At 39.3% G+C, this 58,472-nt stretch overlaps 4 protein-coding genes across 4 annotated transcripts; 1 reads left to right on the top strand and 3 right to left on the bottom strand.

Annotated features, from left to right (window-relative positions):
- Nucleotides 1-5,922: 5,922 nt before the first annotated feature.
- mtg2 (mitochondrial ribosome-associated GTPase 2) lies at nucleotides 5,923-9,115 on the bottom strand (the record flags this gene model as incomplete). Its single annotated transcript, XM_083920504.1, has 6 exons — nucleotides 8,849-9,115; nucleotides 7,361-7,508; nucleotides 7,047-7,162; nucleotides 6,696-6,914; nucleotides 6,459-6,597; nucleotides 5,923-6,317 (listed from the first exon to the last, which is right to left on the bottom strand). Exons 1-6 carry the CDS (start codon nucleotides 9,095-9,097, stop codon nucleotides 5,923-5,925), a joined length of 1,266 nt encoding a protein of 421 aa, XP_083776630.1. The 5' UTR covers nucleotides 9,098-9,115.
- A 2,901-nt stretch (nucleotides 9,116-12,016) lies between these two features.
- On the bottom strand, nucleotides 12,017-18,747 carry LOC310951342 (calcium-responsive transactivator-like; the record flags this gene model as incomplete). The annotated part of the gene is made up of 11 exons (XM_083919521.1): nucleotides 12,017-12,043; nucleotides 12,716-12,843; nucleotides 12,938-13,057; nucleotides 13,187-13,279; nucleotides 13,730-13,831; nucleotides 15,155-15,319; nucleotides 16,537-16,791; nucleotides 17,221-17,353; nucleotides 17,619-17,703; nucleotides 17,802-17,878; nucleotides 18,679-18,747. 11 exons carry the CDS (start codon nucleotides 18,745-18,747, stop codon nucleotides 12,017-12,019), a joined length of 1,254 nt encoding a protein of 417 aa, XP_083775647.1.
- A 1,853-nt stretch (nucleotides 18,748-20,600) lies between these two features.
- Nucleotides 20,601-22,549, bottom strand: lsm14b (LSM family member 14B; the record flags this gene model as incomplete). Its single annotated transcript, XM_083920503.1, has 8 exons — nucleotides 20,601-20,757; nucleotides 20,849-20,975; nucleotides 21,140-21,295; nucleotides 21,397-21,483; nucleotides 21,583-21,774; nucleotides 21,896-22,025; nucleotides 22,141-22,304; nucleotides 22,429-22,549. 8 exons carry the CDS (start codon nucleotides 22,547-22,549, stop codon nucleotides 20,601-20,603), a joined length of 1,134 nt encoding a protein of 377 aa, XP_083776629.1.
- A 2,937-nt stretch (nucleotides 22,550-25,486) lies between these two features.
- Nucleotides 25,487-40,744, top strand: LOC310951240 (transcription initiation factor TFIID subunit 4-like; the record flags this gene model as incomplete). The annotated part of the gene is made up of 16 exons (XM_083919372.1): nucleotides 25,487-25,754; nucleotides 25,925-26,659; nucleotides 27,838-27,992; nucleotides 28,805-28,924; nucleotides 31,795-31,935; nucleotides 32,081-32,203; nucleotides 32,382-32,471; nucleotides 34,114-34,341; nucleotides 34,482-34,617; nucleotides 35,060-35,168; nucleotides 36,990-37,159; nucleotides 37,269-37,399; nucleotides 37,525-37,650; nucleotides 37,895-37,951; nucleotides 38,057-38,176; nucleotides 38,306-40,744. The coding sequence occupies 16 exons, from the start codon at nucleotides 25,487-25,489 to the stop codon at nucleotides 38,471-38,473; spliced, it is 2,877 nt and encodes a 958-aa protein (XP_083775498.1). The 3' UTR covers nucleotides 38,474-40,744.
- Between the last annotated feature and the right edge of the window lie 17,728 nt (nucleotides 40,745-58,472).

The raw sequence follows: 58,472 nt of genomic DNA, 5'->3' as shown, positions 1-58,472 counted from the left end.
TGGTGAGTATTTCTGTGCGCTTGAGCCTAAATATAATTTAATGATGTCAGAATGAATCAAAACACTATTTTAATGACTGTCTCCGGTCACTCAGCTGCTGGGACAAATAAGCAGCTGCAGGAATGATAAACTAGGGCTTCTCGGTGGTGTGGTGGTTAGCACTGTCACCTGTCAGCAGGAGGGTTTCTGGTTCGTATCCAGTCTGGGGCCCCTCTGTGTGGAGTTTGCATGTTCTCTGTGTGGATTTTTTCCAGGTTCTCCAGCTTCCTCCCACAGTCCAGAGGCATGTGTTACATTAATTGATGACTCTAAATTGCCTGTAGGTGTGAATGTTTGTCTCTATGTGCCCTGTGATAGACTGGCGTCCTGTCCAGAGTGTTTAACTGTACAATATTAATTCAGACTAAATATATTTTTAATGGAAAAGCAATACTTTCATTCTGTACCCCTCAAAACGCCCCATGGGTGTATTATTACTATTACTTTTTTTTTTTTTTTTTTTTACAAATATAGCTTTTAATTAAGATTCTACATATTCAACCTTTAATACCGGTTGAGTGCTGTTTACTTGGCCAGCCTGGAGAAACCAGCTATACAGACAGGCTGGGACCTGATGTTCCACCTGGAAGCCTTTCAGAGGATACTTCCAGAGAAGAAGAGTCCAGAAAAACATCAGCCTCACGCCTGATCCTCACACCTTTGTGTAATATACACTACTTATCATTTATCATTGAGTGTTTGTGTGCATGATATAAAAAAAACAACAGATGTTGCTGCTCTGGAGATTGATATGTAGAACTCCTTACTTACAGAGCTCAAAGGGATGATAAAATGCCTGGGATAATTTTAACAGTTTAAAGAGGAATCAGTCATATAATCGGGATCAGAGGCTTCTCCGCACCTTTGTATGGCTTTTATTGTGTATTGAAGTTTATGCTTTGTGTTTTCTTTATGCATTTTACTCAAGTTGTGTATTTATACTTTTGTTGCAAACCAGCTTTGGCTGCAAATGTTATCCATGCCACATAAAGAAACAAACAAACAAACAAACAAACAAATAGAAATGACTATGTTTACACTGACCTGTAGTCTGTTTACCAAAGGTTGCCAGAAGAGCAGCCAGGAAGTCCATTCTTCCAAGAGATCAGCTGACCTTTCAGCTGCCCGCGGGGCATGACAACTCTGAGAACAAAAAGTATGCTGCTGCTGATACACATGTCTTTCTACATCTCACGCCGACGGTGTTCTCCATATCTAACCTGTACTAACACACTAACATCCTGACACTTATTCTAACCTGTACTAACACACTAACATCCTGACACTTATTCTAACCTGTACTAACACACTAACATCCTGACACTTATTCTACCTGTACTAACACACTAACATCCTGACACTTATTCTAACCTGTACTAACACACTAACATCCTGACACTTATTCTAACCTGTACTAACACACTAACATCCTGACACTTATTCTAACCTGTACTAACACACTAACATCCTGACACTTGTTCTAACCCGTACTAACACACTAACATCCTGACACTTATTCTAACCTGTACTAACACACTAACATCCTGACACTTATTCTACCTGTACTAACACACTAACATCCTGACACTTATTCTACCTGTACTAACACACTAACATCCTGACACTTATTCTACCTGTACTAACACACTAACATCCTGACACTTATTCTAACCTGTACTAACACACTAACATCCTGACACTTATTCTAACCTGTACTAACACACTAACATCCTGACACTTATTCTACCTGTACTAACACACTAACACACTTATTCTACCTGTACTAACACACTAACATCCTGACACTTATTCTAACCTGTACTAACACACTAACATCCTGACACTTATTCTAACCTGTACTAACACACTAACATCCTGACACTTATTCTAACCTGTACTAACACACTAACATCCTGACACTTATTCTAACCTGTACTAACACACTAACATCCTGACACTTATTCTACCTGTACTAACACACTAACATCCTGACACTTATTCTAACCTGTACTAACACACTAACATCCTGACACTTATTCTACCTGTACTAACACACTAACATCCTGACACTTATTCTAACCTGTACTAACACACTAACATCCTGACACTTATTCTACCTGTACTAACACACTAACATCCTGACACTTATTCTACCTGTACTAACACACTAACATCCTGACACTTATTCTAACCTGTACTAACACACTAACATCCTGACACTTATTCTACCTGTACTAACACACTAACATCCTGACACTTATTCTAACCTGTACTAACACACTAACATCCTGACACTTATTCTAACCTGTACTAACACACTAACATCCTGACACTTATTCTACCTGTACTAACACACTAACATCCTGACACTTATTCTAACCTGTACTAACACACTAACATCCTGACACTTATTCTACCTGTACTAACACACTAACATCCTGACACTTATTCTAACCTGTACTAACACACTAACATCCTGACACTTATTCTAACCTGTACTAACACACTAACATCCTGACACTTATTCTACCTGTACTAACACACTAACATCCTGACACTTATTCTACCTGTACTAACACACTAACATCCTGACACTTATTCTAACCTGTACTAACACACTAACATCCTGACACTTATTCTACCTGTACTAACACACTAACATCCTGACACTTATTCTAACCTGTACTAACACACTAACATCCTGACACTTATTCTAACCTGTACTAACACACTAACATCCTGACACTTATTCTAACCTGTACTAACACACTAACATCCTGACACTTATTCTAACCTGTACTAACACACTAACATCCTGACACTTATTCTACCTGTACTAACACACTAACATCCTGACACTTATTCTACCTGTACTAACACACTAACATCCTGACACTTATTCTACCTGTACTAACACACTAACATCCTGACACTTATTCTACCTGTACTAACACACTAACATCCTGACACTTATTCTAACCTGTACTAACACACTAACATCCTGACACTTATTCTAACCTGTACTAACACACTAACATCCTGACACTTATTCTAACCTGTACTAACACACTAACATCCTGACACTTATTCTACCTGTACTAACACACTAACATCCTGACACTTATTCTAACCTGTACTAACACACTAACATCCTGACACTTATTCTAACCTGTACTAACACACTAACATCCTGACACTTATTCTAACCTGTACTAACACACTAACATCCTGACACTTATTCTACCTGTACTAACACACTAACATCCTGACACTTATTCTAACCTGTACTAACACACTAACATCCTGACACTTATTCTACCTGTACTAACACACTAACATCCTGACACTTATTCTAACCTGTACTAACACACTAACATCCTGACACTTATTCTAACCTGTACTAACACACTAACATCCTGACACTTATTCTACCTGTACTAACACACTAACATCCTGACACTTGTTCTAACCTGTACTAACACACTAACATCCTGACACTTATTCTAACCTGTACTAACACACTAACATCCTGACACTTATTCTAACCTGTACTAACACACTAACATCCTGACACTTATTCTAACCTGTACTAACACACTAACATCCTGACACTTATTCTAACCCGTACTAACACACTAACATCCTGACACTTATTCTAACCTGTACTAACACACTAACATCCTGACACTTATTCTAACCTGTACTAACACACTAACATCCTGACACTTATTCTAACCTGTACTAACACACTAACATCCTGACACTTATTCTAACCTGTACTAACACACTAACATCCTGACACTTATTCTACCTGTACTAACACACTAACATCCTGACACTTATTCTAACCTGTACTAACACACTAACATCCTGACACTTGTTCTAACCCGTACTAACACACTAACATCCTGACACTTATTCTAACCCGTACTAACACACTAACATCCTGACACTTATTCTAACCCGTACTAACACACTAACATCCTGACACTTATTCTAACCCGTACTAACACACTAACATCCTGACACTTATTCTAACCTGTACTAACACACTAACATCCTGACACTTACTCTTCTTTTACACTTTATTCTTGTTGTTAGGTTAAAATGTTTTTGTATAGTTGCACTGTCGTTATTTGCTACTCTGTGTGCCCTCAATTGCCCCCGGGGGACGAATAAAGTTTTTTTAATTGAATTGTCAATAACAGTTGAACTAATTTCATCACATATGGAGGATATTGAATGTGCATTCATTTTATGTGGAGTTCTACTGCCCCCTGGTGGCCAAACATTGATCATGCAGCTATAAATAATGTATGAAAATATGTTTTTGTACTTTATGCCTGATGACTGATATCTACTAAGTGACAATGTCATAATTTATAGGCACCATGAAAATGAGTACATAAATCTCTACATATCTCTGCCATATACAGATACTCTATCTAGTATCCATACTTTTTCCAGATGAAGGTAGTCCCATAGGATTCTGGCCCATATCTCACTCTACTCATCATTTTCTCTCACATGCTGAGCTTCTGAGAGGAGGAAGCAAACTTCATAATCATAAGCCAGACCACCAAAAACAAGCTCAACAAAATGACAAACATGATGTCAGAACAGCTCTCGCAAGTAGGCTACAAATGGCTGTCACATTACATTGCATGGGTTAATAAAGCAGTAAATTAAGGTATGAGACACAGCACCCTCCAGATTATCACCAGGAGGCTGCTGTGACCACAACAGTGGCTGGTTTCCAAGAGTTTCCACTGAAGCGTTTATCTCTTAAGTGCTGTACTACTACTGCTGTGGTCCAGGTCATTTATTCTTCAATGTTTCCATTCATTAATCTTCTATTGCAATTGTCTAAAGTTTGACCACATCCATTATATGCGTCAGCGCCTTCATTCATTCTAATATATGAACCATCTCTTTTTCCAGTTCTTTAATACACATTTCGAGCCAACATGTGGCTGGATTACAAAGCTCTTTGCATTCCTTTGCTGATTGGGGAACCATTTGTTTGATTTCTCTCATTTACTCTGCAACTTATGTTCAGGACCACTGTGCATCATCAAAATTTAAAATTCAGGTTTTAATGAGAACTACATTAATACAATACCTTTAGGCACACGTCAAATACAGACTGCAGGGAAATCAAGTTCACATTGTGCTTGTGTAGGCTGGTAATCAAGTCAAGAGCAGCAGCAGCAGCGGTCCACCAATGTAATTGTTTAGACCCAACAGAGCTGTGTTTACTAAAAGGCTCAATTAAAAATGTTATTTAAATCATTTTGAATTTTTAGATATGTCCTCTGCTGGTTCATTGAATTATGTGTACTCTCATTTCCAAGCTACAGCTGTGAGCCTAACACAGGACCATGTTTATGAAAAAACTTAGTACATTAAGTATAACTTAGAAAAACATGCATGCTTACTGATTATCTGTATCCGTCTGCTTAGGCAGTGTTGGACTCCAGTGTAGACTGAAAAAGTGATCAAATTGTGTAAATGATGTGTTTTCCCAGTCAACCCCACACAGTTTCTATGTAGTCTTCCTAAAGTCAGCTGTATGCACAAAAAGAGATATCCTTCTTTAACTTATTTTTTTATTATTCATTTGACTTGGGTTTGTTAAACATTTTAAAGTAGACCGTCCTTTCTTAACATGTGATATCATCTTTGTTGTGTAGCATAAAGCTGTCTCAAATATTTTCAGTGTATTGAGCAAGATCGTGCAGATAATTAATAAATTAGCACAAACATTGAACATTGATTGTTTTGTTTATATATTTATTAAGCAATTTGAATACATTCTATATATTCCAGTATAAATATACATCAAAAAGAAATATCAGTAGAGCAAGAGGAAATAGTTTTCTACTACCACCTAGTGGGTTTGCCTTCTCCGCTATCTTCTTCTTCGAGGTAGCCATCATACAGCTCTCTGAGGTGGAGGATGAGCTCCTCTGTGTTTTGTCCCGTGAGCGCTGACACAGGGATGACCCGATGGGTGACGTGGCTTTTTAGAGTCTCTAGCTTCTCCTGGGCCTCAGGTAGGTCCATTTTGTTGGCTATGATGGCCTGAGGCCTCTGGGATAGACCAGGCTCATACTGGTCAAGTTCATACCGCAAGTGCTGAAGCTGTTTCCAGGGCTCCGGAGTCGACAGGTCCAGCACATAGAGGAGGAAACGACAGCGATCTATGTGACGCAGAAAAGAGATGCCAAGGCCTCGGTTAAGATGGGCTCCTCGTATGATGCCTGGGATGTCAGCAACTACAAAGAGCAAGTGGGAAAGTGAAACATTATACTGAAGAAAAGCTGCATATTTTACAGAGCAAGATCCTCTTAAAACTTGATTATACCAGGGTAGTATAATGAATATAATATATTTATTGTCTGCTTAAAATCAAGTACCTGCAACTTGCTCATGATCTCTGTAATTTACAATCCCTACATGTGGGTTAAGTGTTGTAAAAGGGTAAGCAGCTACAGCAGGCCTGGCATTGGTGATGGCTCTCAACAATGATGATTTCCCAGCATTAGGAAACCCCACCTGAGGAGAAACGATAAATTAAAAAACAGTTCATTATATTTGTGGCTTTGAAAATAAATATGCCAATGAAATTTCAAACATAAGCAGGTTTCTCTCACCAGTCCAGCATGGGCCATAGTGCGAAGCTCTAGCTGAAAGAGCCTCTCCTGGCCTGTTATTCCTGGGGTTACTGTTGTTGGGGCACGGTTCTCATTGGACAGAAAGAATCGATTCCCCTTCCCACCGGCCCCTCCATATACAGCCAGATACTCTTGGCCATGCTCAGAGAGGTCCACTACTGTCTGTCCCTGTTCCTTCACCACGGTGCCTAATGGTACCTTTATGATTGGAAAAAGAAAAAGCAGGTTAGGCAAGGTTGGGCAGTGGATTTATGGTAAAAATGTGACAAAAGTGTTTATAGATTACATTCATAGATTACACGTTATTCATGATCAAATGCATGGACTCACAGAAATATAGGTGCAGCTGCCATTCTTGCCGTAACAGTTCTTGCTGCCCCCTGATTGCCCGTCCTCTCCTTTGTAAACTGGAACTACTTGTGCCAACGATTTGATAAACTTGTCCGCTGAAAGCACATAAATAAGGATTTAATGATGGAAGTGTATTTTGGCATGACCCTGAATGAAGCAAATAAAGTGACTGCGTTGACATGGTTAAAGAAACACAGAAATACGTTCCAGCCTGTAAGATTGCTAGTCCTGAATTTTCAGTGTATAAGTACAGTGTAGGCTCATTCCATGAACCAGACAGACACCCAACTTACCTTTAATAATGATGCCTCCTCCATCACCTCCATTTCCTCCATCTGGTCCACCCCACTCTTTTCTTGGCTCACTGTGAAAGCTGCAGACCCCTTTACCGCCTGACCCAGCCACCAGCTTCACACGACGATGGTCTACAAAGTGACGAGTCTATGAGCCAAATCAAGAACTACTTAGACAGTAGGCTAACAGTAGTGACGAAAACCTTCCTTTTAACAGGCAAGAAGGTGAAAACAGACCCTAGGCTCTATGCTGAGAGAGAGAGAGAGAGAGAGAGAGAGAGAGAGAGAGAGAGAGAGAGAGAGAGAGAGAGAGAGAGAGAGAGAGAGAGAGAGAGAGAGAGAGAGAGAGAGAGAGAGAGAGAGAGAGAGAGAGAGAGAGAGAGAGAGAGAGAGAGAGATGCATGATAACTGATAACAGAAATATTACTAATAATAATAATCATGGCAGTGGATATAGAATAATATGAATAGTTGCAGTAATAGGCTAATACCAAATATATCTATACCAAGTATGACAAATAATCACATCAGTGGCTTTACTAGAATCATATGAATAGCAGCAATAAAACAGTAATAATAATAATAATAATAATACAAATATGACAAATAATACTTGAGGCCGTGGATATATTAGATACTATGCTATGTCTGTCATACAGGTTTCTTTTTGAATTATCCAGTGACACATGTTGGAGAGATTAAGGCATTGCAGGTAAGATATTTCTGTGATGTGATTTTTGTGGATTTTCAGGGTTTTTTCTTTCATAACAAAATATTATGGATGCACGTTGAAGCGTTTTGCAAGGAGATAGACTGAGCAAATGACCCAGCTAAAGGACGATATTTGTCTTGTCCCCAAAGCCATTTCAGTCAAAAGCAACTGGACTTGGTTATTAGTCTAGGAAGACGTTTCACCTCTCATCCAAGAGGCTTCATCAGTTCATGTACGCAACTGACCAGGCTGGGACTGGACCAACTATCTGGTGTGGAGATCCAGGTATTTAACCTCTCACAAGGCCGATGTTGTCACTGGGACCCTTTGTGCTCCAAGTGCCAACGAGTCCGACCGTCGTTAGAGTGACAGTCTTTGGTGAGAAGTAGGTTTGGACTTCGTTAGTGCTCTATTGAGTCTTGGCCACAGTCGTTGGCGTTACAGGAGGCCATTTGTGAACAGTTGTTCTTTGAGGTTAGATTGTTGAATCTTATGAAGGGATGAAAGGGCTGCATTGTAAATTGGAGATAAGTGGTGTCTCAGACCTCCTCCTCTGTTTAGCGATGGTTTCTCTACTTTTGCATAGGTGGCTTCTTTAACTCCTCTTTCAAACCGACATTTGTCTTGGTTTTGAAGGCAACTTAAGGGATATAGATTGTATTATGTTTGTACACACAAATAAAGTAGTGAACTGACTCCATCAATCGATCTCTTTATGTGATGTTACTTAAAAACACCAGGTTGGGGAAAACAAGATTCTTAGCTCAAACACATACCAGCTTCTTTTCAGACAGCTCTCTCTTCTTCGGGTTTCCGCGGACTTTGGTGTACAACGTACAGGAGGTGCTGACATCTCGGACACCACTGGTGACTTTCAGCCTCCACACTGCTGCTGCTGCTGCTGGAGAACAGCTGTGACTGAACTTCAACCCGTTTCTCTGGACCTTTTGTCCTAATATGTATCCTATAAGTATGTCCGGAGAAAGCCACCGAGGGCTTGTAACCCTCGACAACGTCGCCAACATTGTGACGTTCTACAGACACACCGGTACGTTCAGTAAATAGCTACCAACTACAGGAACCTACGGGAAACGTGAAGGGACAGTTCTTCTTCTTCGTTGGGTTTTGCAGACTAGACGCTGCAATGGCGTATTGCTGCCACCAACAGGTTATTAAACACTACATTTAACGTTTGTTTGTATTTGTTTAGCCCACTACTTTGGAGATATATTACTTTCATTATTTTAGTCCAGGCATCCAGGTTAAGTAATATCGCAAAGTAAAAACTGTTTCTGAAAACCCGTTGCGGGATAAATAAAGTAATTCTTCTTCTTCTTCTAAAAAGCTCTCATTTGTAACATATACTTTGCTGTTGCGATTTCGCCCTCTATCGCCACCTTTTGTCCTGGAATGACAGTAGTTTTTTTTCCTTTATATTAAATTGTAATTATAATCGAATAAAAAAACAAAAAAACGTAAGCTAAATTAATGTTATGTAATGTAGTAATAATAAGCTCAATAATTTATTTTTTGTGTGCTGAGATAAAACCTGCCAATCTTTTTAATGCAGTCAAAAAGGTGCATTTTTTAAATAGTGTGGCATCATTTGCCAGGCAATCTCCTCAATCACATTAAACAGACAATAACCTACTAAAAGATCAACATTATTGATCCCACACTAGGGAAATTAATTTAAAGAAACTCAGTAGCGCATACTATTACTATACTAAGTAAGTATACTAAGTATGATAACATTATAAGAATGTGTGATTTCTGACATTTCTTTAATAAATCCACAAAATACAGACATACAAAAGGTGAATGTCAGTTTATTTTTTATATAACAAACAGTAACAAAAGACAGCAGAAAAGATCAGGCAATGCAGTCTAACAATAGATAACATTCATATTTGGATTATGCACGCACACACACACACACACACACACACACACACACACACACACACACACACACACACACACACACACACACACACACACACACACACACACACACACACACACACACACACACACACACACACACACACACACACACACACACACACACACACACACACACACACACACACACACACACACACACACACACACACACACACACACACACATCAGTGATGATACACTACATAGAACTAGAAAAGACTTGCCATACATGTTTAGTTCACAGTTAAATGAAGCACTGATACAAATTCAATGTAGTACAGAGAAGCCTGTGATTGTCACTGTTGAGTGGTACATAGCTATTTAGCTGTTTGACAGCCAGATATCTCCTATGCCTGATTAACCCTGCCACTTTTGTGTTATTTATCCCTCTGAGGTGAGTTTAGTTACTAGAGGTAATACTGCAAAGCTGGACCCTTACAGTCACACTTATAATCCTCATTACTGCTCAAACTGTAAGAAACAGTGATTAGTGAAACCAGAGGTGTTGTCTTACTTCTTTTAAATAAATAAACAAACCAATAAACACTATAATATATGCCCATTTTGTAATCAAACATGCATAAATAAAAAATAACCTTATATGCCCCCTTTCTTATTCTCAATATTATTCTGTTCAACTACTACTAAATAAGAAATACAAGTTTTCACTGCAAAGAATATATTAAAATTGTAAGCGTTATGTCTGTGATGAAATACTTCACATAGTATGTCAATAAGTCACATAAATACAGAAAATCATTTTCTTAAATATGACATGTCAGTTGAAGCCTGCAACATAACATTTAAGAACATTAGACATTGTAAATGACATGTGCTATTATTGTACTGTATGACAACAAACTAATAATGGTATACAGTAGCTTAAGTGTATGTTCACCATAAGAACCAACCTCAACATGACTGACTGAGTGTATTGCACTATGAAGTAGAGGTGCAGGACATCGTTCTGTTCCTGTGTTACTTTGGCTTTTTGAGGATCATTCGTTAAAAAACTGCCTGAATTGCACACTGCAATACAAAGTATCTGACAATATATAGACTGTCAAAATAAAGTGCAGAAAAAGTGGCAATGTGTTTTTATGTAAAATCATTACTGAGTTTAGAGTAATGTGACCCCTCTTAACTCTGCACAATAATGATACATTTGTGTAGAGCAATGCCACTGAAAATATACCAAAAATACTACCACGATGTATGATTATCATGGACAATGACACACACTTCTGGATCTGGGTCAGCCAGCCATCTATTGTGTATATTACCTCAGAACAGTGAAAACACATAATGTTAGACCACACAGCAACACATCACAGTTTGACTAACACAGACAAACCCCCTGATCAAGTCAGGTTTAAGGACCAACGTTTTCACCTTCATAAAATTAATTTCCCTTATTGTGAGATATAACAGCGTCTCAACTAGGAATAAAAGCAAGAGCTGGACCTAGTCTATTAGATAAATATCAAGGAACATTTCCTTTTAGGCTAATTTGCTTTTTATAGCCTCAGTCTCACAAACCACGGGCCTGTTCTGTGCACCAACAAAACAATTTAAAAAAAGAGGCTTGTAAAATAAAATAAACATTAAAAGCAGGGGATGGGATAAAAACAAGTGAAAGGCAAAGACAGAAAAGAAAAAAGGATACAGGCAATTTGCTTAGGCTCATTAAATTACTTTACTGCTCCTTTATAGTACCCTATTTAATTCATATGGAAGGTTTACATTAACTACCTTGATTCTACAAGCACCCTGACTTCTTGTAGGGGGCCAGTAGCAACTCACACCATCAGCTTGCTAGTGAGCAAAACAGACGAGGGAAGCATCACATTTGACTAGATTATGTATTCTTAGTTAGAATGATGGTTAATGAGAGGATAATAAATGCAGCCAGATCTTCTAAACCACAGCTGAGCCAGCGTGTCACTGTTGATCCGTGGATTTTTCATTTTCTTCCAACAAGAAAACAATGTTGTACCTTATTGCTGATAATTTCCATACTGACCCTGCAATGTAAAATGATTCACACTGAGATATAAGATTGCATTTCTTGCATTCTACTGTTCACTTTTTCTTTGATTTTCTGTTATTATGCTGAGAGAGACAGGCAGTAAAAAATATATAATTTAAAGTTATTACATTATTTCCAGTACATGCATCCGCTTTCCTAATGTTTTATACTTGATCACGTAAGAGTTGAATTTAAAAATGCAGGAACCAAGAAACAACATTTGACATTTGGATTACATTTGAAGGGTTGCCGGGCTAGGGAAGTCTTAATAGTATTTATGCCTCAAGCTACTTAAAAAAATGTTTGAGTGTGTGCCCTAGTACAGTATACATTGGCTATGTCATCATACATTTAATTTGGTAAATCAGAGATTAGCGGCAACAGAAGAACATCAAGCATAGACCTTTCTATATATTTTAATTTCTTTTGATCCATTCTATTGATCTATCACCTGCCTTTAACGGAAGTTGAATGTTCACGACTAATATGCATTGTAAGCAAAATACAAAATTGACTGTTGAATTCCCACTAAAATAAGCATTTATCAGGGAGTATATACATATTTTAATATATGTTAAATGAGTAGGCTATTAGCCAGTGTTGCAAATCCATTTTCAGAGAATCAGAGTTATAAGAAAAGTGTGAGATCTGATTTAATTTTATGTACCTGTTCATAAGCATAGGGCCTCTGCGTCTGTGCGCCAGGGCCTCCCTGGGAGGAGCGGTAGGAGCCGTACTGTTGGCTCTGACCCTGCTGATACTGAGAATACTGGGAGGATCCACCCTGGCCAGGACCTGTAGCAGAGGGTTTACATTCAATTCATTTATTTGTTTTATGTGTTTTATGCTTCTGTGCATACACACAATAGGTTATACGAGTTGTTCTAACCATATCCCTGTGGCTGTCCACTGTAGCCTTGTTGAGAGGAGTACTGCTGCTGGCTGAAGGGCTGCTGCTGGCCAGAGCCCTGCTGATACTGGGCCTGCTGTTGACTGTACTGAGAGTTACCTGGTGATATATATACACAGATACACATCATGGTAGTACTTTAGAGAAACATTTAGACAAACCTAGGTTGTAGAGGGCGCAGGAAAGATATCTAAAATAGTTTAAAATTAAAAAATGAATAACTGTTACCTCCTTCATAGTAATGCTGTGAGGATTCATCAAAGGATCTGTCGTAGCCTGGCTCACCATATGAAGACTGTTGATACGTGTATTCCCCATGAACTGTAGAGAACAGTATTCAACACGTGCACAAACTCCTCTGCAAAGCCAAAACATTCATAATACATGTGCACAACAAGGCTTCTTGCTTGTTATGGCTCAAAGCACAAAGAAAAAAGCCTGGAGGAAGTTTATGCGCTCTCTCATCAACACACTGCTATGGAAGTCTCTGAAATCTGAAATTTCGGCACACCAAAAGGGGACAGTATGGACACAGACACACTGGGAGGAAACAGAATTGAGACCAATGTCAATCTTTGGCAATTTCTTTTCTCGAATACTTTTTCTCTCCCACAATAAGGGAAAAAGACAATGACTGTGAGGATGAGCTGAAGCTTCAGCACTGTAGTAAATCTGGCCCAGGCCTATGAGATAGTGCTTAAAAGAAATGTATAATGTAGCTTTGTGTTTTTGAGAGCTGTGTGTGTGAAGTTTATGGATGTGCACGATTACCATCGGGGTAATATTGCCGGTTTATGGGCTCGCTGGAGCTCTGACTGTGTCCATACTGCTCTCCGTAGAACTCGTCTTGTCCCATGTACTGCTGTGCAGATCCTGCAAGACAGGCGACACCACGATTTGTTAAACAATTGATTGGACTAATTGGGTGCTGAATTGGAGAATAAAGGGGCTGTGCTAAGAAAACTTGGGCGAATTAGGTACCCTGAAGGTGTGTGTGTGTGCATATGTGTGTATTAAGAATAATGAAAGACAAAAATAAAAGATTGTAAAAGACATTATGGACAGCTTTCTTGGAAGTCCTAATTGAGTTCTGAGGCTGTTATTTTAATCATGTAGAATTTCACTGTTGAGGATTTTCTGTGGGTTTAAATAATAATGTGATGGAAGTTATTCCAGGCCAACCCAAATTTTTGAAACACTAATTAAAGCGGAACAATTGCAATTAATAATTCCATGACAAATTACATGAGATGTAATTTTGGAGGAGAAAATGAGGATTACAGAAAGCCAGTTATCAGGGAGAATCTGAGCTCTGCTTGGCGGTGGTGTGCAGAAACTCCAGATTCCACTCTGTTCTTTTCCCTTTCCATTCTAACAAACTCAGAAGACCAAGAGAAAGAACTCTCTGGAAGATGCATGCTATGCAAGAGCTATGCACAGTCTCATCTCTTTAACAAATCACAATCTGCCCCAAAGTTTCCAAATACAGAGATGAGCTTAAAATAAATAAAAAAAAAATCATCTTGACTCCTGCAAAAATAGCAAAACAATTTCATAGCAACATATCTGATAATTCCTGATATGACCAAGAAGCCACAGTTGACAGAGAAGCCCTAGCAACAGCCCCACGACCAATCAGGGAGTGACTGCTGATAGAGGTGAGCAGCTTAACTATAGACAACAATTCCATGACAAAGTTCTATCTGGAAATACTTTACCCACTCATGCGAGGATAATAGTGTACCAGGGTGAATGAGGACATACAATCATGGCTAGTTGCCCTGGAAACAGTATCCCATTCTTTTTATATATGCGAGTTATACGTGTCCAGTCTACACCCTTCAAAAGACATAACAAGACAGGGTGGCGCTATTATTAGGCACATGCTGACACAGCACAAGTGATTTAGAGACAGAAACCTAGGGTGACAAGAGTGATACATCCCCAGTCTTCCTCTTAAAGTTGCAGGAAGGCAGACTGAGATAGCCTAATAATTTATTTTTTTTAAAACAGATGCCATACACACACTAATACTTCCGCAACATACGTTTTCCATCAATCTGGAGACATCCAGAGCCACACCTAATGGAAACCTGTCCAAACCGTTACAAACTTTACATTCACACATCCATTATTAAACACAAAAAACAAACCCATTGCCACACCAAACTGACATGAAGAAGTCTTACCACCTACCTTGCTGTGAGGAGCGGTAGGATCCCATTGGTCTCTGAGACATCATACTGTTTCCTTGACTGCCCTGACCCATCATGCCCATGGACTGCTGTCCCTGATAGCTTTGGGCCCCAGCCTGGGATGAGGAGTAGTGTGGAGTGGCAGACTGTTGGTGCATCATGGAGACTGGGAACAAGGTGTGATTATGGGAGGAGAGATGATGATCTTATACGTTAATATACAGAAACATGCTCTATATGCATATACCAGCTTTAACATTCAGCAACATATACAGCATTCAGGGAATGGATAGTGGCAGAAATGTGCATAATTAAACTGAGAAATAAAGAAGGTGGCCCAAGGCAATCAGGGCGCAGAGAAAAGCCAAAAGGGGTCCAAGGCAGTCAGCGGTCTCTTAAAGAAAATAGCTCTTAAAAGAGATGCTTTCAAGATGTTGCTCTGAAGTTTAACTGCAAACAAAACAAGTGAAGTCAGTGCATAAACAGAAGTATCCACACAGACATCCAGGGAAAGGAGGGCTGCATCTCAAAGTCAGAAGATAAGGAGAGGTAAAGCCTGGAGCAGGAGGAAGAAGGGGAGAGGCAGGAAACCTCTTTGATGAACTGAATGTGTTTGGTTATTTTGATGATTGCACTGGACTAGGAGGGAATTTACAGATTGATGAGAGCAGGTATGCATGTAAGCAAATGCATTATTCAAGATCAATGAGCTGTTTGTCATGAATACATTCAGAGGTATTTCAGTAATCATCTAACTATTTTACCATATGTTTTCTGCCTCACTTTGAACACTTGAAAGGCACTACTTTCATCATCCCTTCCTCCAAGAGTCAAATCTAGCATTGCAACTAAATATAGTACAAAATAAAAACAAAATAGACATCTTGCATCTTAGTGGTACCAAATTAAGCTCATTTTCAGGTTCATACTTCTAGGTAGATTTTAGGTCAAATTTAGGTTACTACTAGAACGTGTCACATACTGTCTGAATATATCTGTACTGACCCTCACCTTCACGCTCCAATTTAGCACCTTCTTCTTTAAGGCACCCTACCGAAAAATCCCAGTCTGCTCTGATTGATTAGCGTTTTTGGGTCTTCCGCTTCGGCACTCTCTGCTTTATTATCACAACCCTATAGAATTCCTGACGGCTTGTTTAAAGGCACAGTTTCTAAATACGGGCTGTGTTTTTCTCCTTGGATCGAGTGTTTTGATACTTTCATAGTGTTTATGTTGCACCTTGACCTTCTGAAAATCCCACTTTTTACAATATGGGACCTTTAAGAGTTTAGTTTAGGTGCTTTTAATTTAAAAGGCTGAAAGTATTCCTTTCCATAAATATAGACCAAATATCCTGATTGGGCACCTCCATTCCTGGCTCACCTTGATTGGACTGCATGTTGAGGTTGCTGCGGGAGGAGGAAGAGGAGGATGAGGATGTGGAGGAAGAAGAGGAAGAAGAGCCATAGCCAGGCCCAGGGCCCTGGATCATGCTGCCCTGGGAGGAGGGTGCAGTGTGGTTGTAGCCGGAGGCTGAGGCAGAGCTACCGTAGCCGCTGGTTGGCAGGCTGAGGGATGCGGAGGGAATAGCCGACTGCACCTGACCAGACTGCTGCTGCATGGGGGCATGGCTGGGGCCTGACGACACACACGCACAGTCAGAGCAGCCAGGTGTGGTGCCATATCATATTAATCACGGGCCCACATTCAGTTCATCTTTACAGGAAGCTTGCATGGGTCATGAGTCATGAGTGTTAATGTTGTGTGTAAATGAATTAGAAACAGAAAGAAGGAAAAAGTTGCTATCGCTGCAAACAAATGGGACTATCAGACCATTAGCTGAATGGGATCATCAGATATTTGCAGCCAATAAAGACGAGAGACACTGTGAAAGACAAGACATGGTATTGTGTCTGTGGACATGCAACATGCAGCAAAGTAAGGATCAGACGAGCACTCAAGACGGGACAACTAGATGGAGGTGTGTATTTACTTACAGAATCTGGGTTTGTGTGTTAAATAAAGTATTAAAATAGTAGTAAATGCACATTTGTGTTAAAATCTCACCATTGCTTATCTGGTTCTGCATCATCGATGTTGGGGGCTGTCCTGGTGCCATATTATCATTGAGGTTGCTTGGAGCATGTCCCCCACTTTGACCCATCCCTCCAGGACCAATGGACATGTTGGTAGTGGGAGGCTAGGAAGTAAAAACATAATTGATCAATTAAAGAAACAACTGAGAGACTAAGCAACCTTATTGCTCTCCTCCATGTCCTCATTCCCCTTACTCCATATTGTGTCGCAATATATTTGTTTTTTGTATTATCGGTGGATAATTTACCCAAATATGTTTTCTGGGTTAATTATAAATAATTTTTCTTTTAAAAGGAGAGAAGGTGAGGGATGGCAGGAGCAAAATGAATCTGATGAAAATGGGAAATGTTACTTCATGAAGGACTCACTGCAGGTAGTAGTGACTGCATGTTCTGATTCGAATCTGCTATTGTGGCCAGGTAAACAAGATTTCTGTGCAGGATCTGCTGATACCTGTAAACAATGTTTTTTTAAATAAAACAGTTTTATTTACTCATTGTTACCATAATATGACATTTACAAGACATCAGTTAGAAAAAAAAAACACTTACTGTGTGCATTCAGCTGTCTTTCCTTTACTTTGGTAATCCATTATACATTGTATCAAGTGATGATTTTCATCCAGCATCTTTAGGAGATAGCAAAACAACTTAAGTCCACAGTACCTCAAATTGCATTAAATGCCTACAGTAAGATTTGCCTTATAAGACATGTGATGTCCTTGATTCTCAGAACTGCAACCAGTCTATGAACCTTTTTTTCTGGGTCAGGAGCCAAATGAAGCAGCAGACAGCTTCCCAGTCTTTATTTAGGACATCGTTTGAAAGTCCCTGTCTTAAGGATGCATAGCGGGTTTTTTTCCCACACTTTTTTTTATTTTTTTTTACCAGAAATACCGTTCAGTTAAGAATAAAAAAAAACGGATATAAAGCTCTGTATTTTCCTGTGTTGCTCAGTTTCCCTCCACCCTACACTACTGTGCCTTTCTCAGTGGATGCTGTTTTTTTTGCAACAAAGCAGGTGTCCATAATAACCACCTAGCCTACACCTGACAATAAACTGACACTAACAAGGAAAACATCAAATTGGGTGTTGTGCTTTAAAATTATGGAAACTATAACTACACCATCTAAAACATATCTATTTGACATAGGCTACGATACAAATAAAAATCATCATTCGTCAGAAGAAGAGCGAGACTAACAGCCTCACACGTAAACAGCTCCAAGCCAGTGATGAGCCTAAACGGCCGTCTACATCACATCCACGGCTTTGTTTGGTTCGCACCTTCGCACTGTATCGTTACAATACCAGTTGCCATTTCTTCTGATATTCACCGCAGGCTACTTTCTCTGCACTGGCGGTGGACCGCACACTCCCACCCAGACTACATTATATGGCTCATCACACCCGTCTGAAGAATTTTACCTTTTGAATCGTTTGCTGTGTCACCTCCCCTTTACTCCTGGGGCGCGCCGATGAAAATGCCACCGACATTTTGTCATATGGGAAATAAATGCGCTTCTTTTATTCTAACATTTATTATCTCGAGCGAAGCCCTCTATTTGGTTCCATAGTATGTCCATTACCAGGAAATGGGGGCGTTGACATGGACTCTCTGTCAGGAATAAAGGAAAATAAGAATACACTGGATTTCTCTGATTGCCTAACTAAACATACGATTTTATTGAAAGGTATTTATGGTGTGCATGCAAATCATATGACAGATAATACACTGTTACGTGACAGCGGAAAATCCCTCTCCCTCAGTTTTTGGTATAGCCCGGACAGTGAGCAGCCTACCACTTTCATCGTCTGTAGACAGAGTATATCTTTTGATTTTTGAAAGCCAATCAGTCCACATTGTAGCCTAGAGGGTGATCGGCGCGCAAAATCTCCAAGAAATTAAGGAGAGTTGCCAAAAAATGTTTTTGCACCTTCAGCAAAAATGTGAAGACTTACCACAATCTCATGTTTGTAACAATATCACCATGCACCTGACAATATTTCCCTCCCCTGTCAATCAGGGACGTCTACATATGGACCCCATATCAAGCGACCCGTCTGTTTTGTTGCTTGTCCTACTAAATGCCTATAATTAGACATTTACAGTATTAACAAAAATACCTGCTTCTTATAAAAGACAATGCAAGGTAATACCCATAAACACCTGTCCCAGAATAAGGATCATGTAGCCTAGTATTAGCAGAGGTGGAAGAAGTAAAACCCATTTACTTATTAGCAAAGGTAGGCTACACTGCAAATACCCGTAAAAAATAAAATAAAAGTAGATCACTAACATTTAAAGTTTCAATAGTAAAAGAAATGTCTGTAGTTCATGAAAAATATTTCCCTGCCAGTGTTTTACTTTGATGTTTCTGAATGTATATTGCTGCTCCATCAATGTGTAGGCTGCCATTTTTTATATTTTACTGCAAAATATTAAAGGCTGTGCTAATAAGAACCACAGAGAGATATAGATATCTCTATAGCTTTGCGACAATGAATTTCCCCACTAATGCCGCTTTCAGAGACCGATTTATCTTATGTTGGAGTACTCAACCCATAACCCTTCATACTTTAGTTCATCCAGCTAATTCAAACCCACATTTTTATATACACATGGGCTTCACTGGACCAATGTGAAACATTGTAAACTGAAAAGTGACTGAAGCTAAGTTTAGCAGAGCCAAAGGTATTTGCCTGTGAGATGTAGTGCAGTGCAAGTCTAACATGGAAATACTCAAGTACCTGTAGTTACTACAGGAGTGACCAATGTGACAAATATGATGGGATATATCCTCAGAGAGCGTGATATGAGTGCACCAGCAATTTTCAGTTTATTTACTCACTTGTTGCTTCAATGACAAAAAAAAAAAATATACAAGATTAAGCTTTTAAATATATTTAAGTTTAGTTCATATTCACAACATTTGTTAATGAAATAACTCCCAAAGCCAGATACATTTTTAAATATGAAACTAATACACGTTTGGGAGTGAAATTCTTCCAAGTAGCAGAAAACAAAACAGAAATGTACACTCCCCATTTAATTGTTAAAGAAAAACTCTTAAAAAGGCAAACAAAAGGCTTTTGAGGGCAAAACTACCATTGTCAAACACGTGTGCAGTCATGCATACATATTCAAAATTGAACTAAATGACAAAAAGGGCATAAAGAAAAATACAATACTGGCAATATTGGGGCAGGATAACTATCGGGAGAAAAAAAGTTGGACAAGAGCAGCTTTTGCTGGTTATCATAATGGGTAATTGTCCCATTTGTTACACAAAGGAAGCCATCATTGGAGGATGGGGCTGCTTTAGTGCCTTGGTATCAAACTCTGACCTTTACAGCTGTCCACTCCTGGTTCTGTAAGATAGAGTCTGAGCAGTACCCTGTCCTCTTCGTCCAGTGTAGCCTCCTCTAAAACCTTGGCCCCTCCGGAACCGTCCAGTGACTCCAAAAGTCTCCAGATTGCGCTTCCGCTCCTCTGCCCATGTTAGTCTGAAACCATTGGTTAACACAAAGAGGCACAAGCCTGTAGCTCCACATACAGCAAAAACTAAGTTGAGGATAAAAAAGGGCCACTGTTTACCTGAACTTATTATCAGTCGAGATGTTGTCAAAGAAAGACTTTGATTTGTCGTAGTAGCAGTTTGGTCCGAAAGGATTATCCTCTACAGTCATGTGAAATTCTTTTTCTTTCACCTCTTGATTTTCACCTGAAGACAGAAACATGACTGCAACGTAACTGACGGGATATGCTATGCAAGACCAAGCTAGGTGAATGTGTGTTAAAAAACTAACATGATAAACCATATCACTGTCAAAGCCAACGATGAAAAAGCAGTGGGCCATTTATGATCACTTGAGCGGAGGAACCAACCTTTCATCTTGTCCTGCACCTCTCTCTCCAGCTCTTCTTTCATAAACTGTGCATTTGAGGAATCAAAATCAAAGTCTGTGTCAAACTTGAGGATGGCAGATGGAACATTAGCCACCATCAGCTGGCCTCGACTACGGTTCCTGCGCCTCCGAGGTCCTAAGATTTTTTTAAAACAAAAAATAAAAATTAATGTTAAGACTTTGCAATTTGTATCCAGAAAATTTCGATTTTTACTCTTTTGCAAACATTTCAAATACCTTTTCTTCTTCTGGGCGGTGACCTGGATTGATAGTTCTGCTGCTGAGTTTCCTGCCGAGCATTGGGCACACCTGGGCCTGACTCCGCTTAAAATAAAAAAAAACACCCTCTTAAGATTGCTCACAAGTGCGCTGATGGACATTCCCTGAGCAATTAGTAAACGCACTGCATTTCTGTATGCTTACTGGTGGCTCCAGTAGCCCTTCTGGTCTGGGAACTCTCTCCTCTAGGCCTCTGGGGCCTCTTTCTCTCCCACTGTTGCTCCTGCTGCTGGGATGCAGTCAAGCCTCCCCTTATAGCTCTATCCCCAGGGATGGTTTGAACAGACTTTTCCACCATGGGCCCCCTTACCACCTGTAAGCCTGGAACTACAGGCCCTGCATGACAAACAACCAAATACTGTGGTATACAAATAACCTACTTAAAAGTACTCAGCTTCACTACTGATGTGGGTTAATGGTTACTTTACCAGCAGTAAATATGGGTTAATTGACTTACCAAGGCCAAGAGCTGCAGCATACTGCTGATTAAGTAGAGAGCTGGCAGCAAGCTGGTTGAAGGCAGGCCTCCTTAGGGGGCTGAAGTGTCCATGAGGTGAGTAGATGCCTGGAGAGCCTGTACTGGAAGACTAAACATAAAAAACAAAAAAAATTAAAATTAAGAATGAACATTTCCTGGATCTTCCTACTTTATCCTCTTTTAGGTTCGCTACGTGGGGTATAAGCCATGCAGGTAATATATACCTGTACTATTGCAGGATCATGGGGTAGGCCATGGTGAGATCTCGGAGGCTCACACAGTGTGATGTCCTTAATATCACTTCCACGGAAAGTGATGTACTCAAAGATGTCATATTTGGGTGGTGTTGGTCTGTCAGTGGGTCTTCCCTCCGTTCCAAAACACTTGACTGGTTGAGAACATATTTGATAAGAGGGAACAAAAGTGACATACGTTTCAATTCAAAGTCTACAAAATGCACGTTTTTTGGACATGCTGAGAGGCTGTCAAGTACATAGACCCGCAACACTCACCTTTTGCCAGCACTACTGTGGAGTTCACTTTATCAATTGTATACAAAATCCCCTCATAACGATTCTGGGCTTTTGAAATCAGCCCTATTTTGCAGCCAATATAGGGCTTTGATGAGCTCATGGCGGGAAAATATTCAGGACAATGGCTCATAAATCTCAACTCAGACGGCAGCGTTCATGCCTTCGAGTCACCGGAAAGTATTTATAGGCGTCCACAGGTGCCTTGATACCACGCCCACTGATTTAGGCTTAAACGCACCTGACTATAATTGATATAAAAATGATTCACTCTGCACTGTAGCTTCGATTCACTTGATATCCTTGGTTTTATCTTTTGTTTTTATTTTATTTGCTTGTTTTATTTTTTATACTTAATCTATCTGAATGTCATTTTATATATAAACGTCATTTGTATGTGTTTTTTCCCAATGCATTTCATGTTTTATGTAGAGCACTCTGAACCTTGTTCAAAAATAAACTTGCCTACCAGTATGCTACACTGTTTTGGTCTGATATTTATTTTGATAACATTCATCAAATTTAAACAAGAATTTGACACGGATAATATATTGCTGCACCGTTAAGAAGCCAGAGCATAATTCTGCAAAATAACTATGCTGTTGATCTTCGCTCGCAAGAGCTTGACATCTGCACAGCCTGACAACATGAGTGCTCTCTGTGAGCGCTGGGGCAGCTGCACACAGCTGCTGCTCCTGGAAGAGATAAAACCAACGCAGCCATTTTGAGTCGTATACGATTAAGACAAACGGATACACAATGCTTCGATACTGTGTATGAATCTGAAAAGGCATGTTGTACAAAACAGACTCTTTTCAGAGAATCTCCTAGGTTTGATAAAGTCCCACCAGGGGAAAGCTCTGTGAGTGGTACTGATGTTTTCCGTGGAGCCGACACACGGAGCTGACGCTCGCAACCATAGACATAAAGAGTAGACGCCTCATCGAACGTTGGGCCTATTGGCGCTGACGAGCGGTGGAGCCGCCATCTTGGCCCGGTCGCCCGCTCCACTCAGTGTAAGGACAGGACACGGTTCAGCGTATTTTAATATTCACAGTGGGATTAACAGTAATAGAATATTCTGATATATGATTTATGTGATGTATGATAGGTGTTTTACAAACACTATAAATATAAACACAACAAGAGAAATCATTTATAGAGGATTAATAGGCTATATTTCATACATGAATACATAAATCTCTCTCTCACTCTCTCTCTCTCTCTCTCTCTCTCTCTCTCTCACACACACACACACACACACACACAAACACACGCAAGCACACACACACACACACAAACACACGCAAGCACACACACACACACACAAACACACGCACGCACACACACACACACACACACACTCAGAGAAAATTAAAATACATATAAATCAAGAGTATCAGTACAATTAGGTCAGAGAGAGAGAGATGACATTTTGGACACATCTAAATACAAGTCAAACAGACACACTTTCATTTAAAGCACTAAAAAGAAACCAAGAGCCGAACCCTATATGTTTACAAATATTCAGAAATGATCCATGCTCTGCCAGTCGCATAGTCGTGGTAGTGGAGAGGAGAGGGAGCGAGTGTGTGTGGTATAAAAATATATATAACATTTTGTTAAATCGATCATTTTCACACTGTTTTGTTATTGCACAGTTACCAATTTGAGTGTAGCTCTAATTGGTAAAGACAGTGATGTTGTAGGAGAACTTTGTATAGTATCTAAAATGACTGTGTCCTTGTTTTTAGGCAAGGTCTAATTATGTGAATGTCTTCTTTATTACATATTTTAATTATGTAGTAATTGTATTTAATGTGCAAACAAAAACACGGGGCATAGTTCAGTAATATCCATTTTAAATTATACAAACCATTTAAGATTTTTCCTTAGTTAAATAAATTTATGATTTTTTCTTTTCAGACTGTTTCAACTTCTGTGGTACAACTGAACTAAAAAAGCCTGGACTCATCAGTTCTGCTTTACAAACATGTGACGTTCGTCCTGCTTTAAGTGGAGATGTGGAGAACCAAGTAAAAATGTATGGAACATTTTGTTCAGCTGTGAGAATATCGGGCACAGAGTGGAAATACATGTTCACGCTTGCCTCGTAAATCTCTAATTCATTCTTTATAATAAAGCCCACATCATGTTGCTCCTGTTTGATTAAACAGTTTAACAGCAAAGGATATTGATCAGATTCTGTCACTTCTCCTTTGATAGTCTAAACTTTAAAAAAAAATTGACATGACATGAAAAATGATCTCATAATTCATGTCAATGTCATGTTCAATATTTAAAAAAACAAAACTGAGAATATCTGAGGTGACCTGAGATGAACTGTCTCTGAAGTGTCTTCCTCTCATGAAACCCCAGCACATCCTCCGCTGACCTAATGCTGGAAATGTGCAATCCATTTACACTAGACCACATGTACGACAACCCCTCTCCTCCCTGCTTCTCCTTTAATATCTACACAGGCACACACACACACACACACACACACACACACACACAGGCTTGCACACACACATCTGGCCGGGGGGTAAATTAACTAACATTCCCACAGAGGCTAATCTCCACGCCTCTACTGTGACAAGATAATAATAATAAAATAAGGGACAGCAGCTCCTCTGGCAGCTAAATATGTATCTACCTGCCACAGCCTGAGGAACTCACTATAACATTCAAAAATGCATGGATTTATGTATAATTGTTTAAAATTGTACTGTACCGTACTGATTATGAATTGTAATATTGTAATATTAGATTAGAGCAGGAATACGCTGCACAGTGCTCTGGCATCTTGTTCCTTCTGCTGCTCAACTCAGAGGCTCAACGAGTCACTCATAGAACTGATCTGGGAGAAGGACCGGTCCAAGATGGCGGCCGCATTTCTCGCGGCCCAACGTTCGATGCGGCATCTACTCTTTATATGTCTATGCTCGCAACCATTTGTTCCAAGCTTTATGTTCTTCGAAGAACCAATCACAGCGCACGGCGATGTCGCGTCACTGAGGCCTCATCCAATCGGCGCATGCGTCTCATGAGCGAGCGTAGCTTGGCAAAGATGGCGGCGGGCTCCGATTTGCTGGATGATGTTTTCTTCAACACAGAGGTGGACGAAAAAGTAGTTAGTGATCTAGTCGGATCTCTAGAGTCTGAACTAACAGGAGCAGGGCACGTCAGCACATCTACCCGGGTCCAGTCTGCAGCAAATCATGTCGGCAACTCAGCTGTAGGTAGTAATTCCAATGTCCAAGGCAGAAAAATGGGACTTTCACAACAAGAGCTTGCTAAAGCAGGTAAGATAGCTGCCCACTTCGGTAAGCTAACAGTAGCTTGTTTGGTAACGTTGTTCAACTAATTTTTAGCTAACTTGGCTTCACTTGTGTATTTTCCGAAACTATTCCGAATCGGAGAGTTGTTCGACACCCCCCCCCCCCTTTGTTTTCATGTGTTTCCGCTGCTGTAGGGACAGGAGTACAAGGAGGTGTCATTAACAGTACGGGGTCGCTCGGTTCAAGTATGGATGGAGTAGCAGCCAGGACCGCAACGAGCATGACAGCCGCTCAGAGTCAGCCCAAGCCGGGGGATGCTAGCGGAGTTCTCACGCTTGTATCAGATGCAGCATCTGATGTTGCTGGGAAACCTGCGACGACTGGTGTTCAAACTTTGAATGGAAGTGCCGTGGTGATGAACTGTCACGGCGGCAATAACTCGCAGCCCGCTGTCACGCTTGTCAACAACGGACCGGTAACTGTGAGCAAAGGCAGCGCGACAGTCATGTCCGCAGCAGCGAGTAGTATTATTCGAACTTCTTGTGTGCAGAATGCTGTGATTTCGTCTCAGCCCTCTGTGAAAAGTGTACCCACTGTGACGCTTGTGAGACCACCTATGCAAACTTCCACCAACACTTCACACAGCGGAGGCACCCCGACCACAGTTTTAACATCACCAGTCAAATTCGACTCCACAAAAACTATAATGAAGACCGTTGCGCACGTCGTGGCTTCGACTGTTGCGACAGGGACAACTGCGACCATGAGGAGCCCGACTGTTTTGCAAAACTTGAGGACTTCAGTACCGTCAACCATAGCTGCAACTCCTCCCGGTGGAATACGAGCCATTGCTCCACAGGTGTTGGCCCCTCGACTCGCACAGCCTCAACAAAACGCCCCAAATATCCAAAACATCCAGCTCCCTCCAGGTAACTTAGTGTAACGTTAAGAGCATCTCGTAAGTGTTGTCTAACACGTTACATGTGTAACAATGTTTTGCCTCTGTAGGTTATCTACAGCTGCAATAACTTTGTCAGAAACTTGTTGCTATCAAACACAAACTCACCTTTTATTTGGTGAAGTTTTTTTACTGCTTTTATATGAACAGGAAAGAAAAGACACAGTATTTTGAGGCCACTACAAACAACAGATTGGAGATAGACAAGGTTATAACTGCAAACCAGATGAAAAGTAAGCCAACCAATTCCTATAGTATATCAAACTTTCATTGTTTTGCAATCTAACGATTATTAATTTGTCATGTCAGAGACAATAGACAACTGTTTCCATATCAACAGCTATTTACTGTGTATCTGTAAGTATTCGTTGAGTTCTTTTTCTGACTTCAATCTTTTGCAGTGGTAGATTTTGATTTTACCCTGCAGCATTAAATGAAAGGCGTAACTTCAGATTTTCTTTGGCATAAGGAAGTATGAATGCATGGAAATTAGCTCTTCTTAGGAGTCCTGCGCTAAGAGCTATCCGAGCCAGTGAGCTAATGGTCAAACCTAAATGAGCTACAACAAAACAGGTTACTTAAACATCAGCATTGCATTCACACCATTCAATAACATGTATCCCCCTACAGCACAGCATACCAAGTTTTTTCTTTTGCTGCTTAATTATCCTGTCTGCTGTCTCTGTAACTTGGTATTACTTTGTTGGAGGCCAGTGTATTACTATGCACTGGAGCCCAGCCACTTTTATTGCACAGCCTGTTAGATGAAGAAGCTTTAACAACAGGCTGTTGTGCATAATAATACACAGGCCTACAATAAAGTATCAGTGACAAGAAAAGTTGTACTTTCTTGTTGTACTGTGTTGTGGTTCCTCACAGTATCTAATTACACTTTGTGTTGCCTCTTGAAATAATTTTGATTTATGGCACAATGTTTGTGGCTCATTTTTGTCCGACCTGTCGCAGACTGGCTGGAAACCTCTGAATATAAACCGGCTGAAACAGTATACATGCATCAATAGCCTACAGATGAGTAATGTATACCACCTATGTCAGAAATCCATGCATACAGTACATGCAATACATTAATGAGACTGACGAGGACAGAAAAGCCCTGACCTTTTTTTTAACGTAATTTGCCTGTTGCAGGCATGGTCTTGGTTCGCAGTGAGAGTGGGCAGCTGCTGGTGATTCACCAGCAGACCTTGGCTCAGATGCAGGCTCAGTCGCAGTCCCAAAGTGCCATGACACCACGACCTGCAGCCCCCACCAGCACGCCACCTGTCCAGATCACTTCTCTACAGGTACCATGACTGCTGGACACGGTGGCAAAGTCTGACACAGAAAATGTGATCTGATATACTGGATCAGAATTTATGTGAATCATTATTACCTTATTTTACAGATCAGGTATCAAACAGATATGACTTATGCACTTTAAATACCGTTTCTCTGTTACCACTGTACCAGGCCAGCAGAATTCTGCAAACCCTTTTAGAACCAAGTAAGCGCACAGAAAGATGATCCCAATCATTTCCAAAATGCGGGTATACCAATTTGAAACAGGAAGTAAATAAAAAACACTTGCATTGGATCATTACTCAGTATTGATGGATACCCCAGCTTAGGTATCAGAATAGGTTTAAAGAGAGAACAAGGGGGTTTGTGTATCCCTAATACTAGGGCCGAGCATCGTTTGATCATCCCATCACAATGACCGTGTGCACAGTTACAATAATGAACACTTAAGTAAAATAAGTTCCATTGTGGTTTTTATTTCATTACATTTATGTTGGTGGTTTCACATACACACTCTTCCTGCATTACAAATAACCAATCAAAATCTTTTTCAGGCTGAACTGATTTTATTTAGTTTTGGTTCCAACTTTAAAATTAGTAAAGAAAATAACTAAATGTACCGCCAAAGTGGAAACCCTATTTTTCGTCTTTCTTTTTTTTCTCTCCAAAGGGAGTATAAAGCAACATATATTGTGAAATTGTATTAATCAAATAATATATCAAGAATGTGTATTGGAGAACAAAAATACTTGGCACATTATTACTGTTCCATTATAGTTCTATTTACATATGTATAACAGCTCTCCCTCTCCTGCAGGCTCCTGGCACGTCACTTCTGGCTCGTCCAGTTACCCCCACCACCATTATTAAACAAGGTTCCAAAATCCAGACCACTGTCACGGCCACCACCACACTGCAGAGACCTCCTGTACTGCAGGTAACTCCACCAAACATCACATCATATCAAGCAAAAAACGTTGTTAGGTCAGACTGTGAGAGTCATTCTCCAGTTCTATTACACCAAACCTGCTTTGTGCTGGCACTGAACAGTCTTTTACTCTTGGCCGTTACCGTGGGCGCCGCCGTTACCGTGGGCGCCGCCGTTACCGTGGGCGCCGCCATTACCGCGGGCGCCGCCGCTACCATGGGCGCCAGCCACCTCCTCCATAGGAAATAAATGGAACGGCTGGTGCAAAGCGTTTTTACCGCGTATGATGTGTAGGGGCCTTCAGATTACCATTCATCCCCATCCCATATGGGAATCTTCTTCAATCCTATGCAATAATAATGGATTGAATTTATATAGCGCCTTTCTCAGTACTCAAGATGCTTTACAGAGTCAAGGTCCATTCACTGACGGAAGCGTGGCTGCAAATCAGCGCCTACGGCCCCTCTGACCACCTCCTCAAACATACAGCAGTCATACACATTCACACGAGGCAAGGTGGGTGAAGCGTCATGCCCAAGGACACAACAACCATGACAAAAGTAGAGCAGGACAAGGATTGAATCGCCTACCCTTCAGATATTGGCCGACATGCTCTACCAACTGATCCACAGTCACCAATGAAACATTGTTCACTATTCCAGTAAATAGGACAAACCTTAGATACAACTTGCCAACGGGAGCTATTTCTAGCCTGTTCAGCTCATAGAACCCCATCTAAGAACCACAAAAATGAAATGCTAATGTCAAGCTAGCGAGATTTAAAGTCTAACTATTGCATAACAAACAGTCATAAATATATGTGTATATATACGTGAATGTAAATATAATTTGACAGTATGTGTAACATCAGGACAAGGTAGCTTATGTTGTAGGAAGATTAGTCAATGAGGGTCAATCCAGAAAGATGAAGAAACAATACGATTGGCTTTCTCCATGTGAGTTTATTCCAAATCAGATCCTTGCAAGAAAAGCCCTCTGCGTTTTGAAGAGAGAGAGCACTAACGGCTAACATCTCGAAGAGTGTCTTCAAGGTCTGGTTCTGTAGAATTTAAATACAAATTGTGAAAAACAGCCCATCTGGCATGATGTTTACAGAGCACAAGGCCGACTTGTCCTGTGCTTTGAGTACCACAGAGTCATAGTTATAAATTTCAGTCCCACTTGTATCACAGGATAAAGGGAAGTATCTTCACAAAACATACAGGACTGTACATTGCATGCAAAGATAAAGAAAACTTCTGCATCATGAGGAGATAAAGAATGTGTTTTTCCCCGTGTTTTATACCCCAAAACATGTTAACTGTAATTCCTGTCACACTTACCAACCCGGTCATTGTCCCCAAATCATTATAAATTATTTCACAAACAAATGATACACAATTTGTACCATTGGCTGCTGCCTGAAGTAGCGAGTTGATCAGCAAATGGGATGTGAGATGACCGTTCATGTGATCATGTGGTTGGGTCGCAGGGCAGCAGCTTTAGCAGGGGACCCCAAACTTCCCTTTTCCCGGGCCACATTAACCAGCTCTAACTGGGGGATCCCGAGGCGTTCCCAGGCCAGTGTGGAGATATAATCTCTCCACCTAGTCCTGGGTCTTCCCCAAGGCCTCCTCCCAGCTGAATGTGGCTGGAACACTTCCCTAGGGGGGCGCCCAGGGGGCATCCTTACTAGATGCCCGAACCACCTCAACTGTCCCCTTTAACGCAAAGGAGCAGCGGCTCTACTCCGAGTTCCTCACGGATGGCTGAACTCATCCCCCACCAGGAACAAATCCGACTTACTGCCGAGGATCCGGACACAGCTCTCGCTTTGGGTGTACAGAGATTGGATGGCCCACAGAAGTGACCCCCTCACACCATACTTCCGCAGCACCTCCCACAGTATCTGCGGAGGGACCCGGTCATATGCCTTCTCCAGATCCACAAAACACATGTAGACTGGATGGGCATACTCCCAAGCCCCCTCCAGGATCCTTGCAAGAGTGAAGAGCTGGTCCGTTGTTCCACGTCCAGGACGGAATCTGCATTGTTCCTCTTCAATCTGAGGTTCAACTATAGGACGAACCCTCCTTTCCAGCACCTAAAGTAGACTTTACCAGGGAGGCTGAGTAGTGTTAAAAGGTGCTCTTTAATAATTGTTTCACTGAAACTACTTGGTAGTTGTCCCTTAACACTTAACACTGGACCCCCTACAGCTAATCAGAATTGAGTATTCACCCAGACCATGATATAAAGTAGTGGTTATTTCCTAGAATGTGAAAGTTTATGTGAGGCTTTTACTCCTATTCCCAAAGTACGGCTAAATGCAACTCTTGGACCAGTTACGACTGATTTCCTACTCTGAAATGCTTGATAAAAACAGGCTCAGAACCTGTTGAATAGGTTTAATTTTCATCTTGTTTTGCCTAATGAGACTTTGGGTGGCCAGTTTGTTTTCTGACTTTAAAAACCTTGATGGTTGTGTTAATCCTTTTTTGTGATTCGTGGTTGGTTAAATTGCCATGGCATTTCCCTTAATTGTTAAAACATTTGACTGAACCTCATTAATTTTATTGCATTTAATTTTGCAGATCGTGTTTTTCTATTGTAATTTAGGGGTGGAAGAAGGGAATTCTTGAGCTCCCAAGAGTTCATGTTGTACAGTTGTAGTATATAAATATTCAATGTTTCTGTGATCGCAAACATACAATATTTAGCACATCTCTTTCCTGGAAAAATAAAGCTTGGGGAAACACTTGTGTCCTAGTAATGTTGAATGTACTGTGCCCCGGGACCAGACATGTAAAAACTGTTATTCTGACCATGTCACTTTCCTGAGTCTCAACTCATGACTGCATATTCACTGACTCATATAGAACACCATCATGCTGGGAGGAACTGCCACCACCTCGGGACAGCCGCTAGGAACACCAACCACAGTGCAGCTTGGTTCTGCAGCCACAGCAGTTACACAGAGGGTAACTGGAACCCCTGTCACTCCAACAGCTATCACAGCTGTAAGAGAGAAGTACTAACCTTGAATGCTTTTGTCTTTGTAATCTTTCAAAACTAAATATACAAATGCTTGTGAATGTTGGTGTATTTTCTTGTTCAGCTGTATGTCTGATGAGGAAAATGCAATTTGTGTGTATATGCTTGCAGGAGACGCTGGAGAATGTAAAAAAGTGTAGAAACTTTCTATCCACATTGATAAAGCTGGCATCCAGTGGAAAACAGTCCTCTGAGACTACAGCCAACGTCAAGGAGCTGGTCAAGAACTTGCTGGTACAATTCTCTCGTCTTTTTTCTATTATCTCTCTCTCTCTCTTTACATCTCTGTGTTAAAACCTGAACTGATGTCCTCTTCATCATACCTTTGCTGTCATTCTTTCACTCTGCTTTTCTTAACATATGTTTTATTTTTATATTGTTCTGATCCATCTTCTCTGTTTATTGTACATAGGAAGCAAAGATCGAGCCTGAAGATTTCACCAGTAGGTTATACCGGGAGCTCAACTCCTCACCACAGCCGTACCTTGTGCCTTTCCTGAAGGTGAGACACAGTGTCACTCCAGCAGATATGCAGATAAAATGGTTAAGGGTTTACAGTACTTCTCCAGTGTAAACACTGGTGCCATGAGTTTTAATCAAATGAAAGTCAACAACTCTGTTTAGCATTAACACACATACCTGTTTAATTGTGTGTTGATTGATACGGCTGTGCATAGAACTGAAGTTGAAGAAACAGGTCTTCTTCCTCTCAGCGACCCCAACTCTCTTAGGGTCATCTAATGAAGAGCATAATCATGAATGTAACATTTTTTTCTCTTTTTTTAATAATCAGTTATAGACATTTCCTCTCTACTGCGTTCACTGCACTGCTCACAGTTCTCTTTACCAATATCTAGCTCACCACAACTGTTAATCTCACATCCAAAATGTACTAATTCAAATAAAACACTTCATACCCATCTCTGCATTCATTATTGTACCAGAACACCGATAACAGTTATCTCCCAACAGTGAGACAACAATAGGTATAATTATAATATGTATCACTATTGCCTTTAATATAAATAAAGATTCCAGTTCAACAAAAAGACATTTTTTCACCGAATGAATTGAATCCATGAATTGGTCATTTTTGGTCATGGAGTAATTCCAAATGCACAAAGTGAAACTAAATGAATTCCGGTAACGCAATACAAAACTATATACATATTCACTAAACACACTGGTAAAGGAGAGCTACAGATTTCATCCACTTCTCATCTTATGTTCTCACTTGAAATATACCTGGGGAAATATGATTTTCTTGCCTCATCCATCTATGGTAATCTTTTGCAAATATGCCAAGACATCCAGCATTTATTCACATGGTTGCTGGTCATAAACTTTCAACCTCCAAGAGGAAAATATTTCCACTGTGGTTTTGAGGAATGGAGAGTAGGCAGGGAAAGTGACACTATCATGGAGTAGGTTGTAAACCTCTGTGAATAATGAAAAAGTTCATGCATTTTTTTGTCAAAACAATAAATTGACTGACAGTTTAGCCCATATTGACTTCTGTTGAGCTGACTGTGTGTTTTGAAAAAAGTTAACTCAGTATTGAGGAATTTGTGCTGCCAATTCTAAAAAATGAATTGCTTAACCACAAATTTGGAATTTGTCTCATCATTTGGAAGATTGTCTACATATAATATGCACTTAAGGTCAAGACTGAAGATCAGGGGACATGGTTTATATGCTGGGCCAGCTCGCCACTTTGTCTCTTGATGTGATTGTGTTTGACAGATATTTACTGACAGATCTTCATTGGTGCACAGGGCCCTGATCCTTTGTAGCTCACCTTTTTGTTTTTATCAAAATCTAATCCTTGGGTATAAATCATTTTATTTTACTAAATGCATCTGATTTTTTACCGTTGAATCTATTTTTGGTACAGGTAAGCTCAGTACAGTAGGGTCAGTGATAACATTACCTACATTAGGGACATGACTAGCAGAACAGGCATTAGTCACATATTAACATGCCAATATTTACAAGATGGTGCAGTACGTCAGGTAAGAAGTATGTTGGTGCTGTTTCCCCTGAGAGATGGGCTGTAGCAACAAATCTATCCTTTCTGGAAAGGACTCAGCAACTTTATCAAACTGAATATATGTTCACTCTTTCTATCCTCTATCTGGCTGCAGAGAAGCCTCCCAGCACTTCGTCAGATGACCCCAGACTCAGAGGCCTTCATCCAGCAGAGCCTGCTGCCTCAGCCTAGTGCTCGGCCCGCTGCGGCAGCCTCCACGGCCCTCACTGCTGTGGTGCTGCGACCTCCCCTCTCCACGGCCACCACGACAGCCACCAGTGCTGCCGCAACCAAAACCACAGTTATCAGCCTCACTCAGACACCTCACAGTAAACCTGGACTGGTAATTTATCATCACCTGTATCTGAATTCAGGCACTGGCATGCACATAACAAGAAGAAACCTTGAATGAGAGTTCTTGCCTCTATTTATGTCTATGCTTTTATTCTGTGTTTCTGATTCTTTGTCCCCGAATGTGCGCAGATCATGCCCCAGCAACAGGGCACAATGGTCAGGCCACAGGTGACGCTGGCTCAGTCTCCCATGGTAACACTCAGAGGACAGTCTCACAGCCGCATCACTGTGGGCCAGCCGCAGGTCGTCAAACAGCTACAGACAGGTGTGTGTTTAACAGTTACTTACACTAATTTGATGTCTTCTATATGGTGAACTGAATATGCAGTTGGTTCCTCCTGAGTCTGCCTGTATTTGAGAATTCACCCATGTACTATATGCAGTAAGGACGTGCTGCCACTTTGTGGATACTATCTGTGATTGCAGGATATTAAGCTCCTTAAAGATCCCAAATTTAATAACAAGTTAATTTGATATAGAACCTTTTACAGACAGTCACAACGCACTTCACATGATAAAAGTGTTAAAATAAGACCCGAACAGAAAAGTGAGCAAGAAAAATATATAAATACCAATGTAAATAAATTTAAAAGACTTAAAAACACATCATAGTACACTGACTAACTACAATTCATTCTTCTCATTTAGCAGCAACAATCCTCCCAAATTGCTTCTTTCTCTGTGTGTGTCTCTGTTAATGCCAACAGTGAAGCAGACGACGGCTCCAGGGGCCAAAGGAATGCAAGTAGTCAGTCAGGGCCCTCTTACAGCTGCTCAGAAGAACAAGCTGAAGGAAGCAGGAGGGGGAACCTTCAGGTTTGACATATTATATACATAAATATAATAAGTGTCTCTTAAATACCGGTTTCCAAATAGTCAGCATTCCAGGAGTTTTAGAAATTCCTAGTTCCAATATTTTACATTCTCAAAATTTACAGAATTTTAAGCAACAACTTTTAAAATTACTTGCCGACATTGTATAGACCAAATATGTAATGACTATGTGTTAATTGATTAATCAAGAAAATAATTGTCACATTAATCTATATTAAAAGTGAATTAATAGACGGTTGCATACTTTATGAATAGTCAATGATATCAGGACATTAAGATGAAGATGGTCCTCCTTACGGAGTTATTGAATTAAATAATTCAAGCTGTTATGGTAGCTACGGCAGCCTATATGAGTACCAGACCCAGGTCAGTTATTATTTTCATTTACTACTCTCACCAGCATGGTTAACTATAGGGAATTATGTCATCCTGGTATCACCTATTTGTCTGTGTGCTGATTCATTTTTATGAACACAACATCTCAACAGGAAAACAAAGTTAAAAAATACAACCCTAAGACCACAGATATCATGTGTGGACAAAATATATGGAGGATATGATGGACATCAACTGTGCAAACAGATTGAGAATGCACCATGCAAAATTAAGTCAATAAAACTGGGAACTGGGAGAGAGGATTCAGCCATAACAGATTATGGAAGACTAAAAACAGGAAATCCAACATTAAGACTACAAACAACACCACTTGAATACATTCTCAAGCATTGTTTAGTTAGGCCATGATATAAATATGTCTGTTTAACAACAGTCTTTCTTTAGAACAATTCAGCCTGTTGGCTTTATTGTCCCGATTTCTGTTCATATTGTACCACCCTTCTGTTGTTTAATGATTCATTGGTTGACAAAGACAAATTTGCTAATCTATGCAGTATTTATCTTAATTAATTACCTCATAAGCATAAGTGTTTATAGGTAATATATCATGGAAGTTACACCTTTTTTGAAACTGCTGACATAAACTGATAATTTATCTGCATTTACAAAGAGAGGTGCAATTTGGCTTACAGTCAGCAGTCAATGGTAATAAATACACAAACAGATAGGGTTTAATACAGGGGTATTGTATCGGATTGCATTAGACTGTACAAGTGTAACTAATAGACTGGTTTATGCATAAAATAGTGATTGGATTTAAGAGCCTATGAACTTCTCCTCTGCCTTGTGCAAAAAATAGATTGTACGGCTGATGATTGACAACTGTATATTGTGTTTGGATATATAGGAGAAAAGCAGGACGATTGATTACTGATCAGGCCTCCCAGTCCCTGGGCCCTGAGCTTTACCTGCAAGGTGTCACTCAAAAAGACTCATACTGACCACAGAGAGATGCAAAATGACGTCAAAGAAATCCAATGATCCTAAGTTATTCCAGTGGCATACATTTTTGTTTGTAGTAAAATTTCCAAGTGTGGTGCTTTCAGCCACATTGTCCTTTTTGAAGCTACCACTGGGGGGCACCAAAGACAGAAATGCTAAAATGCCACATATAAAAGCCTTATAGGCTTACATTTGTGCATTATGCTGTGATATATTAACTGCACTGATGATTTTACAAGTGCAGTTATTTAGTCAGGCTCAGTAATTAGGGTTCTGGATGAATTATCCTAGTATATACATTGTTTGAACTGTTTTTTTAGCTATGGTAGACCATTGCACCTACAAGATATTGAGTTTATTTTGTACAAATATATAAACACAAAAAGAGAGATCTCAGTTTTGCACACAAAAAGTTGTTGATTGCGTTGCAGTTTATGTCTGACTCGTCACTTTTATTTCATCCAGGGATGATGATGATATCAATGATGTGGCCTCCATGGCAGGAGTCAACCTGTCGGAGGAGAGCGCCCGTATCTTAGCAACCAACTCTGAGCTTTTTGGCACGGTGACTCGTTCCTGTAAGGACGAGGCCTTCCTCTCCACCTCTTTGCTCACCCGGAGAGTTCTGGAGATTGGTGAGACACAAAAAAACTAAGTGAAACTATACAGCACATTTTTGCTTTTAAAGGTTGACACTGTCTCATTCTGTTTAAATCTGTATCCAAACTCCTACTGTTGTGACAGGCAAGAAGTTTGGTGTCAGCGAGTTGGGCACAGATGTGATCAACTACATTTCCCACGCTACACAGCAGCGACTACAAAACCTGCTGGAAAGGGTGTCACAAGTGGCACAGCACAAAAACAAAACATTCAAGGTGATCAAGGATATTATTAATTACAGTAATTATAGAGCTGGTGAGACCCATTGTCACTTGCTCTGTTTTACCAGTTTTACCTTTCTCTACCTTCCTTGCAACGTCTTCCTTCATCCATCCATCAGGAGGATGAGCGGTGTGAGCAGGTCAGCGATGTGCGAACCCAACTTAAATTCTTTGAACAGCTGGATCAGATGGAGAAACAAAAGAAGGAAGAGCAGGAGAGAGAGATTCTCTTGAAGGCGGCCAAGGTAACACTATAAAACAAGGTCACACAGCATAATTGACAAAGTATCCTAAACACTGTCATAATTGCATAGACAAGTCGGATGAGTGCTCTCGGGTCAGTGTCATTAGTGTAGGTTTCCTCTGCTGCTAACAGTCACTCAAAGGACGGATCTTTTAATAATGAGCAAGTGAATGAATTAAACAATTCATTGAATAAATTGTACATATCCATCTTGAAATATTAAAATATCCTCTACCTTACTGCAGTCTCGGTCACGGCAAGAGGACCCTGAGCAGCTCAGACTTAAACAGAAGGCCAAAGAGGTAAGAATATGCTACAATAAGTGCCTTTATGATTTGGTGTCTTTGTGAAGCATTATGACAAATTTGTCTGTGAGGCTAATCTGTGTGTTATTGCTTTTATTACAGATGCAGCAGCAGGAGCTGGCTCAGATCAGACAGAGAGAAGCCAATCTAACGGCGCTGGCAGCAATTGGCCCAAGGAAAAAGCGGAAAATGGACTCTCCTGTTAGGGGCTCAAGTGCAGAGGTGAGGAATATGGAACCACTTGGCCTAAAAGGGCTGTGCTTATTTTTGAATTATTAAATAAATTCTACAAAATAAAAGTCAATAAAAGACTAAATGTCTTTCTTGTGTTTGCGCCGTTTTACGCCCCAGGGCTCAGGGTCAGGTCCCTCTCAGCCTGGAGGCTCCAGTGGAACAGGCTCCAGACAGTTTATGCGACAGCGCATCACCAGAGTCAACCTCAGGGACCTGCTCTTCTGCCTGGAGAATGAAAGAGGGACCAGTCACTCACACCTGCTCTATAAAGGCTTCCTGAAATAGCGCCAACATTAAAATGAGTAGTCTCGCTAAGTGGCAGCAGAAAAGCAGAGTTGACTGTCAGCTCAGACTCTCTCTGCCGGTACTTACTTTGATCACCTACTGCTGAATGGTGAGACATCTGTCTCTCTGGGAAGAGAATTATCTGGAACACTGAAGAGACATCTTCTTTTAAAAGCTTCAAGCACAGGTCTTTTGTATTTTCAAAGGAGCAAATATTTGAACTCGGCCCTGATTCCAGTGTGTCTCTCAGCTCGGTTTGCTCTTTAGAGACAAGTTGCACCTAACTACACTTCACCCATGCACTGCCTCATGCTGCACACAAGAAAAATCTCTCTAACTGAACTGAGCACTTCCGACCTGAAGACCTTGTCAAAGTCATTTGCACTGACATCCATGTTGTAGCAAATCTCTGTGAAGTGGTTCCCTTTTGGATTAATGTGCAACATTCCAGTGCAACAGCCTGATTTACAAAACTGCAGTAATGGGCTAATTTTCTTGACCATACTAACGTAAACACTTTATTTAAGTTCTTAAGAGAGATTTTAATTTATCACACATTTATGCTATATTTTAGCACGGTTTTAATGTGGATTGTTTCACAGAGACTAATCATGACTAGCCTTGTCATCTGCTCAGTTGCCTTCTTAACAAATGAAGCCATATGGATTAGAATGTGTTTATCAGCTTCGGTCCCATCACCAGTCCCGATTTGTAGGATGAGTGCTTTAATGTTTTGTTGTGCAATTTCTTTCTTTGTCTTTGCTTGATTGGAAACAAAAAATATTATTTATATGTCATGTGTTGTGCATGATGTAAGCACAGGTGTTGGTATTTGAACTCTCGCCACTATATTGTTTTTATTGTGAGAGTTCCCGACACAGTGGTTGAAAGCAACATTACATATTCTATCCAGATTCTACACTTACAACAAAGACGACAAATACTTTACATTCCTGTGGATCATTTCTAAAGCATACCATACTCATGAGACTTGTTGCCACCTCCCCTGGTGTCAGCAGTTTTCAAATTTGTCTTTAGTGACAAAAATTCAACTTAAAGAACTGTACCATCTATCACAGTGAACTTCCTCTCTTTAATGTTGCACACATTCATTTTATTTTCTGGTGAGTTAAATGTAGGTGTAGCCTGCTGATTTGGAGGATCAAACTGTAATGAATGATGAACATTATGAAAATAATAATGTTGATTTGGCTCGCTATTTCTTGAATAATATTACCAAGAAGCAGGGGTGATACACCTTTAATTCTAAATTGAAAAATGTATCGAAATGAATGTTATTTCAGTAATCAAAATCAAAAGCATAAAAATAAATTATTTAAATGTGACTGTATGGCTATTAGTGTGATAAATGAACACAAATACGGTGGTTATATCACTCCTGATACCATGTAGCTAACCTTTTTAAAGAAGTCAGTTGTCAGATCATAACACCAATGATTAATGTATCAAGACTAATAATAGTAATGACATAGCCGTCAGTGCTGAAAAATAAATGTTTAATTTGAAAATTTAATCAAATCATGACCTTCAGAACAAAAATCCAAACGTTTTTGGAGAATCGTGACACCTCTATCAAAAAGGTTTCACATCATTTCCTTGCCTTTCATAAATGTCACCCAAAGAGCTCCAGACTTTTCAAATAAGAGTGTGTAATGTTAGGTAAGCTTTGACTAAAATAGCTTTGGATAGGATGTTCACTGTGATGAGTTGCCCATCTCAAACACACTTTAGTCTCGGTGGTTAAAGGGATAAAAAAAAGCAAACATTGAAAGTAATATTTGGGAAATTAAGTGGTTGTTAGTGATGTTAAGTATCCAGACTCTGTCTCATGGGCTATATGATTACAGTCATTTAAGTGAATCACACATTTTCCTATAATTATATGTCCACATTTTTTTTATATTAATGAATGATGGAGGATGATCATGTTGGTAAACATGAGCATGAAATGCAGAACGAGGACTGCACTTTGACAGATCACTTTTCTAAAACCAGTCAATCAGATGAACATACCCACTTTGTAACTTTTTATATTTTTAGTGCACATACAAATATTGATCTTTATACCTTTGCCATTTTATGAAAGGATGTTTGTTGGTAAATTGTATCACTGTATATATTTAAGTTTGTTATGTGTAGGCCTATCAGTTGAAAACTTCAAATTGGGCAAATTTGTCTTATTTTTCATATACAGTGAATATGACATATAAGACATATATGATACTTTCTTGCCAAGTTCTTGTACATTTTGCACAGCCATTTGTTTATATGTAAATATTTGGATTTAAAAAAGTTTTTAATGGCTATTTTATAATGGATTGAAAAAGAATGATCTCTATTAAAACAAAACAAACAAAAAATCTTGATTGTCTATATTATTGCGGCACGTCCGGTGTATCAGGTCTTACTTAATACATTAGTCCACATCTTGGAACCTTAAATATTCTTAAAGCACTCACACATAGTTCTGTATTTCCTTTGACCTGTCAGCAGAATTTGCAGGGTTCCCGTAGATCCTTAAAACACATTGAATTAATTCTAAAAACAAGTAAGGACTTAATTGCAATTAAAATGTCTCAAAACAATCTTTCAAAAGTCTTGAAAATGCCGATCATGAGTTTGATTATATTAATCCTTTTTTCTATTACATCTTTTTATACATCTATTTTTATTTTAGAATTTACCAAATGCCTCTCCCATTAATGTCTCGCAGATCTGGAAAGCGGAACTAACAATGTTATTGTAAACGCAAAAGTATCAGTAGAATTTAAAGTAGTATTGTATTTAAAAGGGCTTTAATAGCAATAGAACAATATCATTGATTCTAATTAATTTGAATTTGATGCAAAATGTTTTATCTACATTTATAATGGGGAAACAAGATGTAAGTAGTTGTATATCCAACTCAGTCATCAAGTGCATTAAAATTGGATATAAAATGCATTTTGTTATTTGAAAAGACAATGATTAGAAAAATTACTTTTAATGCAAATGTGACAGCATGTTCTTATTGATTTGAAGGAATTTAACATAAGGTTTTTCCTCACCTATTATTCAGCAGAACACTTTCAAGATGCTCTGAGAGCTCTGAGAGTAGAAGCAAGCCACAAACATATGCTAAGGAGGACACTTCTTAGAGTGATGTGTTTTGATTTAATATGCTTCCGTTACTTCGACCCATCTGCTGCTTAATTTTAATTCAGAAATCTTTTATCCAACATGATCTGTTAACTGCTTGCGTCAGTCTCACTAACAGTAACTAATTTCACATTATGCAAAAAGAAATCGTTCCCTTTAGCAAGTTTCTTTTTTTTTTTTTTATCCAATTTTCCGATTTGCACGTTAGAATTAATACTTTTGATATCGTCCCCTTTTTACTGGAACACAGACGTTTGTAAATGTCTGTGGTGAATAGGTTGAAAATCGAAATTAATGTTTTGACATTCTCTTTCAAATATTTCCTCCTAAATTGCTCCGTTAGAAAGGGAGGAATTAAAAAGCCCCTTACAAACACTGACAGATTATCAATAAATAAAATGTAGCCCTTAGAAAGGAACATCATATGAAACTTCCAAGGGTTCCATGCTTCTCTTTCTTGAGTGCTTTGGAAGAAAAATGTTGTGTTATAAAAGGCTATCAGATCTTTAGCATTATAAAGAGTCAATAGGCAACCCCTCATACACACATTCCTCTACGAAAAATAAAAAGCATGATTTTTAATATTCTGTATACTTGATGCTTATTCAGTACCACTGCAGGGGGAGAATGATGAGTCCTCAAAATCAACTCATTGGGAGCCCATTACTGCTGGACAAGAAAGTGCACCAGAAAGGAATTTACTTTTAATCTTGAAACATGATCAAAGGATTATAACAAATAAGATTGGAATCATTGGCTATGTCCATCTCCCCACTACATCCTTATACAACAAGTAGCAGGATGGTAATGGCAATCCTTGTCTGATTAGGTTCAAGGTTTGTAACATTAGAGAACAAAATTGACAGATCAATATGATCTAACAGAGTTAAGAAGTTCATTTGCAATCCGCTGTGTTCTCAAATTCCAGTAAATAGTCAGAGGTAGAGGAGATTGATTGAAGGATGGAGAAAAAAAGAGGCGCAATCTTTCCGTATTTTACATGTTCAGACTTTAACTGAACTCTGAGGACTGAAGGGGAAAGTGACGGTTATTTTTAGAAGCAGGTACAGCAAGCAAGCAAAACTTTATTTATACAGTATACAGTAGCGCATTTCATTTTAGATGGAAGCACAATGTGCTGCACAGCGTGTGAGCTACAACAGAGGTTGCAGCCACACTTAGTGGATAGTGTAAAGATAAAACATTAGACATTAGTAAACATAATTTAAGGAGACATAAATAATACATGAGAGTTAAAACCATTAAGAAATAAAATAAAAATGAAAGTAATTAAGATCAGCAACCGACCAGTAAGAATTAATCAGACATGAATTAACAATTTAAATCAAATAATAATTAAGGAACAGTTGACTAATTCAATAAATAATAATAAGATGACTATTTATGAGGTTTAAAGACAACATTCCTTATAAACCTTCAACTGCTTCACTAACAGTTACTAAGAGCAAACTGTTGTGGATTTACAGTGACAGTTTTTCTTTATTATAATTGTGTTTCACAGTATGAGCCAAAAAAAGTCTCATCACACCCTCTTTCATCACTATAAATTCATTCTGTGCCTCTTTACTTTATACTCTGATGACAAAACGGACCTAAATCATTGGGTCCTTTGTCTTATCATGTTCACAAAAGTGGCTTAGCCTATAAAAATAATATTTATGAGATCCGGGATTGAGTGGATGAAGCTGTTCATGGTACAATAGTTACGGAATTCCACTGTCATTATTCACTTGCTGGTGTGACATTTTATATGTATGGGATATTTTAAAGTGATCTACTGCACAGCATGGATTCCTTTTTGAGCTCCTTGACAATGCTGTTAACTTGATGGGAATATAAAGTGCAAAATCAAGTTCCTTATCAACTTAACTTCGGACACATCATCAATATAAAAACAAAATAAATACAATGCTATCAAACCCAGTAACACAGATATATATAATCACAAATCCACAGTGATTAAACACATACAGGCAGATGATCCAAAGTTTCCCAAACAGGAGGAATACCTTGTATCACTTTGTGTAGGCTCATATAAGGCCATTATTATTAAATTGTTTTTAATCATTTAATCAACCCATTCATTTGTACATAACATTCCTTAACACAGCATGAAAGGTGGGAACAAAATTATGACTTGCACTTGTCCATCTTTGGAAGGAAAAGGTTGCTTCTCATCCTCATTTGTTTTAGCAATGACAACACTGAGGGGAGACAATCACTCTTGAGCACGGCATGAATCAACCTGGCCAGGTGTGAGTGCACCCTAAGAGTTGAATTTACTGTCATACTGCACACCATAAGTTGAGCAGACTCTGAGCAGTTGCTGTAAACTCGCAATATAAGGAGAAGGGATGATTAAGTCATTAGCATACATCAGATGGTTAACAATACATCCAATTGTACACTCATAGAAAGATCATCCATGTGCAGATTAAAGAGAACAGATGACATTATTCCACCTTGTCGAACCCGGTCACTAGGAAGGATGCAGATACTCTCACTTGCTTACATCCCAAGATGTCACCAGTTGTTAACAAGGTAAATGCTCAAATCATCATGGTGTATCTGTATGCTCCAGTGGTGACTGAGGTATTTTTACCTTCAGCATGGCCTTTCTGCTGGTTTTGACAATAATCCCTGATGTGACTGCAGAGCCTCATTTGTCTCCACTGGGCTCCTCAAATGCTAAGTGGACTGGTAATATTGTGCTTTGAGAGTGAACAAGAGAGAGGTTGATCCTGGAGCAGATTGTGGAGGGCCGTGCATTGCATAAGACTCACAAAGTGTCCTTCAGACAGGTGAGTACAACACCACTTGATATAGTTATAACGGACTGTATGAATGGGAAGGTCAACGTTGTGTGCTTTGGTGTGCACTAAACTCTGTGTAATAGTTGTTCAGTACTTTATCTGCTTTGATATGCGTGTTTGTGGTTGCAGCCACTGTGGAGTTTATACATGTCTGTTTTAGTAATGTTTCTTTTTTTTTGCTGTTGATTGTATGAGAATTGTTATGCTCTTTAATTTATGTGATTTGATTTTGCTTGTTGCATCCAACGTGGCGTCCACAGAACTTTTTTATTTATTGTTGACCATTTGTTTAGTTGTCTGAGTTGTGTCTCTTTTCTGGTTAATACTTCTGAGGCTCCAAGTTGAAGGAACTTGGTTGTACTGTGTCTAACAATGGATAATCAGCTGTGTGCACAGTCTGCAAAGTGCCGTATATAAAAAAGGAATAGGCTATATGGTGGGTTTTTAGACATTAGGGTTTGTGGTGTGATGTGTATTACCTTGCACAGCAGCTGAATTCTCACGATAACACACGAGAATTGTGTGTTTACATGTCACACGGATAACCCTCAGGCTCAAGGTAATGTGTTTGTGTTCAGTGAGATGGCCAATCAGCATCCTCTGAGGAGCTACTGGCAGTTGAGGGGAGGGGGGGGGGGCACAAAAATTGAACACTCGTTCAAAACAACAATGGCAGGTCCTAAAGAGGTTAGCGTAGATGCTACATTGGCATCGATTTTTACAGAATTGGGGAGTATTTCTTCATTGAAAAAAGAGAACGGCAAGTGAAGGCTTTACTCGATGGAATTTTTTTTTCTCTCTTCCACTGATTGACCAGTCAGGCTATAATGTGTATACAACATATTAATGGCTATAATGTGTAAACAACATATTAATGCACTGTATTTTGTAACCTAAATGTGTTTTCAATACCCTGTGGTGTTCATCATCAACTGGGGACTTCCTCCACCATTGCACAGCTGTCTGTCCGCATTGTCTTTGTTCATGGCCTTTCAAGCAATTGTCAAAATCTCTTTGTATTGGAACCATTCAATGTCTTAACCAATTGTCTGTGGTTCATCATTACACTTGGCCAGTCTCAGGTCAGTGGAGAAAGCAGCTCTAGTGCGTTTGTACCTGTGGAACAGAGCAGAGCGGTTCCACAGGAGGGCACTGTCGCACCACCTTAGAACCAACCATTCATGTCTGACTGAACATATGTCATCTGTCATCATAGCTTGTATGACTGGACACATACGTTGTATATCTTTTATTACCATAGGCAAGAACTTGGAGAAAATAACCTTTTATTTAAGACAGTAATTTATTTTGACATGCACATTAATATCTTACTTTTGTTTCTAAGGTTACCAGCTGCTATATGATTTTATGATTAGCATAAGTTAGGCACGTACGCCCACACACACACACACACACACACACACTCACACACACACACACACACACACACACACACACACACACACACACACACACACACACACACACACACACACACACACACACACACACACACACACACACACACACACACACACACAAATACAGACAGATGGATATCTTCGTTGAGGATCACGCCAAAGCACTTCCTCCAGATTTGGTGGATTTGAGACTTAGAAGGTTTGTTCTGTTCCCTCTGCAGACAAGGTATATCATGCCTGCCTAGTATCCCAAACCGTTGTCTTCATTGTTTTGATATCTAGGCAGACTTCTAAGTCTTCTCCAATATGACTTGTCAGGCTATATTTGCTTATGTTACTCTGGGACACCAAACTCAATTCCACTGTCTTGTTTGATTTTGCATAATGAGAGGCTGCTGGCTGCTCACAGGATAATTTCTTTGAGTGACAGCTATGAAGATGAGTGAATAAATTCCACACATTTTGATGTATTAGAAGTACAGTATACACCCACCAAAACTTTCAGAATGAGACTTCATTGAGCCCCTATATCACTTCCTAAATATGGTTGAAATATAGCGCTCTGTTGATTATAAAGGAGATGTATAAGTTTTGGGGAAATATGCACTTTGAGACATGGATTATTGTTTGTGACCAAGAATAAAGTGAACATTACTCTCCCGCTATGACATTTAATGAGCCAATAAGACGAATTAGACCTGTTTATCAGATGAAAATGTTCGCTGATAGTTTAACACGTACAGCCTAAGTTAAGGGAAAATATATTTATGTCAAGACCCACAGAAATAAGTGATGATGCAAAGTGTTGCACATCTGAAAGGGAAACTTGTCTAAAGCCATTGATTATTATTGGATGTATAATGTCATGGAACTTAAACTTGGTTACAATAATTCTCAGTAAGATTTAATATTTATAATTGAATTAGAAGCAGTTAATGAAAAACCCACATGAAACTTGAATAAAATCTGCTTGTAATTGGCTTCATCAGGTAATGCATCAGACAGTGGTTTCCTGGTAACAACCACAATGTCAGATTCTGATTGTTTTATAGTTAAAAGAAATACTTTACCTTTCCCCATCACATCACATCCACTTTTAACCAGACGAACAGTCGAAACACAAGAGTCTACAGCCGTGCTGCATGTCTCTATGAGGTTGTACTTACACACAGTGGTGCTTTGAGCTGTTAACATGCTGATGTTTAGCAGGTACAATGTTTATCCTGTTCACCATCTCGATTCAGTCTGTTAACATTTGCTAATTAGCACTAAACACAGTAAAGTTGATGCTGATAAGAATGTCATAGGTACATAAACCAAAGTATTGGACCAATATAAGATTTTCATTATAGGTGTTACATGAGAAGTCAAGGGATCACCCAATGGAAAATACATACACGTTGATACTTAAAAGCACTAATGTGGAGGTGGCGCTAGGCTAAAAAGGCTAAAAGTCAGGGTATCACCAAAGTCATCAGGAAACATCCTCTGGGGACTGTGCACGTCAGAACACAATTTCATGGCGATCCACACACTAATTGATGGGATATTTTCATCCGGACTAAAGCGGTGGACTGTCAGACAAACCAAATATCTAACCAACACACAATGACACCATAATTTCAGCCACACCGCTACCATTGCTAAAAAAGAAATCTCCCATTAAATAACCAGTGTTGTTCATGTAGCAACCCAATGCTTATTTAACAATTCTGGAAAAGAAGTACAAACCAAACAGACCAGTAATTGGTGTGCATTAGCAACACTGCCATCAGACCGCATCATCATCATCAACACAGTGTATAGACAGCAATGTTTTCCCTCGCTGTGCTCTGCGTGTTTTGCACAACATAATCCAAAATAATTCCCCAAGTCCTTTATTAAATGTGGTTTGCCACTGTCACAGTTTTTTTACAGTCTGCATTACCCATATCCATTTCGGCCAAACAGTTAATCTCACCTCCAAATCTCACTTAAACCACCAAAACACTTCATGCATGTCTCAAAATATGCTCACTGGACCAGAACACATGGTAACAATTCTGGAGTCAGAAAGCACACACTGTCACTTATACACACATAAATCAGTATATCATTATAGGTCCCTTTATTGACTGTGCTGAAGTATATGTAAGTAGAATGAATCAGAAAGGCAGCAATTTGGTTCAATACCCTTTTATCTTCCATATATATTTGCATATACGTATTTACTTGTGAAAAATAAATACCTAGGCTGCAATAATAATATTAGTATTAATAACAATTACAAAAGAAACACCAACATGTATAATATAATCACTCATACTGTAACTGTACCATGATAGTACTCCTTCCTCTCTCCTATTATTTTTTTAATGGTTTTCCACATATTTATTTCATGTGCATTCCACATACTTATTAGGCTACTGGAGAAACCAATGCACTGTAATTTGTGTGTACTCCATGTATTTATTTTGTGTGTATTCCATGTATTAAAAGCAGGGGACGTAGCATAAGACCACTAGTCTCCGTGTAGGGATGTGAATGGGTCCCAAAACACAGGTCTTTCATCCGGGGGTCTGGAGATTGTATCCCAGTGGTGGTGTTTGTGCCCGAGAAGTACTAAGCTTAACAATTACCATTTTTTCTAACCCTAACCAAGTTGTTTTCATGCCTAAATCTAACTGCCGCCTTTTGTTGCCTAAACTTAGCAGCTCACATAACAGTAGTTTTGGTGCCTGAACCTAACCCACGCCTTTTGTAAACGTTGCGGTCCTCTTCTGGTCACCGTTTGCACCACTTCTGGTGTTGCTGTTCTGTAACCTATCATGTGAATATTTGTTTATAACTCTTCATAAGATATCAAACAAACCTACTGATGAGAATATGTTGACAACAGTTGGCTCCAGTTTTGACTAATCCATGTTAGCAATCAAAAAACTTTACCAAGGTAATCAGAATAGAGGAAGAACTGTCCCCAACAGTAACAGTAAAGATAAAAAGCATACCTGTTAAGGAGAAACTCAGCGCAAGCTATATTATTTCAGGTCCAACCAGTGTTTGTTTTTCATTCTGACATTTCTGTGTCAGAAGATTGCAGGAGGCGTACTGGAGGTTTTGACCTTACATCTGTCAGACACTGTGGATGTTGAACTCTACTCCCATCACTCGGGGAGATTATAGTTGATGGTGAGAAGTTGTGGATGGACCTCTAGTTATATGAAAGGAATGTTTTAATGGCCTGTAAATACTGAATTAGTAGATTAGAAGGTAAACTGTAATAAATATTCTGACTATATATATATATATATATATACACACACACACACACACTCACACAATATGAGCACAGGAAAAAGGGGTTCATACTACTTCTAGTCACTGGGTAACTCATCAGAGCTCAAGGCAGATAAATGTAATCTAAACAGACAAGAGTATGCTTGATGAGATTCAATCATTTTAATGTCAAACTATGGCCCCTTTTTCTCATACTGTGGTTTCTGCTCTGTTCTTTGTGTTTCTCTCAGATGTAAATTCCAAAAATAATAAATTAATAAATGCACTCTAGAAAGGATGTTCTCTCCATCCTCACAGGGGGACTTAACTTGCACTTTGTCTTAAAAAGATGCTTGAACATGGAATTGAAATTGTATTTAAAACAGTTTATACTAATAAATGAGTTTTGTACATTGATATGACATTAGATAAGGCAGAATATAGTAAAGACATGCCAGCAGTTGCTTAGTACAAAAGTAAATGTTACTGCATACTGTGTGAAAAAAAGGAGAAAGTCTGAAAATATCTTAAATTGAATTTGGAGGTTGAAGCGTTGAAAATTAACAGATATATATCAAGATTATATATCTCACTGAATCAGAAATGCCAATCTGATTTCCAAGTTAATAAATAAATAGAGAAAAGTCTGTCTTGACATTCCGTAGCTGTCAGATATTAAATGTTTGGTTTAGGATTATAATGAGAAATATTAAAGCTTTCCACCCAGCAGTGTGTGTGTGTGTGTGTGTGTGTGTGTGTGTGTGTGTGTGTGTGTGTGTGTGTGTGTGTGTGTGTGTGTGTGTGTGTGTGTGTGTGTGTGTGTGTGTGTGTGTGTGTGTGTGTGTGTGTGTGTGTGTTCGTGTGAAAGAGACTATAAGAATACACAGTGTGCTCATAGGAAGTTTTACTGCAATCTTAAAGTGATCTTGGCAAACAGAGAAAAGCAAAAAGGTGAAATGAACAACAGACATAATTATCAGCTCTAATTAGTGTTTTATTTACAATGTTAAAAAGCTCTAAATGATCTGCAACACTTTTCAGCAAATCATTGTTTACTACTTAAATTAAAGTGCAGTGGTATGATTTTCTTTTGCAAAAATAAAAGTTTTTTTTTTTTTTGGGCATGTTAGGTTCTGATGGTCATTTCCACCGATGATTGACTGGTTGGAGTGGTTTTACTGGCTAGTAATTGCCAGACTGACAATTGCGCCTGACTTGGCAGCTGTGCAGGAGGCAGGTTCCCAAATCACATTTTTCTCTAAAAGGTCAGGGTAAGCCTGTGCTGTAGAGGAAACGTCATGGCATTAAATCAATCCGGAGCTAGACAACCTCTCATCGCTAACAATAACATTACAATTCTGAGTGATCACCATCATCCCATAATGCATCTTTCTTGTGTATTGGATGGCATTACTCCTCTCAGCAAGGCAGGCGTGGTTATCCAGTGGTTTCTTGAACATGTCATATGATGCGGCTTTCTCACAGGTCCAGTCACAGTTGATGAGTTAAAAGGAATACCGCTGTCATAAAGAGTCCAATAATCAGTCAAAAATAATCATGTTGCTAGCATTGACTTTGTCCTCTGTGAAATGAATGTGCCACATGAAACATCATGTATCATATCAGACGCAAGTGTGCTGGTGTTTTCTGTATTTTCACCATGCTTTATATGTTGGATATGGATTTCCATTACTCAGCTCATTCTGGAAGCGAAGGGACAGGAGAGAGGAGGTCCCTCAGGGCTGAGAAACAACCTCCGCCTGCCTCCTATGCACATAATTGAACAAATTAGCCATGAACAGCTGTTACCTGTTAAGATGACCCGCTTTCATTTTATCACTATGGACAAAAGGTCTGATAGCATCTGCATGCTACAGCTGTCAGCCATTCTGATTAGCTCGCCCGTTCCTGCTTTCAATATATCATGACAAACATAATTACTTTAACATCTCTTTTTATGGATTCTACAAATCGCCAATTGTCCATCAATTACAGCCACAGCCTACTGGTAGCCAGTCCACTTGGCTGCTTGGTCTTCCTTTAAGAGAAAGACAGCATGGTATGGCTTGAGCTCTTTGTTAGTTCAATCTCTCGCCCTGAAGTAGAAAGGGAACACTGGCTCATTGTCTTTCCACTAATCAAGCAGAGTGAGTTCAAGAATTAAGACTTGTGAAAAAATGGCCATTCATAAAATGTAAGCATTCTGTAGAAGGTAAGTGGTGGTAAAAGAATAGTTGTTTGGGTTAATTGCCTTGAAGTGATTGTACAGCAGTGAGGTGAGGGTGGAAACCTCTATCCATTATCTGAAAGGATGAGAAAAAAAGAGGAAATAAAGAACTTTCTAAGGACATAGATGAAATAAAGAGTTACTTTTTAAAGCATTATACTGATGTCATCTTGGAGAAGAAACAAAACTTTAAGTAAATAATTTTAACCTTAAACTGCATAATTAACGTTTTGATGTTATCAGTGGATTAAATGACTACAGTATGTGTAACATGAAACCCACACACAAACCCACAAAGAATTACCACTCAACTCTCGAATCTACAGAGCAATGTATTTGTTTATTTAAAGGATCGCAATTAACCGATGCCATGGCAGTCAGAAGCTTCTGGGATCTTCCCACGTACATATTACATAATACATATTAATTGCATTCACATCCAATTAAAAATCATTCAACACTGTACAGGTGGAGTACTAATTAAAAAAACATTTTAACCACAAAGATGATGTTTAAAAAGAACGAAGAAAAGAAACATGACTATTAACAATCTAGCAGAGAGTTTTACCTTCTTCTATAAAATCTGCCATCTGCATGTCAACAAATGTCTCTGCATTGTCTTTTTAAAGGATGTTTTATTTTTGATTTGGAGGATATTAAGGGGTAAATTATTCCAGTTTCTTATGGCTCTGTAAATGAAACTGTTTTTCATCGAGTTAGTCCTTGGGCTATATATATGTTATAAATGTTTTCAGATTTTTTAATTAATGGTACAGCTATATAATGTGGCCAAGCCTGATGATAGCCTTTCCTCAGTGGAGCGTCATAAGAGGCTGGAATAGAGCTTTTTTCCGGTGCTAGTTCTATCTGAATGACATAGAAACCTGACGCAGCATGTGTGATTGTACATGGGGAGAACGTTCTGTTGTGACTGCAATGCCTCTACCCATTTTACTAACAATTTTATTAATGTGCTCGGTCCATGACAGCTATTTGTCAAGGACCAGGCCTACCAATAAATTTCCAATAACTTTCCCCACCTGTTTTATGGGTTCACCAGATATGGATAGCTCCAGTTTAGGCTTAAGAACTAATTCATGTTATAACCGAAACACAATACCTTTTAGTACAAATCCAATCTAATACTATATTGCACTTTCCAGACAAAACTTGATTTAATTCATGGCCTGCGGTTGCTGCATAATTTACAGTACCTATATCTGCATTTTCACAGCAGAGGGATAATTTTTAATAAAAATTGAAAACAGGAGTGGTCCCTGACAAGTTCCTTGGGGTATACCTCATGCTAAACTACATGCTAGACACAATTAATGACTAGCTGGTGAACATACTGTAGTGGAGCTGGTGGAGTACAAAGTACAGCTAAAAGGAGAGTAAATATTTCTCAAATGTTGCTGTGTATCTGCTAAATGCTTCATTAACAACTATTTGCCAACATGTTCGCCATAGTAACTTATGACAATGTGTCAACTTGACCCAAGTGGCCAAGAAAGTATTGCAAGTTCAAATAACATTAAAAAATGTTTTTTCTTATTTTGTTATAAGTTATTGATTATCCTTTCTGTACACTTTTTTTGTCTGAAAATGTTGTACTGTTGATTATGATGATGAGTAGTAAATGGTAAAAGGACTGAATTTATTCATACATTTTCCAAGTGCAACAATTTGCCATTCACCTGCTCACAGTGACACACCATTGACAGAAAGTTGCCAGCTACCAATTGAAAAAATACATTTTCACACCATGAAAGGATTACCTGAGGGAAAAAACTCACGACACGACATATCATGGCCTAAAGTGACCTTTTGCTTTTATAAAACAGTCATCAAGTATGGCAATGTAAAAAATCATAAACATATTCCAATTTAAATACATTTGTATCAATAAATAACATTCACAAAAGAAAGTGGCTCCTGCCGATGGGTGGTAACTGTCAGAAGTTCAGCATGGTGGTAGACCAAAAAGTGCGCTCACATGTACAGCAATCGTTTTTAAAACGGCTTCCCCTCTCCGAGTTACCAGTATGAAAGCCCCTTTACACAAAACCCACACCTTAATCTCCTGGTGACTTTTTATGGTTGTAGACAATATGAAATTTATAGCCCGTTTTTTTAACAACAGGCATTTATTGATTTGTACTTTATTAGCTGCTATTACTGCTATATTTTCAGTCATCACTTGAACTAAGTCTTGTATCATTAGGAGCTGTGGAAATTTCTGAATTAATGAGACTCTTTTAAAAAATACATCCCAGCAGTCAACTTCACCATTTGAAAACTGCTCATTATTCAGTGAGCCAAATTATGTCATATTTTTGAGGCATCTCAAATGATCATCCTCCTTGATTATGTGATCACTCGGTGCACCAATCAACAGACCTTTTACAGTCATAAATACAGCGGGGGTAGGTCTGATCTGTATATCTTCAGCAGTTGGAGAGAGAGAGAGGGGTGAAGGAGAGAGTATCGGTTATCTACAGATTGTGTCGTTGGTAAAGAATCAAGGTTTGGAATAGATATCTTTTGAACAAAACACTGTTGAAACTCCAAATTTATAAACTCCCAGCCCAGGAGGCTGCAGTGATTACACAAACCATCATGAAATTCAGTTAACCTCTTCTTCCCTGAGTCCGTTTTTGAGGTTCCTGCTCGAAAATGACATGCTCAGAATAAATAGGGTATATCTCTGTAATTACAAGCTTTATGTGCATTATCTTGGTATTACAATAAAGGTTACACATGTGAGATGGCATCAGAAGTGTAAGCAGCACTATTAATGCAAGTGTGTCAGAGTAAATGCAGATGGAACAAAGCAAAAATGGAAGAATTTCTTCCCTCGCCAAAAAAAAATTGTCATTTTATATAAGTATCCCTTTGAAAATAATGCCACAGTAGCCAAAAAACTCAATAAAGCCATGGAACAACATCTGGACATCACCTGTGAGAAGTTTGATGCTGCTAAAATAAAGCAGAGGAACAATTATAGAGGTCTTATTGAAGAAATATTTAGGCGTCCTCAAGTTTGGCATATTTGGCACGATTTGGCACGATTTGGCACCATTAGTGCCATTTGAGATTTCTTAGGTACCACGTTGTAAAATTAATTTAATTTAATTTAAATGTCATTTTGGATCTAAGAGAAAACAGTTTTTGAAAAAAAAAAATAATAATAATAAATAGGACCCCCCCCCCCCACACACACACACACACATAAACCCTACAAAAGGACTACATTTGTCTCCAAAAGGGTCAGATTACTGTATTCACTATAATACAACAATAACTGTAATAATATAATAATAGTAGGGACATAGTAATTAAAATAGTAACAATAATGATGGAAATCAGCAACAGCAACAACAACAATGTGCCACTACAAAGTGCAATAGCAAAGTGCTGGCCAAAATATTCTGCAAACAACTATTTACAAGACACAGATCCGTGGCTTGCACAGCCACAGGAAGATAAAGTGCATAAAAGCAGCAGAACGGCGAGTGTCAGTCCGTGTATTCACGCCAGCCTCAGTCCGTCACCGTGCGTCACAGCGCTAACGGCGCTAGCGCGCTAGCGCCGTTAGCGCGACAGAGCCCCTTTGCCCTTATGCGGGGCTATATCTTCCGTCCACATTGGTCAATCTTGAAGCATGACACCTCGTTGGAATCGTAAGAACCAATAGAATCAAGTTGTGAGCGTTTTTTTCACTTAGACCACACGACTAGCGAATCACAAAGGGATAAGGACGAGCTACACTACATGACGGACAGGCGCTATGACCCAATCAGAGCCTTTGAAAAGTGGGCTTAGCAGGTCAAAGAAGCCGGAAAAACCTCCAAAGCATGCTGGGAGATGTTGTCCTTCCATTTCAGCGGTTTTTATTTCTGTGGATTAAACTTTTCACTGTGATACTGCAAAGGTAAGACAGCATTTCTGGTTTTGGTTTTCAAATGCGCTTGTTGTTTTCTGTCATATTTGGCTGCTGGATCAGTGAAACTTGGTCGTAGAGTGATAAAAATAGTATTTTTGGAACGTGTGGAGACTCTGCTATGGAGTGGATGCAGTGAAATCTTGCTGATATCAGAGCAGCCACTGTGCCAGCTTTATTTGTCTGTGTTGCTCTTATTTCTGTTTTTTCGCCTCATATTGTTTGATTGCTCGCTGTTGTAACTGTGTTTGTTGGTCATACAAATGGTTTATATGAGCGTGTAGAAGAGATTCTTAGCTTTCTGGTGGTATCCAGCATGTGTGTCTGTATGCAAGCTACATGTTGCTGCAGAGGGGGATGTTGTTATACTGCGTGATAGCCCCCGCGGGCGGGGGCTCAGGGAAGAAGAGGTTAAGAGAGCTCAAAAACATAAAACAAGCCAAAGGAAGATAGAGACTCAATTAGTTAAGTCCCTCAATACGGGAGACTGTAAACTATTGAGACCATATCTTGTGTGGAAACTAAGAGAATGGAAGATTTGGAAGATTTCCCACCCAGCAAAACAATATGACATTTTTCTCAGCCTGCCTCTTGTACTTTTCCAATTCCAAATACTATATCTTCAGATTAATAATTAAGATTTAAGTCATGAAAGCAAAGTGTTTTTTGTCATACTAAGATATCATAAATCAATCCTTTCAGTCCACTTTTTGGCGGGCTTTTAATGGGAAATACATTCTCTGGATGTGGATAGCTAATTTCTGATGAAAGCATTTTATCTGAAGATTGCAACAACTGCTGCTGTTCATGCTTGTTAATATAGTTGAATGTGTTGATGCAACAATTTAGAGTTCTGTATCTGTTTTCTACACCAAAGCACGCAAACAGCAGAGAGGATGTCAAAGCAATAGCTAATGCAGTTGCTCCATCAGGGCCGTAGCTTGAAGCTCTGTGTAGGTAAGTACTGACAGATGGCCGGATCATGTTGACAGTGTGTGTACGTGAGTGATAGATAGCTACTCTGTGAATAGCTGTGGAGCATAATATGATTTGGTTGTAAGAATGGAATCTAAAACTGATTTCAGGCAGTACTATGGGCCCAGAGCTTCACTCCTTTATCTCTGTCCCTCGCCAACTATAATGTGGTCAGCTGCAGCTGTTCTCTCCGGCGTGTGGTCTCACTGACCCGGGAGGAAACATTATCGCTTCCATTCTCAGCTTTTAGACGCCTTTATGCCTCTTTGAAATGACTCTCATCATATCATAACACTCATCCTACCTGCCGCTGCCAAACTCCAAAATGTGCTCTCCTTAGAAAGCTCTGTATGAATCAAATATCTTTTGTTGATGTGACTGCTGGAAAGACGAGTGTAAAGTTTCAGGATTGTTTCTCCATGGTTTTGTGGTTCTCTTGACTGTTTGAACCCTCTCTCATTTCTCTTGAGAGCCCACTCCCCCCTACAGTGCAGTTACTCTCTGAAAAGATTAGATGAGGAGTTCACCGCAGGGGCATCAGGCAATCTGCATACAATAGCCCACCACGACTGTGAATATATCAACATTGATGTAAGACAATAAAGCCAATGCGGTACAGCTATTTGTTTATTCTTATTACACAGAGCAGCGCACTTTGGATCATTCAGAGTATAAATGCATTACTTGGAGAGGACTCAGGACACAGACCGCCCCTGCCATCTCTATTTCACTCTATGTGTGCTATGTCTGGGTCCAGAGGCGGTCCGGCAGTACACTAAAGCGGCCATTAGATAGATATCCAATCAGACTTGGGCCATTCCTTCCGGCTATCAAAGAGGAAATGAAAGTCACTGATGGAGAGTATGAGGAAATGGTATGGATAGATGGATGACTGGCCATGGCCTGTCTACAGAGCTCCCCCAGGGAATATATATATATATATATATATATATATATATATATATATATATATATATATATATATATATATATATAGTTATTTTACAAAACTCAGAAAAAGTTATTTCACAAAAATCAGAAAAAGTACATACCCTGATACTCTTGATAGCTTCTTCTCATCTGAGGTACTGTTTGTAATCGAAGATAAAACAGATGATTTATAATCGAAGAAGAAAAATCAGGAATATCATTTTTTCCCTATAGAAACAGAGACCCCCTTATCACATCAACCTGGCAAAGCACTCAGAACATTTTGAGTAAATTAAAAAAAAAACTTTTGCAGAGGGCATGGTGTCTTCATCACCAAATGTTACAATGTTGCAGGGCTAATTGGATTTGTTAAGTTTTTATGTAAACTTTGTTGCATTTTTCAAGTCAATAACATTTCAAACAATACAAAATAATACACATTCAAGGAGTAAATTATTTTTCTAATATTTTCTATGCTGAAAAAATCACAGCCTTTTTAAATGAAATGGAAAGATTAACTGGTGCTTTTCTGGAGTCTAGAGTTTGCTTAATGCTAGCCTGTTCATTCGGCAGACATATAATAGCCTTTTGCAAAATGCACTTACCAGAGATGTAAGTGACATTAGCTTCTTGGTATGCTCTGGTCAAGTGCACAGAGGGAGAAAATGCAGCAGTTAATATCCACTGCACTTACATCCTATGACGATATTACCTTTCCTGGCAACTGTCCCAGAGCCATTTGTGAATGTTTATGTGTTAGTTTTGTCTGGGTCAGCCTTATCCGAGCTTAAGAACCATAGCCTAAATTAATGCCAACCAGACAGAGCTTTCATATGTGATGATGCTTTGTGTTTAATGATAGAGATCCAGGATTGAAGCAATTGAAGAGCTTTTCTTCGGTAGTTTTTGTCAAAGATATTGTTTGACTCCTTTAAAAATATGGTTATCCCCTTTCTTGTCGAAAGTTAGATGAGAAGATACAAGTCTTTTGTACGGACATTAAATTATATTGATTTTCATCTTTTCATCTAACTCAGTCATGTCTGAAAATATTAACTGTACAACACTTTTCTCGGATGGCATGCAGGGAAAGTGGTGACCTTCAATCCCTGACCTGTAAATTTGGTAAAATAAGGGTAGTAAGTATTGAAATCAGTTGTAAACCAATTTCAGCATGGGGCCATTCTAATAATAATGTGACTGCAACCTGAATTAATCCATCTTGACTTCTCCAGCCCACCTTGGAGTCTGCCTG

Source organism: Echiichthys vipera (genome assembly GCF_963691815.1).
Source record: "Echiichthys vipera genome assembly, chromosome: 9".
Classification (NCBI taxonomy): Eukaryota; Metazoa; Chordata; class Actinopteri; order Perciformes; family Trachinidae; genus Echiichthys; species Echiichthys vipera.
This window is presented reverse-complemented; position numbering and strand designations above follow the sequence as displayed.